Below are 70,245 nucleotides of genomic sequence, written 5' to 3' on the forward strand. Positions count from 1 at the left end.
GGTTCTTCACATGGGGCACGGGCATCTTTGAACTCAGCCTGCCCATAAAGGCTGAGCATCCTGATGCTGAAAGCCCCGTTGGTATTGGTCACAACGTGAGCTGCTCTGGTTTACAAAGAGAAAGGCATTCTTCTGGCAAACTGCGAAAGGTGGAGAAGATGCCCTCCTCTCCTGGGAATGCATCTCTCTGGGCTTTGTTTCCTCTCAAGAGATCTCTTCAGAGGACTGTAGAAAATCAGTCTCAGTGCTGGCCATCTGTGCTGCAGAGCTGCCTGGCTTGTTGCTGTTGCTGTTGTGGTTCTTGTCGCTGTTGTTGTTGTTACCCAGATGACCACAAAAGGCTCAGAGCCCCAGACAGTGGGGCTGCCTTTTGTATCTCCTGGAAGGTGGCATCTCTGCTTTAAAGTGAGCATCTTGCACTTTGTTTCCCCCAGGCAAAATGGTGAGCATGGAAAATCCGGTGACGAAATACACTGAACTGGAAAATATCGGCAGTGGGTGAGTCCAACCACAGTTTCTTCTACAAAACCATGGGCCGGGTGTTCTGCTGGTGGAACATCTACCAAGTGTGAAGTCAGGCAAGCTGCAAACACGTTGAGACACTGGGGTTAGATTGGCCCATCTCTCAGTGCTGGGCAGAATTTGTACGTGTGGTCAGAAGGCATTGTCAAAGACATCTCCATGCTGCCACAGTCTTGCCTGCAGCAAGGAACAGGAGCTGGAAGATCTCCTGCCTCTCAAGTGTGGGACAGCTGTGTGTTAATTTCCTTAGCATTTTTGTATGTCTCAAAATCATACGGCCACACTAACGAAAGAGAATCTTGCTTGCCTGAAAGAGCAGCCTACCCCCCGGTAGCTGTCAGATAACAGCTCTCAGGAACAGTTCTTTCCAAGAGTTTGCTGAAGGAAATACTCGGTGGTCAGGATTAGAACCACACAGTTTAGAAACTGAAACTCAAGATGAAAGAATAAGCTCTCTTTTTGAGCTGAGGCACTAAAGCCCAAAGCTTCAGGAACAGGCCCAGTGCCCATGCACTTGAGAGGAAAATGCATCATGTGCCCTCTGGCAGACCCCTCATGCCTCCTGCAGGTTTTAGGCACTTAGAGCAGAGATCTCCTGTCTGGGCTGGCTTTCACTCCAAGATCTAAACAGCTTCTCCTTTCTTTGCTGCTGTTTTATTTCTAGGGGTTTCGGAGAAGTTTGTAGAGCACTCGACAATGCCACAGGAGGAGAGGTAAATGTCAACAGTCCCTGCAGATTCTGCAGCTCTTGAGGGCTTTCCTGCTCTGGTGTGAGTTGTGGCTGGAGCTTTGGGTCACCGGGAGAGCTGTGCTGCAAAGGCACAAGAAGCACAGACTGTTGCCAGCCTGCAAAATACATTTGGGACAGTCTTTGTCCTTCTCAGCTGCCAGAAGGAAGGCAAGGAGAGCAGTGGTTCCTTTTGGAGAAGGAAGTGCTCACTCGCTCTCAGTGGCTAAAACAAAGGTGGTGCCTTAGAGCATCTCACTGCTTTTTTGTGGCTACAGCTTCAGAGTCCTGGATTCTCATTTCTGGCTGCCAGCAAATACGTCTGAATCTTCCTGGTAGTTCCTTAGCAACCTGCAGTGCTGCACTTGGGAACTGCACGTAGGGAGGGATCTGCAAGGCGTCCCTAAAAGCCCTAAGCCCTGCTTATAGCCCAGGATCTGTATCCATAGAGTAGCAAGACTTGGATTACTTCTCTGCACTCAGCAGAGAGTGTGGGCAGAGCTTTGTGGGTGATAGTTGAGACACCGTTGTTACCAAGTGGACAAGGCAAAACGTCAGTGGCCATGTGTCCTGTTTCTGGCCTCAACGGAGCAGAGACATGGGCTGTTGGAATGTCAGTTCCTAATTACTCCAGTGTCTAATCACAAGGCACTTTGGCACAGCTTGGCTGTGTCATCCCAAAATCACTCGCTCCATGTGCGTTGTGGTCTCGTGCCACCACCTTCTCAAGGTACTGATTGTCATTGTCATTTTAGGTGGCCATAAAGAAAATTAATCTCCAAGGACTGAGGAGAAAGGAAGTAACTGTCAATGAACTCATGGTCATGAAGATGAATAGGAATCCCAACCTGGTCAACTATTTAGACAGGTGAGTGGTCGTGGTCTTATCCCATGAATGTTTGTTTACCTACTGCAAGCATGAGAGGTCAAAAACCCACTTTGGTCTGTGGCAGAAAATAGAGCCATTAATTATTGATCAATCATTATTTCTCTACTCATCTCCAGTGGATGGGAAGAGAGTGCATTTTGTCTGCATTAGTCTTCCCTGGCACACATAGTTTGAAAATTCTTCAAAAGCCTTGACCAGCGCTATCTTACTAAGTCAATACCCTCGAAGTTCACTGCCACCACGTTGTCTTGGGGCTTGGTTTTTCTCAAGTCTTAAATGCTGATGAACCACCCGAGAGAGGATTTCCCTTGGACTGCAGCCCCTCTTTTCCATTGCTGTGCATGCCAGGAAGACTAGGTGCTTTTTTTCCATAAACACCATGTGTGACAGCTTTTTATCTGGGCTGTTAGTAAACTGCGTTTTTCACTTGCTGGCCATCTAAGACATCTCCTTTTTCACAGCTGTGCCTTTCTCCTTGACACAGCACAGACTGCAATCACTGCACAGCCTAGAGGGAACGTCTATTCCTTTGAGTCTGTCCTCGTTTCAAAGGGACCTGGAAACAAGAATCAATCGTTGTCTTTTCCAAACAGTAGCCTAGCCATGCACGTTCATCTCCATGGCCTCATTTCCTTCTTTCAGCTACCTTGTGGATGATGAACTCTGGCTGGTGATGGAGTACATGGATGGAGGCACTCTGAGTGATGCCATCAATGAGATGTACATATCTGAATATGAGATGGCAGCCATCAGTCGGGAGGTCAGGAATCCCACCTGTGCTTCCGAGGGCTTGGGCAGGATTGTCTGGGAAACAGGGGCTGAGAACTGGAGTGGTTCCATGTGCCAAACTTTGCTTCTGTGTGGCTGCTATGCTATGGGGAAGCAGGTGAACTGCGTGGCAGTGTGCCTGCACTCACTGTGCTCTGTTCTTGTACTCTTATCTCCTGCTGTTGCATTCTCACTCTGTCTCTTGTATTTGTATTTGCTGTTCTCCACCTTGCCTCTCTGAATGTTTGCCTGGAGCCTGTCTGCACTGCATTCCTTGCCTGTAAAAGCAAAGGTGCTGGTGGCAGAATTTGAAACTAATGCTAAAAGAGACTCGTTTCTCAGAGTCCTCAGCTGAAAAGGGTAATAGTGCACCCAAAATGCTGTTTGCTTCTGAAAGGTGACTCATGTGATACTTCCAAGTCTGTACTGAGGCCAGCAATAAAACCTTTGCCATGCAGCCTCCCACCCAAAAGTGACCCACTTCACAGCAAAGGGAGGGACTCTTTCTTTCTTGGCAAACCCTTGTTTGTCCTCTGGATGAAGAAAGCACATCCACTGCAGCAGCAGTCATTCTGGCTGGTTTGCAGAGGACAGTCTAGAACAGCAATTCCCGTTGGCTCTCTCAAAAGCTGACGTGCCTTCCCTTAGAAAGGTAGTGTTGGAGCAGCAAGCTCTTCCTCTCAATGGCACTGTGTTCTGCCATTACACTCCATTCCCCTGGAAAGGGAATATTTTAGAGCTGTTTCCTTTCTTGTGTGCTCAAATCACACCACTAATTTTTATCCTCCTGTCTCTGTTTTCTCTCTCAGTGCCTGCAAGGACTGGATTTTCTTCACTCAAACCATGTCATCCATCGAGATGTGAAGAGCTGCAACATCCTTCTCAGAACTGACGGCTCTGTCAAGCTGGGTTGGTATATTCTTGGCCAGGCACAGCGTTCCAGGGATGTGGGGTTTGGGGCTGCTTTTGAGTGACTGCCAGTTCCCCCAAAGTGGTGCTGGTGGCAGTGCAGGGACCCCTGCAGCGAGCTGAAGGCACAGTTGCAACGTGCACAGAGGTATGGCGAGGAAAAAGCAGTCCAGAGTGGCACTGGTTTGGGTCTGTGTGTGTCCCTTCCAGAGGGAGGGAGCTACAATCTAAAGGTTCCAGGGAATAAAAGCCACTTCTGGGGGCAGCATTAAAAAATGTGGGGATTTTTGGAAGCAGACACTTCCATATTTCCTTGGCTAAAGTCCTGAGGAAACAGAGCAGGGACGGATTTCCAGGAGATTCAACAGCACATTCGCAGACTTACAGTGGGGAGTTCTTTTGCTTGGTTTCCTAATTGTACAGAACTTTTTTGTTCCCCTCAGCTGATTTTGGCCTCTCTGCTCAGCTCACCCCTGAGCAGAATCTAAGGAGCTCAGTGGTTGGGACGTCTTGGTGGATGGCGCCTGAGGTTGTGACAGGTCAACCATATGGCCCCAAAGTGGACATATGGTCTCTTGGAATTGTGGGAATCGAAATGGTGGAACGACAAGTTCCTCACTGGAATGAAAGTCGTACCTCGGTAAGGAGCAAATACTCACTGATCCCTCTGTCTTTTTCACCTATCCTGTGTTCTGTCCTCCATCAGACAAAATCCCATTGCCATCTGCTGGCACTGCTTCCACCAAGGTCCCCTTCTAAAAATGGCCCTGCAGCACATCAGCATCTGCTGTAGTTTTGTTTGCATCAGTGGGGGAACTCAGGCCTTACCTGAGTGCAAACACTCTCCATTCTCAGGCAACACTTTCCTTTGGGTTTTAAGTTGTTCCAGCTCGTCTGTCTGTGTAGATGTCTCTAATAACACAAAACACACATCTCAGAGCTGGTGTTACATCTCCAGAAAAGAAGGAAAGAAACCCAAACCAACAAAGTCTCTAAAACAGTGGTTTTCTAGAGAAGAACTGCACTCCCTGTACAGTTTCTTGTCACTTGCCTAAAACCTGGGCATGAGGGTGTAAAGGCCACAGAGTATCTTCTGCTTCTTGTGCAGTGTTGCTGAAACACTTAGTGACCATATTTCTGTCATAGCCCAAGCCACGTTCTCCACGTGACCAAGCTGCAGCCTGGTGACATGGAGAGCCTGCCAAAACCTCCCATTTTTTACCTGGCACTTTCTGGGATGGGCACATCATTAATGTATTGACTTGAGTATCCAGAAGAGCAGAGGGTTACCATAGGGATGGCATTTCTCCTTCTTCTGATTTGACCACAAAAAGTTATTCGTTTGCCACATCGGAGAAGCTGGAACTTGCAGACTGCTGCGAGACAGAGCTGCAGGTGGCTCCTGTGTGCCCAAACAGGCATTTTCATCCCAATATGTTTCTGCATGCATCTTAACGTGTCTGTGTTGAATGCGGAGTTCCAAATGTTTCTTTCCTTACCTGAGCAATAACTCCCTTTTATGTAATAACACTTGAAAACAGTTAGAACAAGGTCCCTCTTCCAAACTGCCTGTCAAGCTGGTGTGAATCTTCAGAGAAGCAAAATGTGCTTTTGCTGGTGTAGTTGCCCCTAACTAGGTCAGCCAATCAAATCAGCTGCCAAGGCAAGATCTGCTGGATGCTGGAAAAGCTGCAGCTGCTTTGGGGTTTGGGTTTTTTGTTGGTATAGGAAAGTCATCTCTGCCTCTCTGCCAGGGCAGAAATTGCCACTGCAGAGTTGAGCTTAAACAATGGGCTCTGGGAGAGCATTTACAGACTTGAAACTGATGCCTGGAGTGGCTACCTAAAAACAGAGACTAGACAAGAATAAGAGAATAAAAATAGGTATTTATTTGAACGGCCTTCAAAGATACACCCTGGGCAGTCAAAAGGCTACATCCAAGATGGAGCCTGGGTCATGAGTTCTTCACAGTTTTGTAAGTTTGGTCCATTTCCGTATCAGGGTTAATTCTCCAATTATGACCCCAGTTAATGATGTAATTACCCCAAGTTTGCCCCTCTTCAGAGGCTTTCAGTTTACACATTTTGGGCCCTGGGACAATCGAAGTGTCCTTGGAGAGCAAACCTAGAGAGGCTTTGTTATGTCTAACTAGCACGAGAGAACAGTAGCTAATAGGCCACACGAAACTTCAGAGCTACACACTAGGCAGTACAGGACTTGAAAAAGAGAAAAGTTAAAACCTAAGGCATCAAAAGAAGCAGGTGGAGTCTTGTGTTTCCTTCTTCTCCAGGCTGAACTCCTGATAGCCACAGGAGGGACCCCACAGCTGCAGCAGCCCAATCTATTCTCGGCTTTGCTGCGTCACTTCCTGAGCTGCTGCCTGCAGAAAAACGAGGAACAGCGCTGGTCTGCCAAGGAGCTCCTGCAGGTAAAACGCAAAGGGACTGCAGGTCAAACAGTGTCCGAGGATGGGCTCCTCCTCCACTGGAGCCCAAGGCATCAGATGAGCTCCCTTCCTCCTCATCTCCACTTTTGGTGCTTTTCAAATGAAAATGGCGAGGAATCCTGGGCTGGGCTGGCAGGGACCTGTAAAGGCCATCTGATCCATGTGGCCTGCAATGAGCAGGGATATCTTGAAAGAGATCAGGTTGCTCAGAGCCCCTTCTCACCTGACCTGGAATGTTTCCAGGGATGGGACACTTACCAGTTCTCAGGACAACCTGTGCCACTGTTGCAACACACACCTTAGACCTACTCGGAGTAAATCCCCTTTTCTTCTAAAAATATTACCCCTGCCTTTGAAGCACTGAGCTTGGAAAGCCATGGCTCATTGTTCTTGGCTGTTTTTTTTTTCCTTTGGGCAGCATCCATTTGTAACATCAGCCAAGCCTGTGTCCATCTTGCTGCCACTGATCCAGTCAGTGAAGAAGTGGAAGGAGGAGGAGAAAAGATGGCAGTGCCAATCCATCCATTCAGGACTATTTTCTTCATGACCAGTTTAGATTAGGATTGTAGAGTACAATTGTACTCTACATGGATGGCAAATAAATAAAGTTTCTGAAACCCCAACTCATCTGTAAGATTCCTTATTTCTCACCTTGTGATTAAGCTCAAGATTTCCGTCTGAATTGTCCGTTGTTCCTTAAAGGTGGAAAGTGACACTTAACGACTTCTTTGGTATGGTTTGTAAGTGGGGCAGGCTCTTCTTCATTCATCCTCTCCAGACCACACTGCCTTTGGAATACGGCACACTGGCCGTTTTTTGTCCAGCAATTGTGCTTGTAGTTGAGGCAGAAAGGGCAATGGCATTTGCAGGCAAAACCAGAGGAGGAGTGATGCAGCCAAGACATCCTGTGCAGATGCAGGCGTTCAGCTGTGACTCGAGAGCATTGGGGTTCCTGCCACTTGGATTTGTATCCCTAAGTGCAATCTCTTTGGCTCGGGGAGAGTCTTGCTCAGCTGAGAAAGCAGAAAGGTCAGTGAGGGTGCTCTGAAAGGTCTCGTCTGATGCAGAGCTGTCAGCGACCGTGAGCTGAGAGCGGCCCAGCCTTGCCCGGGCCGGAGCCCCAGCAGAGCCCTGGCAGAGCCCAGAGCAGCCTGAGGCTCGGCAGAGGCCGGCTGGCAGGAGGCCCTTGTAGCTGCAAGAGGCAGCAGCCTGGCACTGGGTGCCTCTTCCTGGGAGCGGGCAAATCCTCCCGTCTCAGAGCCAAAGCGGCAGCTGGCTGCTCCCGAGGGAAGCGTAGCCGTGCTGGGCACAGCGCAGACTGGTGCCATTGGCCGTCTGGAGGCAGCCCAGGAGGAGAGAAAGGCAAAAGGCAGCCGAGGGCTGGTGCCCCGGCTGAGGATTGCTACTCTTCTGCCGGCTGCCCTGTAACTCCTGGGAAAGGTTAGCAGTGTGTGCAGCAGCCTGGGCACAGCGGGAGGGAGCCGGGCTGCTCCGCAGGCTCCAGCACAGGGCAGCGTCCTTCAGGCACGGCAGTTCTGCCAGGGGAACCGAGGCCAACGGGAGGCAGCGACAGCTCCTCAGGTCAGATCTGCAGGAGCCAGTGCCTCACACAGCTCTGGGAGGAAGCGCCTGCAATCCTGCAGTTCTGCACTGAGTCAGAGCAAAGGTGTGAAATGCAGAGCGTTCTGCAGAAATATTCGGGGCCACCAGGCCAGCCTGCTTTGTGCTCTCCGGTGCACAGCAAGCACGGCACCATGCAGCTCTGAGTTGCTGGCAGAGAGGGAATTGGGGATGTTCCTGAGGCTTGTGCTTGAGTAGTGAGCTGATTTAGAAGGGAGCAGAATAAATTCAATTGGCAATCTATGTTTTCTTTATTCCTTTCTGAAAGACAGACGCACTGTGTCTTCATTTAGCAAAAACACAGCCTTTTTTTACTGTATTTTAGGACAACAACTTAGGCAAGACCTTCAAAACAGCAACTGAAGCAACTCCCATGCAGTGAGCAAAAAAATCCAACCCTCCACATCTTTCTGCTGTAGATCTTGATGTTTTGGTCCTGCAAAGGTCTTGCAAAGGGCTAAGCAGCCTTTAAGGTGTGAAGAGCCTTCTTGTCTTGCCAGCAGGCATGAAGGTTGCTTGGGCTGTTCTGGAATCAGGCCATGAGCTTGTTTGCCTTTGACTTCTCGTTTTGTTGCAGCCCCTCTGTGGCAAATGTCCGTAACCCTGTGAGCTTACCGAGCCTTGCTCACTCTGTCCGTCTGTATTGGTTTTGCTCAGCCTGGTTTTTGGTAGCAGGAGGGCCACAGAGGCGGCTCCTGGTAGAAGCTCCTGGAAGTTTCCACCATGTTCAGCAGAGCCAATCTCTGATGGCTCCGAAAGATAGACATGCTGCTGGCCAAAACTGGCCCAATGACAGAGGCGGGTAAAACCTCTGTGATAACATATTTAAGAAGAAAATCAAAACAAAGTCATGGTGGTTTTGCTTCTAGTAAGAGAAGAGAATGAAGTGAGAACATGTGAGGAAAAACAACACGGCAACACCAGGGTGAGTGGAGAAGGAGGGGCAGGAGGTGTTCCAGGTGCCGGAGCCGAGGTTCCTCTGCAGGCCGTGGTGCAGCCCATGGTGAAGCCGCTGTGCCCCTGCAGCCCATGGATCCACGGGGGATGCAGAGATCCACCCGCAGCCCGTGGCGAGGTGCCCGTGCCGGAGCGGGTGGATGCCTGGAGGGGGCTGTGATCCAGTGGGAGACCCGGTGCAGAGAGGGGCCCTGCTTCCAGGCGGGAGCAGCCTGTCCTTGAAGGACTGTACCCTGTGGAAGAGTGACCCACGCTGCAGCAGTTTTGGGAGGACTGCTGCTCATGAGAGTGGACCCACGTCAGAGAGGTTCGTGGAGAACTGTCTCCCATGGGAGAGACCCCACAGCCTCCCAGGGGAAGGACTCCTCTCCCGGAGAAGTAGAAGAAAATCGTGGTGATGAACTGACCAAACCCCCGTGCCCTGTCTCCCTGCGCTGTCCGGGGGAAGGAGGGAGGGGCTGGGGGGGCAAAGGTGTTCTAAGGGCTTATTTTACTTCTCATTATCTTCCTCTGATTCTGTTACCAATAAATTCACTTTGTAACTTTAAGTTAAGCCTGTTTTGCCCTTGAAGTGTTTCTCCTGGTCCTTATCTCACTCATGAAGAGTTCATTCATTTTTTTTTCCTTCCACAAGAAAAGAAAGGGCTTCTGCATTCTGCGGCTCGCAGAGCGGGAGCCGAGAAAGCACCCTGCTTGCTTGTTCAGCCGTTTTTTTGGGGTTTTTGCCCTCCAGAGAGTTGAACTTTGTTTTTCCAGGAATTTCGGATTTTTTCCCTTTTTCTGATGGACTGCTTCAATATCAGAACACATTGGGAGGACTTTCCACCGAGCACAGAGGGCCTGGTCCTGGGCCAAGTCCCAGCTCTGAGGAAGAGGGAGACCAAAGGGAGGACTCTAACATTTCCCAGGTTTTTCTCTACAGCGAGAGATTTTATTATTTAGCAGTATTATCCTTTTCCCCTGTGTTTGTTAGATAGTTTTTTCTTTCACTTTCCTTCAAGGAAAAAGTTTCTTTTTTTTCCCCAAACCTGGTGGGAGAGGGGTGGTTTATAACCAGCCTTCTCTCAGAGGATATATTTCTAAATTTGGCCAAACTGGCACAAAATTTAGTGGCAGCTGTGGCAGGGGAGGGTGAGCGAGCGACCCTCATGGGTGCCGGCGTCAGGTCAGTGTCAAACCACGATGGAAGCCTCTTCTGCTGGAAAGGGAACATGTTTGCAATGGTGTAGTGATCCCCAAGTCCATACAATACTGCACCAAAGGATTAGACTCTTCAGTGCCTTCTTACTGATCCTTCCTCCCCTCCCCTCCCCTCCCCTCCCTGGGTCCTTCCCTCTCTTTCAAGCCCTCCCCCTTCTCTCGGGCTCTCCCCCCTCTCTCAGCATCTCCCCCTTCTCCCCGGTCACTCCTCCCTCTCCCAGGGCTCTCCCAGGGCTCTCCCAGCATCTCCCCCCTCTCCCAGTCACTCCTCCCTCTCCCAGGTCTCTCTCCCCTCTCCTGGGATGTCCGACCGTTCCTGGACCCCCTCCGGCCCCTCGCAGCCCGTCCCCCGCCGCCTCGCCCGGGCCGCGCCGGGGCCGCGCTCGGAGCCCAGCGGGGTCGGGCCGGGGCCGCCGGGGCCGGGTCAGCTCCGCCCCGCGGAGGAGCCGCGACACCGCCCCGGCAGCGGCCCCGCGCAGGCGGAGCGGCCCCGGCTGCGCCCACGCTGTGCCTGGCGAGGGGCTGCGGGATGTGGGAGCTCGTCGGGGCTCGCCCCTGAAATACCTTCCTATGTCACATCTGTGGAGCAGCTGTATCCAAACTTTGTACCAAAGCTGCCATGCAAACCTTCTGAACTTGTTCCAGGATCTGGGCATGCCAGGTAGCCCGAATATCAGGGTCCCAAAATGTACTGATCCCCAGAAAACCATCCATAGGAACTAGACGCCTGGGATCAGATTCAGGCAGCTGCACATTCCCAGCTACAGCCTTCTCAGCCAACCTTCTCTCAAAAACTGAATATTGTATAGGTTGGAATAAAATCTGACCTAAATGTTTAATATCAAATAGAGAAAGCAGATCAGTATTCAGCACTCTAATAACCTGCATGACCTGAGGGGAACCTAATCCATACTGAGCAACCTTATTCTGCAAATCCTGGACCACCCTCCAAGCAATACTCTCATGCTTGTCAGCCTGGCCTGAGTTAGGAGGAGCTTTCTGCACTGGGAAAGCCTGGACAGCACCCTCTGTGCCACCACTAGCTGGCTTCATTGTTGCATCTCTTTGATCTACCTGCATACTATCATCAGATAAGGCAGCAGGTCACTCAGGTGCCGTCTGCCCAGCAGGCATCCCAAGTCTTTCCAGCACCTCCCACACCCCGTCTTGCAAGGTGGTGGAACCCACCCCTGCAACCCCAGGAACCCACAAGAGTGCCGGTAATATTTCTCTGCCTGTTTTGAAGTGTTTTTACCCCCCTGAAAAACACTGTTTTAACCTCCAACCTTGGAAAAAACTGCCTATGATCAGACAAGAACTAGAAAATACAATGGTGTGAACTATGGGTTCATAGACTATTATGTAAGATTGTCACAGGGTGAAAAATTTAGAGGTTTTAGGCTTCTCTTTGTAGTAAATAGATAAGAGCAAAAAACATCACAGGGCAGGGGGAGGAGAGGCTTTGGGTATCTTGGAAAAGCCTCTGGTCAGAAGCTTATCCACAGCAGGAGGGGGTGACATGGCCCATCACAGGGCCCCCCCCCCCCCAAGGGGTCCCCAGACCCTGCACCAGAGCACCAGAGATGATGCAACAGAGCCTCAGGGTTGCAAGGGACAGTGTCAAGCCAGCCCCTGCAAGAGGAGGCACGTGGGCGTTCCCACCTGGCCCACAGCGTACATTAATCCACGGGATTCTGTACTCTTTGGCGTGTGGCCGTGTGGCCACAGCGGCGATGGGGGACCCTCAGCACCAGCAGAGCGGATGGAGGGGAGCAACGAGGCGTCACTGGGACCCTCGGATGGGTGATCTGCTTCCACCTAACCCCTGTCACCTCTCCGTGTTCCCCCACCCCCCACGCACACTTCTTTTTCTATTTCTTTCTCTCTTTTTCTCTCTTCCCTTCTTTTTGCCTCTTTCACTATTAAATAAAATACATCCATTTTTTGGCAACAATATTTAATCTTGTTTGGTTTTAATCTCATTTCTGGGAATATTTAGAACGTTCTAAGTTCTTTCCGGTTTATGCTCAGAGACTTAGCTTGCTTTGCTTTTCTGAGTTTAAACCGGATCGTAACAGTATGCAGCTGCAGCAGGAAGCTGTGGGAAGAGGTGCTGCTACCGTGGCCCTGCGGCTCGGGAAGCCCATGGCTGTGCCCCCCCAGCACTGGAGTGCCACCCCCGATGGGGCTTAAGGGGAAGGGCATTTAGAAGGGAGAGAAAGCAGCACCCAGAGATTTTGTGAGGGAAATAACCATTTATTTCCTTTTCCTTGAATAGAGAGTTGCAAGAGCCCTGCTAGAGCTGCCAGTGGGGCAGCCTCTGGAAGGCCCGGGGAGAGTCCTAGGGCCTGGGCTCCCTCTTTTGTCAGACATGCTGGGGCCCAGTGGACAATCAGTCCCTTTCCTGGGAGCACAGGGGCTGCGACTGCTGCCCTGGGCAGGGGGAGGCCTCTGATGTACCAGCTTCTTCCTCCTCATCAGAGCCTGGGGGACTGCTGGCAGGAGTCCCTTGCTGGGAACTGCTGGAGCTGTCGGAGTGGCAGCTCCAGCAGCCACTGGAGCTGTTGCTGCTGAAGCTGGAGCTCCTGGAGTTGCTGAAACTGGAGTTGCTGAAGCTGGAGATCCTGCAATTGCTGGAGCTGGTGGAGCTGGAGCTGGAGCTGGCACTGGCCACAGGGCTGTTGTTCTCATCCCTGATGGCACCAGAGCGCAGCAGCCTCTGGGCCTCCTCGCGGCACTGGCCCACAATGATGCTGATGATGCCATGGACCAGTGGTGCCGTGTGTTGCTCGAGGACAGGCTGCAGAACCTCAACCAGCATGTCAGCATTTGGCCCGTAGATGCAAAGGCCATGCAAGATGGTGCTCTCTATGGCATCAACCACCCACCACCAGCCCCGGTATATTCGCTCCAGCCTCTGATGCAGCCAGGGCCGCACAGGGTCCAGGAGATGCTGTTGTTGACAGAAGAGTTCTGCCCAGATCTCAGGCAGGACACTGCCCACAAACTCCAGTCCTGAACCCTCCTGCTCTGCTGGAAACACTGTCCCCTGTGGAGAGGATAAAGGGGACACCACAGGAGAATGGGAGCTGTTCTCATCCAGGCTGTCGGGAGCTCTCCCTGCCTGGCTGCTGGCATCTGGCAGCTCCTCAGGGACTGTGATGAATGTCTCCAGATAGTCGTCTTCTCCACGATCAGAAAATCGCACAGTCATTATTATTCTTCTGCAGAGTGGGCACACTGGATTTCTCTGTGTCCACCGCAGGATACAGCCCAGGCAAAACTGGTGGTGACAGGGCAGAGTAGAAGCAACACCCTCACAAGTGCCCTGGCAGATGGGGCAGTTGCTGTCGGTCTCTGTGGACATTTTTGTGCTCTGCAGCACGCTGTGGAGAGATAAGGATCAGGACCTGTTTGCCCTCACTGCTGTCACATCCTGCAGGAGAGAGAGGCCATGGTCACTGGCTGTCCTGGGGCAGGGAGGAAGAAATGGCCAGGCCCCTGGAGAAGGACACATCCCCGAGTCCTGTCACCCACCCCACAGCCATGCCAGCGGGACATTTTCCTGCACAGCTCACTTTCAGTGCTGCATCTGCAGTGCTCGGCTGCCTGAAGCAGGCAGGGCAGGGAATCAGGAGTGATGGCTATGGGACTGGCACCAAGATCTGCCAGTAACAGGCACCATCCAGCACTAGAGAAGCCTGGCTTGATCCTCCAGACCTCACAGTGTCACTTGGATGGAGTTCAGGCTAGAGCCAGACTGGCCCAGGCTCTGCCAACTGAATATAAGCAGTGAGGGACACAATGTCATCATCCATTCCTCCTGTGATGTCACACAGTCCACTGCTCAGTGACATCAGCCTCCACTCACCCGTGACAGCAAAACAGGTATTTCACCTTCTGGTCGCCCCCATATAAGTAGTGAGGGAAGTGAGGTCACAACCCATAGCTCAGGGATGTCACAGTCCACAGGTTGGTGACATCAGCCTCCTCCACCTGGTATTGTCACAGGAGGCCTTCCATCTGTGTAGGCACACGGTGTTGGAGAAAAAAGGGAAATACCATTTCTTGTTTCCAACTTCTACATTCCCATGTTGCGCTCCCTTGGTCACCTGCATCATGTGTCTGTGGCTGTGTGTCTCATCGTGCCTTTAAAGGTGTCCCTGGGATACAGTGACAGGACACAAGGGAATAATTCAAAGCTGTGCCAGGAGAAGTTGTTACTTGTTGGAACCCAAAAAGAACACAAGAGAAAAGAAGAAAAAGTGATACCTACTAAAACTGGCCAAATAGAACCTTTCTAACACAGTTTTGAGTATTAGAAAGCAGGCATTCTTTATTACACCATGCTGGTCACTCAAAGAATCCTGCCTCTAATTGAGTGCCCTGAGCATCAGGTGAACAGAGTTTTTATCATACGCACTGATTACATGTTCATTAGCTCTCCCTGCTTACTTGATGTGTATGTATTACTTTATTTTACAAATTTGCACCCTTTATTGGAGTCCCTATGTGGTTCTTTGGGGTCTATCTTCAATGTCCAGTGTGCTTTTTAGGTGGCTGTTCCTCAACCCCCACTTTGGAGTAAGCACAATACTGTTGTTTTGCAAAATAACTTCTGCTTTGTCAGCCTTGCAGAGCTGAGCTGGCATCCTGCTTGTGTTTTGCATGACTTCTGTTTACCTGTTTACTTCATCCATTTTTTCAAGGCTGTGCTGCTCTGTTCCATGGTCCTTATCAAGTCCTCCCTTTTCTTGAAACAAAGTTCCTTATGGGAATTATTTTCTTAAAACCTGTATTTCATTTTATAACATCAGGCATTACAACAGCTATAGAGAGATGTTTTAACCAAGACCACCTGGGTAACCATGAAGTAGGTTTGGTCCAGATTTCTTCAACTCCCCAGCAGGTGTCGTCTTGAGCCAAGGGGCTTTGCCCCTTTTGATTCTGGAAGAACATATCCACGATTTTACTCTGTCCAGTTTCAATGCAGTAGAAGTTGCCCATAGAACTTGGAAAGGTGCCTTCCACTTTCACTGTAGCGGAGCAGTTCCCCAGTCTTTCAAGTACACCCAAGTTCCTAGATGGAACTTGTTCACTGGTGTGTCCAGTCCCGCTGGTCTGGAGATCACCACTGATCGCTGCAAATCCTGTAAAGTTTTACTAAGAGAAATGAGGTAATTATCCAAATCAACCTCTCCTTTTATGTGTGTGTTTCCTGAAATGTGTGGTACTTGGTAAGGGTCAACCATACAGCAGCTCCTAGGGGCTGATTTTGCTGGTGCCCCATGGCTGAATTCTAATTTGAAGAAGAGCAACAGGAAGGGCTTGGACCCATGTCAAGGAGGTTTCCTGACATATTTTACCCAATTGCAATTTGAGTGTATAATTCATTTGCTCTACTTTGCCACTAGCTTGGGGCCTATAAGGAGTATGAAGATCTCAAGCTATTCCCAAGGCTTTCCAAGACTCTTGTGCCCCTTCTGCAATAAAGTGAGAACCTCTGTCTGATGGCATTCCCAAAGGTACCCCTCATCTAGGTATTACTTGATTCAACAGTATTTTAGACACTTCCCTAGACTGGTTGGTGCGACAAGAGAGTCTTCTGGCCACCAAAAAAGGTGTCCACCAGGACTAGGAGGGATTTATAGCCCCATCTTCTGGGCAATTCAGTGCAATCAATCTGCCACAATTCACCTGGAACACTTCTAGATTTTATGGCTCTTAGCACTACTTTGTGAGCCATGTTAGGGTTCTTTCTTTTACAAACGATATATTTTTGGAGTCTTGATTGTACAATCTGAGCCATTTTAGACCCAATTATAGATTTTTGCAAATGTTTAAAAAGTTTTTCAGTACTCCAATGAGTGTCTTGCAATGCACTATTTCATGCAAGATTGATTCTGGGACTAATGTTTGCCCAGCTGGGATAACTGCCCAGCCTCGCAGATCAAATCTTGCTTCTACAGTTTCAATTAGCTGACAGTCCCTAGCACTAGACTTTGGTCTTTCTGCTCAGAGAGGTATCTCTGGCGGGGGTATGAAAGATAAAACATTGTTTTCTAACATGCCTTTTTCTGCAGCCTCATTGGCTAAATGATTCCCTAATTCCAGTTTGGTCTTATCCACTTGGTGTGCTCTGCAATGCATGATGGCAACTTCCTCTGGTTTCTGGATACTTTCAAGCAAATCCAAGATTTGTTTTCCATTTTTGATCGATGTGCCTTGAGATGTCAAAAGGTCTCTTTCTTTCCAGAGGTCCCGTCTGCATGTACCACTCCAAAGGCGCATTTTGAATCAGTTCAAATGTTAACTCATTTTCCTCTACTCAATTCCAAAGCTCAAGTGACTGAAGTTAGGTCTACTTTCTGGGCAGAAACATCAGAGGACAGTGCCCCTGATTCGATTACCTCGGGGTGTGCATATCCAGACAGCTGGATAGGAAGGTTGAGGGCATGGTCCTGTGACAGGACCAGCTGCTCCTGATGCCTGTACTGCTTTTGGCATCTGCTATGCTGCGGGTGTGCAGCTGCAGCAGGATTTCCTGTGGGAAGAGGTGCCACCGCTGACACGGCCCTGGGACTCCAGGGGCCCGTGGCTGTGCTCCCCAGCACAGGGGTGCCACCAACAGTGGGGCACAAGGGGAAGGGGAAAGGCATTAGAAGGGAGAGAAAGCAATGCCCAGAGACTGTGAGAGGGAAATAACTTATTTCCTTTTCCTTGAATAAATTGTTGCAAGAGCCCTGCTAGAGCTGCTGGCGGGTTGGCCTCTTGCATGGCTGCGGGGAGCCCTGGGGCCTGGAGTCCCTCCTCTTTGTGGGGCACTGGGCCCCTCCGGACAAGTGGCTCCTGTCCCAGCCAGGAGCAGAGGGGCTGTGACTTCTGCCCTGGGCAGAGGGACCTGCCACTGTCACCACCTCCTGCCACAGGTCTTCCTGGCACTGGTCTTGCCATGCAGGGATGGGCACAGGTGGGGAACAGCTGTGAAACCCAGGGTCAGGGGTTTAACATTGACTGCTCTTGATGAGTTGACTGGAAGTGACAGTTTTCCTTTTTCTGTAAACCGAGGCTGTCAGTGTTTCTGTGTTTGTATTAATGAGAAGGGTAGAATGTAGGTTTGTGGTTTAATGGAGAGCAAAACGGTGTCTGAATTCAACTGATTTTTTTTCTTTGATGACATTTTTTCTGTGAAAAGTCTGAAAATCAAGGACAGCTTTTTGGAAGTGCTCAGAATCCACTGCCTGTGAGCACGATAATACCTGAGTGACCCTTCAGAACCTTGAACTGACAAAGTGAAGGCATGAACTCTTTCAGCTTTTTTAGAGGGAGAAAAATAACCAAACCCAAACCTATTTTCTGAATCCCCTGGAAAATCCAACTTATTCAGGAAAGTATCATTTGGAATCTTCGGATTTTCTGTTCATCATTCATTCAGACACTTGTGAAGCCACACCAGTAATGCTCTTTTTAATGATTTAACATGATGCCTTTTCTTGGTCTTAAAATCAAGAGTCATACACAGTCAGAAGGGGAAAAGGGATTTTACCTTGGTATTTATTTTAAGGATCCTTAGGTGCACACGTCCAGGTCATATGCATCGAGATGCACCCCGCTGAGCATGTGTGTGTCTCCCCAGCATCGGGTATAACATTATAGGTTTTACTAATTAGCATATCTATCCAAGATTCCCCAATGAGAGGCTCAAGTGAGCCCCCTTCTCTAAGGAACCTTCCCCTGGATGGTTCTATCTTGGTTTACAGAATGTGTTCTGGAGAGGACCTTGGGGGCTGGGGCACACTGATCCCTAGCTACAAAGCTTCTAAAATGTTTAGTCTCCTAGCTGAACAAACAAGTCTAAGAATGTAGGCAAAAAGCACTAGGAATACAGAAGTTGTAAAAAGGGATAACAGGGGTATGAAAGAAAAGGCAAAAATCTTCGTGGCATCGTTTCCCCCCTTTTAGAGACTAACAAAACTCTATCTTGTCTAGTGTCTACTCTATTCTTTACCCGCAGAACCGGTTTACACAACCGGCTGCTCCACAGGAAATTACACAGATAATAACTACAATTACAGCTATGATGAATATTTCTTTTACCCAGGCCCAGTTTGGTAATCATGAGGTGAGGGTATCAAAAACATGATCAAATTTTAAGGTGTTATTTCTAGAAGCTACTTCATGTAGAATTTGAGTTCCCTTCCAAATTTCATCTAAATCTTTCTTAATTCTTCCACTTTGGTCCACATAAGAACAACAAGTGGTATTGACAATAGCACATACACCTCCTTGTGCAGCAAGTATGAAATGGAGAGCTACCCTGTTTTGCACAACTGCACGGGACAGACTGTCAGCTTCCTCCTGTAAGGCTGAAATTGCATCTGCAGTATGCTGCTCAATACGTTCAATGACAGCCGAGATGTTTACAATTGCTCTCTCCAGTGCAACTACTCCGTAAGCGGGTACAAGGGCTCTGATTATGCTATGAAAAAGTGTGGGACTTTCAATGAGGGGATTAAGAGATCTTTTTTTCTTCTCATTTGGTTTTTCAAGATGGTCAAATATTGTTATATTTGGGACCACAGCCCCAATAGCACAAGCCTGGTCTTTGTTCACGGCCATAACTTTCCAGGCCTTATTACCACATATCCAATACAACCCCGTCCCAAACGGCTGAGCCACTCTCCACCCTGTCAATTTCATCTTTGCTGCAATTCTTGGGTCTGTTATTTCCCTGAAATGGGTCTGATGACAATATGAAGGAAGAACGGCTTTTCCTGTGGCCTTTACAATTGCACAAGGAGCCTTATAGTTTGCACGCTCTACCAGGCCACTCAGGGTAATGGGGGGCAGAAGGGTGCTATTCATTGGTTCCCACGTTTCAGTGCGGTTCTCTTCCATTAAAATGCCAATCAATGGCCAGTGACCCTTCCCATCTAGGGGTGGTAACCGAGTACAGATCTAGCAATCGCTCTTATTAAGAATTTTGGACACATTTTGGACCACAATCTTATGCAAATCATGGGGTGAACCTTGAACCATGGTTACCAGTTGGGCAAACAGCAAACATGTAAAAAACAGTTTAAGCTGCATCTTTCTGATTTGAATCAGTCTCTGTCTTCTTGGTGATTTTGGGAGCAGAAGCTTTCTTCACCCTGGAGTAGTGAATCCACGGCCTCTTGCCAGCAACCTTGACCGCAGTAAAAGTGGTCAGCAAAACTTGGAATGGTCCCTTCCACTTGGCTTGCAAGGGGTCGCTGTCCCACCACTTGATGTAGACCCAGTCTCCAGGCTGGAATGGATGAGCAGCTGTGTCCAATCCTATTGGTTTGGAGAACACGACGAATCTCTGGAGCTTCTGCAAAGTGGAACTCAGAGCCATTAAATACTTTTGCAAATCATTTTTACTTCTCATATGAATTTCCCCTGGGATATGTGGAACCTGGTATGGCCTGCCATATAATATTTCATAGGGACTGATGTTGTCCCTTCTCCTTGGCTGTATGCGGACTCTCAGCAAGGCTACAGGCAGGGCTTGAACCCATGTCATGGATGTCTCTTGACAAATCTTGCAAATCTGGGTTTTGAGGGTCCCATTTCTACATGCACAGCTACTCCCTCTGGGTTGTCCCTGTACTTCCCAATTGAGTTTTTCCACTGCTGTAATTTTCGATGCATATGACCTGGACGTGTGCACCTAAGGATCCTTAAAATAAGTACCAAGGTAAAATCCCTTTTCCCCTTCTAACGGTGTATGACTCTTGATTTTAAGACCAGGAAAAGGCATCACCCTGAGTGTAGAACTGCAGCCAGGAGCCACCCGGCGAGGAGAAATCCACCCCCATCCCACCGGGAGCTCTTTAGGGAGCGCTCCAAGTGTCCCTCTGAAGCTCATCCTGGAGAGCAGCAGCAACCAGGGATCCTGAGCCAGCTGCGCTGCCTTTGGCAGCACTTTGGCAAAGGGTCTGGAGCAAGGGCGAGGGAACAGTGACTCTAACTGCTGCAGGGCAGGGATGAGGGAAGGGCCATTGACCCAAGTGCTGAAATGCTCCAAAATCCAGAAGGATGCTGGAGAACTGGGAAGCAACAACTTCTCACAAGTGCTGAAGTGATGGAAGCCCTTGGAGTGAAGTTCCCTGAAGGAACTCGCAGGGGAAACGATGCTATAATAAGTAGGACCAGAAGGCAAAACTGTAGCACTGCTAGGAGATGGTCTATAAGCCCCACAGGCTATGGCTTAGGAAAAGATCAAGTATAAATATGACATATTCTATTTATTATATCTATTAAAATACATCGTATATCATACTATATAAGATAAATTGAATCTATGATAAATGAATAGGTATTATTTGATACATTTTGAGAAATTTCGAGAAATATTTTCATTTTATGTAGATTTGAAATATTCTTCCAACTTGGGAGAGTGAAGATGTACTGCTGTCCAAAGCCTTCTGCCCACACAGCAATCAGCCCACGGCTGTGTCCGTGCACACCCAGCCACCCAGCCACCGTCCTTGCTCTTCTCAGCATCTCTGGGCTGCTGTTTGCACACAATTAGGGTGAATTCAACTCGACAGACCTACGAGTGGGGTGTCCAGCTTGTCACGAACGCTGATGTGGCAAGGCACAACACAAAGCTCTCAAATCATTTACATTATCACACGTGTTTTCTTTCCTGCTGGGGACTGAGGAACTCTTAAAAGCACCAAAGATACAGAAAAGAGGTGCAAAGAATCGGCATCTTACTACTGCTGGTATCCTCAGGTAGGAAAACCTGTTGGGTTTTTTAAGGTTGCAACTTCCCAAAAACCAGGAAAGCTGCTTAGCATCAGTACCCCCATTGTAAATGGTTTTATTGACTTGGCGAAACTGGAACGTTACCTTTGGACTCCATCCTTGGTTAAAATCACCTGCCCTGACCTGCAGACTAAAGCACCACCCGCAGCAGAAGCTCCGTCAGTCACTTCTCTCAAAAAGACGTCTTAAATTTGCAAGAAGAAAGGAAAACACGTCAGAATCTATGGATTAATGACAAGACTCGGAGAAATAGTCCAAAGAAGAACTCGGAAGAACTACTGGGAGAAATCGTTCCAAAGCAAAGGGCCGCAGCTTCTCTGGGACGCTCCTGGTGCTCCAAGGCAGCTGGGCTGCCCTGGCTGCCCAGGACGCTGCGCACCACGGGCCCCGCAGAGCTGCGCAGCAGGGAGGCAGCTTCGGGCACCTCAGCCCCTGGGCAGGAGCGGCCTCCTTGCTCTGCACGGCTGCCTGTGGGCAAACGCAGCGTGCCGGCCTTCTGCTCTTGGCCCCAGCCCGGCCTGGCAGGGCTAATCCCATTCCCTGTCTGCACTGTGCTAAAGAGGGACTTGTTCCTTTCCAGCCCTCCAGGGCATTCATTTGCACCACAAAACACTGAAGGACTGAGGCCTCAACAACAGGCCCTGAGCCAAAGTTGCCCTCTAGATGACCCTTCTGACCAAATGTTCTACGGGTCTGCTCCTTAACCAGGCGTTACCACCAGTGGGATCTGTGCATCCCTTCATTGGTGGAACGTGTCTTTACCTTTCAGTATTTAGAATCCGGACAAGACCACGAGTGGCCCTGTTTGGGGTGTAGGATCCAAGACAACTCCCTCGGTTCCTCCTTCGGCCATGGCTGCGCTTTGGAAGGAAACAAAGAGTAGAATGAAATCAGATGTCCCTGCAATAGAAGTTCTGTCAGATTGGTTGTTCAGCACTAGCAAAGCCAGGCTACTGGTGCCTAGGCAACAAGATAATGCTTGAGCTCTGCAAAAAGCTGTAGCTATGCAGAAAGAAGTAGTTCCTTTGTAACAGGGTATGTGAAGGAAGCCCTTTCTAGAAATCAGCACATTTAGCAGAACAGGCTAACTGCAAAAGCTAACCACTGGCTAGCTGTTTGAGCCGGCAACCTTAGAGAGCATGTGCAGGAAGCAGGGATGAAAAGTTCAGGGAGACTTAGGAGCCTTCATCAGGAACGACCACCAGGAGGCTGACCACCACCTCGTGCAGAGACTGTGCATGTGCTGCAAGGGCTGACATAATCACGCGATTAGAAAACATGTTGCAACATGAAGGTTAGGAAAGTATAATGTGCATATTAAGGAAAAAAAGTATAAAATCTAGTAGTGTGCGAAGAATGGAGTGAGTTTGTGGTGGAGTTACTCCCCTCACTCCCCGTGTCCAATAAACAAATACCTGCTCTATAGGCCTTATACTACGGAGTACTGCTTTCTTGCCCAGTTTTTGGGCATCAGACTTTGAAAACTAGTGTTGATTTCAGACCAGAGGAAGAGAACAACTCCACCGTTCCTTTTTTCCCAGCTCTTTCAAATGGTGTTATGAAATTTTTGTCTCTTCCCTTATTCTTTCATGGTCAGACAAAGATTTACTAGAAAACCATCAATTTACCCAAGCAAGCACATTCCCTTTTCCACTGCTTAAGTCAGGACAGTTATTGCTCTCCACAGGGTTCATAACTAGAATCAGACTGGCCATGGGGCAGAAAGCTGGGCCTGTGTGAGAGCCCAGCAAGCACAGACCCCTGCTTTCCATGCTAAGATGGCTCATGCTCCTCCTTTCTCAAAGCATTTTCACCTCTTTCTCCTTGTCATAGTATATCCTATTGTTTGTCCAGCGCAAACACAGTTAAGATCTAAATCTCAGAATGAAACCATCAGCCTTGCATTCTAGTTTGCCTACAACAGACATATTTGATTGCAATTTCCATCATCTGCTGTGCTGTCTGCAAAAAATAAATTTACATTCTGTCATCAAAATAATGTTGTCCGATAAATTTGTCTAATTCTTAAACAATGCCATTGCTTTGACCTTAACAGGGGTAATTTTGTGTGTTGGCTTCACAGAAGCACACAGTCCTCAGCTGGTGCCAGGGAGTGCTGAGTGTGCCTCAGCACTCAGCACTCTGAATGTGTGGAGTTTGATTGCTGGAGTGCAGTGTTTTAGCAAACATCCCCGAGGCCCGTATCTGTTCCCATAAACAGCAGGAGCTCAGAGGAGATGGCTTGTGCTCCTTTTCACCTGCTGCTTATCTCCACACACCGAAATACCTGAGAATCGTGGCTGTATTCGTCGGCAGACAAGGAGCTGTGATTTGGCCGAGTCAGGAGTGACTGTAATACCATAAACAGAAGTGATGTTTCCAGGAAAGTAAGGTACCAATTTTTTGCTGAAGAGTAAGGGTCAAATTCTCCCAACACTAAAATGTCCTTCTTATTTATTCAGTGAAAATTGAATCTTGCTACCTAGAATGTATGGTTTTCTTTTACATTCCAAAAGAGTATGTCTAAACTGTCTTGTGTCAAAGGAGTGACATTATGGGAACAAGTTTCTCCACCTACTTTTTATTTGGTTTGGTGGGGGATTGGTGTTTGGGGGGGGTTGGGTTTTGTTAGTTTAGTTTAGTTCCGTTTAGTTTTGGGTTGGGGATTTTTGTGGAGTTTTTTTGGTTGGTTGGTTAGTTTGGTCTGGTTGGGTTTGCCTGTTGATGCTTTTAGCCTGAGACCTACAGCATACAGAAAGGTAAAATCCCTGGCAGGTGCATACCTGGAAAGCAGTTGGGTGCATAAGCAGGCAGACTTATATCCCTAGCTTTAATAGAGTAAACCCTACTTTGTCTCTTCATTTCTTCACTTGAGCCTTTTGCAAATATCTGCATTTTCTTTATCCTCAATGCTGACAACAGATGCTTTAATTTCTTTCTTTCCTTTTACTTTGGCTTAGGTCTCGAATGTCTTCAAGTTCTTCTGGTAAGAAGACATTCTTTACTGAAGGACGCAGCAAACATATGAGGTGAGGTTTGAGTCTATGAGATGTCCAGGTCCCCAGTACTTCCCTTGACATGAGCTGCAAGATGCAGGTGGCCGAGATGATACTCCTGGACAAGAAGAGGGAGATATTTCTTCCATTGCTTGGCAAGAAGCCTTTCCAGCAAGCAGAAGGATGCAGGAGGGCACCTGAACCCCAAGAGCCCTGCAGAATTTGTCTGCCTCTCTCAGCTTGTGTGTCACTGATAAACACACAGGCTCACAGCCACACATCTGGATGAGGAAGAGTCCATACCATTTAAAGTCCAACAGCTGTGTTCCAAAATCACTTCTGAGCTACCTTAGCCAGTGACTAAACTACCTGTGACAGCAGCCAGAACGAGATGCAATTATTACTGAAGACTCCCCTTAATCCCAGTTTTGTTCCTTTGCCACAGTCCTCACCAGAGTATTTCAGCATGACCTTTAGTCCTCCTGGAGCTACTCAGGTAACAAATGCCATTTCCCCTCGGCACACCCACAGCCAGCCTGAATGGGCACAGACAATGAGAATTTCTTCCTCCTGAGGTACCTGCGCTCTTAAACGTCCCCGGAGCGCTTCCACTAGCTCAGCTCACTTGAGGGAGGATAACCATCCTGGCAGACCTGAGCAGCATGTCCAGGAGACAGGGTTACCCAAACCAGGCCATCACAGCTTCAGGTTTGACAAGACTTGTGCACGCATCACACAAAACAGTTCATGCAGATATTCCGTGGAGGCTGCAGAATGTGCAGAGAGATTTTAGTCGGGGGGGAGCAGCACTAGAACAACCGGACATGCTGTTTGCAGACAAACAAACCCAAGTGAGCAAACACAAAGAGGCAGAAGCTGCTTGTGAAGTTCAGCAAGGAACCATTTCAGACCAAGTTCATCCCAAAACTAAGGTGCAGTTTCAGGGCAGTTACCATGAATTCTTGCTTTGTGGTTCTGGCTTTTTGTATAAAAGACTTTATGTTCTCTCTTCTTACCCTCTAAAGTCCAGGGACTAAGGTGGCCCCCTCAGTGTTGGTGAGCAGGTTTCAAAACCTGTGTTTTGAATTCACTGGACTCAAAAGCGTGGATGCTCTGTACCTGCTGTTGCAGTAAGATTCACTTTGCCTGATGGCATTCTACCTCCTATGCAAATATTGTTAGTTACGTAAAACTTGGGGTCTACGTGTTCGTATACTGCGTTAAAACCACATCTGTAAGGAGGAAGAAAGGCATGAAGATTCTCTTCCCCATTCTGTAGCCAAGGAACCCAAGAAATACATGCTAAATTCAATGACTTATTACTTGTTTCCCAGGAAGTTCTCACTTTTATCAGCAATGTAAGTCCAAATACAGACTCCAGGTAAATTGGTCAGAAAAATGTACATTTATTTCTTCAGCTTCTACTCTTCATGGTGCTGTGGTTAGACCAAGTAACCTACAACACTGGCAGGAACAGCCTTTGCCACAAGTACAGTATAGAAGTAAACAGCAAAGGATGGGTTCAGCACCAGCAGTTAGTTCCCAGAAGATCAGGAACGGCTTGGCTGCTGCATGCCCACCATGTCTGCATCACCTTAAGGGACATTGCTGTCGCAGGTGTTGGAGGAAAAACTGTCTGAGCATCTGAGACGGAAAGGTGAAGGCAGTGACACAGCTGTGTGCCAGGCAGAAAGTGAAAATTGTGTCTTCCTACGCTGCAAGGAGATCCTACATGCTAGCAGAAGAGCACAAAGGACAGTTTTCACCTGAAACACACACTAATGTATTGCAGATATACTGAAAATATTTATCATTTCTAACAGCTTCTCAAAAATAAGTCAGTTTAGACTGTTTGAACGTTGCCCCTGTTGCACGTAATAGCAGGAGACTAGTGAAAAAATAGATTTACATAAGGCATATTTCGCTTTCAGAACTGACTGCTCTTTAACTTGGAACTGGTAAGTAGTCACCAGTAGGAAAAACATTAAAACTGCATTTTCAAAGTGGTAAAAATTGTGATTCAAAAGCTACAGTGCCAGGTAGGGAAAAAGGAAAGATATGGAACAGCAATAATACTTTAAGTCATCAGGCCTGTACATTGAGTGATGTTCTCTACAAATTACTTCTAAAGGGGAAAGGATTAATTTTAAGAGAAAAATCTTAATCTAAAACCACATACCACAGATTCAAGGATTTTTCTTTCCTAAAAATTAACAACCTTTTCTGTTGTTAATTATTAAACCAATTTTTGGCCCAAACACTGAAATATAATATCCATTATTTGCCTTGTGGTGTTTGTAACTGACATTAAATTCTACCAGTAGGGAAGAAAATTGGGAATGAGTCATGCTGCCAGACACAAGATAAGCCCACTTCTTTTTAGTTTCAGTATCCTTAAAACACAGCTAAGGGTAACTTCTCATTCTTAGCCACAGAGTACTGTGGAAAAGTCAATGCAACCATAACCATACTACAGGGGTGACTAAACATTCCAATGGACAATCCGCTTTTCAGCCACCTGCTTCCTCATCTCTAGTAGGGCGCAGGTCCAGTGTCCGTGTGTTTCTCATAACTCACAGAGATTACAGAGGAGATCTTCAAATAGAGGCTTTTCTGGATGAAGCAGTGCATAGACAAATGAAACATGGGGAAAGATGTCCCTTCTTTTCTGAACTCCTGTCTTCTCCTTTTTGCCTGTTCATTAGAAATGTTGTTGCAATTCGGTCGCTGGGATAATTTTTACAGGAGTTGTTACACTGCGCTTAAAGAAAGACAAACCCCATCCCACCGAGGTGGATCATTCGTAATTCAGGTACTGTTTTAAGCTGTTGAAGATGAATTGGGAAGAGATTTTCTAGGTAGTGGGTTTCAATTTTTCTGAGAAAGCCAGCACACAGAGGAAGAGATGACAGGGCATCTCTAAACCACTCAGTGCAAAAGACTATTCCAGAATGTGCTGAGACCAACAATCCTTGGGTCACCCGTAGGCCAGGGACTGAAGTGACAGGGCAGGGCTCCTCACAAAGGGACCTGGAAGGAGGGCAAGAGAAGGCAGTGTTAGCTGGAACTCAAGACAAGCTGGATGTAAGGAGAACATCCCCCCTGCGTGTGGGATGAGCTTATGCCACAGCACCAAACATACTCACATGAGCCCGCAGGGTTAAATGATGTAGAGACATAAAAAAAAAAAAAGGGCATGAATTAAAGAGATGGAAGAATTAGGTCTATTTTCTCCTGCTACGAACAGAAGAATGTTTCCAGTTCCAGAGAGAATTTAAAATAACAAGTGACACTAAGCACAGAGGATTGGAAGATCACCTTGGTTAGTCTCCATTGAAAAGACTTGGCTGCAGGAGGGATTTTGCATTGGAACTCTCCCCAGACTGGGGAAACAAAAGAAGAGAAGAAATGATTCCTGAGGAAAGAAAAAGGCAAAATCTCTTGGAGAGACATCAGCGTGAGTTCATTACAACTCTAGGTCATTCATCCCTTGGGGACAGCAACATCCATCCACGGTGCAGGATTTAAGCTTTGATGGCAACGCTGACAAAATTGCTGCCCCTTCCTGTTGCTGCTTCTGACTTCAAAGAATGAGAAATGGGCCAAATGTGCCCAAGACAGGCAGAGACAGTGAGACAGAACCAGCCAGTTAGCTGGAAAAGAGGCAAAAAGCAAGTCCTCAAGTCTCTCCTTTTCATCATTTCCCCTGGTCTTGTTGGACCAGTCTGCTTTGAAGTAGGGAACTCTGTTAGCAACCCCAAGCAAAAGAGTGAAGCTACTCAGTCGAAGATCTTTTTCCTCCCTCCCTTCAGCCATGCAGAACACAGAGAGATGCGGCTGTCACTTGACACATAGGAACAGTTTCCCATGGGATTCCTCAGTTTGGAGCCTTTCTGAAATTTGCTGCGCTTGCCTTGGTGCTTTGGGGTCGTGCTGCGAAGCAAAGGCAGAAGGCCGATTCCAGGCAGAGAAAGCAAGGGTTTGCCCCGTGCCGGTCCGTGCCGTGCCCGGGCAGCGCCCCGGGAGCCGCCCCGCCCGCGCTGTGCCCGCAGCCCCGGCTTTGTGCCGCTCGTTCCCGCGCGGGGCCGAGCGCAGCGCCCCCCTCAGGCCGCGCGCCGCCGCTGCAGCTGCGGCCGTTGCGCTGCGGCCGTTGCGGCGCCAGTGGGCGACAGGCGCGATGGCCGAGCTGCCGCTGCCCGCCGGGCTCGATGCCAGCACCTTCCCCGCCAAGCTGTGGCGCCTGGCGAACAGCCCCCGCGTCCGCTCCGTGCGCTGGGACACCCAGGGCCGGGGGCTGCTCATCGACCGCGCCCTCTTTGAGCAGGAGCTGCTCAGCCCGCCCGGCGCCGACGGGGCGGGCAGAGAGAGAGGGGCGGCGGTCCCGGACTCCTTCAAAGCCACGCACTTCGGCAGCGTCGTGCGGCAGCTCAATCTGTACGGCTTCCAAAAAGTGCTGGGTTGCTTTGGCGCGGCTGTGCCGGGCGATGCTGGGCCCATCGTGCACTTCCAGAATCCCAACTTCCGCCGCGACCGCCCCGACCTCCTCCTGCGCATCAAGCGCCTGACCAGGGCCAACAGGCAGCGGCTGGCAGCCGGGCTGGAGGTGCGCGGCCGCCAGCGCAGCCGCTTCCAGCAGCTCAACACGGAGCGGCCGCTGCTGGACTTCCTCGCCGGGCACCCCCCCAGCGCCGGTGAGACGGGGTGGGAGCTGCGGGCGCGGGGGGTGGCGTGGGCTTTGGCCGCGGGCCCTGCCCGTGCTGGGGCCGCTCAGCGCGGCTGCCCCGGGCGGCACAGGGGCTGTCCTTGGGCAAAGCAGCTGTGCCGGCAGGGCCCGGCAGCGGTGCCGGCTGTGCCGCGCTGCCGGGGGCTGCGGGACGGTCCCGCCGGGGCTGCGCTCGCCACAGCCTGGCCCGTTCGGCCTGCAGCTGGCCCAGCCCTGAGCTGTGGCTGGCTCTGCTCCTTGCCCGGGCCTGGGGTTGCTTGGGGAGCTCTCCGTGGGGGTGTGGAAGCCGAGGGCTCGGTTGTGGTCCCGCCCAGCTGCAGGGAGCCTCCTGTCCCTTTGGAGCAGAGGGAAAGACCCGGCAGTTGGGTTTCTGGCAGTTGCCTCCTGCCAAGGAATTGCAGTGGGACGGTTTTCCCAGACGGTTGAACGAGTAGGGGAGAGCTAAGTAGCCAAGAAATTGGTTGTTGAATAGCCCGGGAACATGTTTGTTTTGTTTTGTTTTTTTTTTTCTTCTTTGTAATCCTGCTTGGGAGGATGGGAGCTTTTCTCTTCCCTGATAGAAGTACAGTTGCTGCCAGGGGAAGCATACCTGAGAACCAGTACTGACCTAGTCTTCCCTTTGCCTCCTTTCCTCTTCCCTGCCTCCTACACAGCTCCCTCATACCAGCACCTCGGTGCTGTCTCACCCGAGGGTTTAGAGCTGCCTCCCAGACCTCCCAAGGCAAGCCCAGGGGCTCAGGAGTCTGACACTTCTCCACCACCTCCCAAGAGAATGTTTACCACCTCTGGACTTCCTGGGGTCTCATCAGAGGAACCAGGCACATGGAAGTTTCCACTCAAGCGTGAGCTCATCATTCCACTGGTTCGCATGGACCTTAAACGCCACCCTGAGCTCATGGTTCCACTGGTTCCTGTAGACCGTCAGAGAACTTCCGTGGCCCTTCCACAGAAGCGCAGCTGCACATCTTCAGAGCAGCACACCCCAGCCTACAGCCCATCAGGTAGGGAGAGAGTTTGTACCCTTGCTTTTCAAACAGGTCCTGGAAAGTGACCGTTTGAAGTCTTTTTGCACAGTGCTCTGTCATGGGTAGATCTCAAGTGAGAATCAGGTAGAAAGTGTCAAGTGTACGGGGAAGCAGGACCATGAAAACAAAACCAATCTCTGTCTGCTTTTGCTGTCCTTCCTCCAGATTTGGAGGGTGTTCTGGCCGTTTTCCAGGCAGCCTCTCTGTAGGGATGAAAGGGAGAGGCAAAAAACATTGGTCCACAAGCGGTCAGTGTCAGGTGCACCCCCATCTTCCTTGGAATGAAGCCCAACTAGGATGCTGACAGGATATTGCAGAGTTTGCAGATTGTCTCTCCTGCAAAGAAGGCTATTAAATTTCAAGGAGCTCTGTGTGTCCCCAGAACTGCTGCAGCTGCAGAATACGGCCTCACCCACAAGGTTGCTTTTTACAATACAGTCACAGTTGAATTTTAGCATGTGTGTCTGCAGATCTGGGCTCTTCCTGGGTGCATCCACTTTCTGTGGTCTGTTGGGATGAGAAACTCAGAAGCAGCCACATCCAGAAGCTGCTGGGGAGATAGAAAAGGCTGAGATTACAAAGTCTTTGTGTGTAGATCAGTTTTACAATCCATCCTTTAATGTACATACCTATCATCAATTAGAAGAAACACTGTTTGAGAGGAAGAAATCAGTCTTCCAATCCCCTGGGAAGTTGGAATACATTTCTGGCATTGAGTTTGCTGTGTGCTTCCTGTGATGTTTGCTGCAAGGCAGCAATAGAGCTCTGTGTCCCAAAGCCACATTCTGGAGCCTGACCAATGTGTTTGGATTCCTGCAGCCACACCGGGCAGCTCAGCCCCCAGTGCTCCACCTGGCAGTGCTGGTTGGGCAGCATGGACGGCCTCCAGCTGGGCTTGGAATAGTCCTGGGCAAGAGGAATTGCCACCCCTGGATCTCGACCTTGTTCTTGAGACACTGGAGGAGATGCTGTCACCATCCCTGCCTGAAAGGTCTCCCTGTGCTCAGGTAACTCCATTGGGTGGGAATGAAAGGGGCTGGGCTGAGAGCTGTGAATGTTGTTGCATGGCTGAGAAGCAAAGGCTTCTTGGATTAAGCTTTGAATGGACAAGGAAGGATTTGCTTGGTCAAGCAAGCTTCCAAAAGAAGAGGGATGAGAAAGTTTCCCTCCCCCCTTAGTGAGGATGAGAGGCGTGAGCCTGTGTTGGCCAGGTTTGGGTGCTCCTTTTGCTGGGAAGAATCCCTGGTGCAGGGGCCTTTGTGGTGATGCTCTTTAGGTTCTAAGAGGCTCTGTGTGATGGGAAAGAAGAGAAGAGTGTGGGGAGAATTGCCACGGAAGGCAAAGTGTCCCCTGCAGGGAGGGGCATGCGAGAGGTGCCTCTGTTAGAGCAGCAGACGTGGGCTCTGCCTGTTTTGGGTGGGAAGGCCAAGGCAAAGCAAGGGCTGGGCTGCAGCTGCAGCTGCTGCTGCTGCTGTGTGAGCCGTGCCGAGCGTGCAGGCGCTGCCAGAGCCGTGCTTGGGGATGGGCTGGAGCTGCAGCTTTCTGGTCCTCTCAGTAGCCTGGTGCCTCCATTCCAGTTTCTATCTGGCAAATCCTCAGCTGGGCAAACTTGCCAGTCTTGCTCTCCGTGTTCCAGAGCTCAGGCACCTTCCTCTTGGGCATCTCTGTGGGAAGAGATGTGTGCTCCCATGCAGTCCCTGCAAAGCTGCAGCTGGATGAGACTGTTCTGCTGTTGTGCTCAGGGCTGTGGAGGGAGGGGCACATCCCTGTGCCAGGAGCTGGCAGGACTCCTTCCTTAGTGCCCACTGCATGTGTTCAGTGTCAACTTTGTCAGCTCTGGCAGCTTTTGGACTGTGTTTGAGAAGTCAATCTTCTCCACTGTTGAAGGCCTTTGGGGCCCAGACTTTGTTAGGAACAAGGGATGAAAGTGTGTGAGCAGTGGAGCTTTTAGGGGGCAGAAGTGTTGGTTTTGAGGCCCCATGACTTGTGTGATTGGTGAGCAGGACAATGATGATGCTGGACATGAAAGGGTTAAGGACTCCTTGAAGCCCAGGGGCTTCTTCTGTGTGGAAGAGCAGTTCAGTCAGAGACCATGAGTCCTTGTGTTTGCCAGATTCCCTCTTTGACTGAGGAATCCCCTTCCTCTTAACCCTTGCCTCTTCCCAGCCTTGCCTGGAGCGTTCAGTTCCTGTGTTGGCACTGGCCTTTTTGCGTATTATTAGACAACTTTGCCAAAGAATTTCTCTGTTTTGTTTAATATGCAGACCCACTGCCTGCTGCAGATACATTAGCCAGGAAGGGCAGAGTCAAGGTGGCGAGTGGGATTTTTTGGGATCCCAATATCTCATTGCCAAGTGTGATGAGCTTTCGTCTTCTGTAAACTCAGACACAGCAGTTTTCAAGAGCATTTTCTTCTTCAAGAGAAGAAAATGTGGCAGGCTCTGATCTACTGTGTCCCTGCAGAAAACAGTAAGTGATCTTTGGGTTTCTTTCTTTCTGGTTTTCTTTTCAGGTCAATCTTAGTGTTGCCCCTGAGTCTTCAGGAGGGGAGGCCGGGAACAGGGCTGCAGCAGAGGGAGCTTTGCCTGGCGCCATGAGCTGCAGAAAGAGTTCCCTGGAGCCCGAGGAGCCTGGTAAGGAGAGAGCCCACACTGCTTTAGAGAGCTCTGAGGCGGCTGCTCTGAGCCTGCCTCTGGCAGGAAGGGAGATGAGAAGAGTTGAGTTCTTGTCTGCAGGGTTGGTGCTCCCTGGTGCCTTTCATTCAAATCCTGCCCTCCACGCTTCTCCAGAGGCACTGACACCGAGTGCTGTGCTGTGGCCAGAGAGCCGTGAATAACCCTGACCCTGTGGGAGTTGTGTCACCAACCCGGGTGTCCCAATTTTGAGCTGAAGTCCGTGGATGAGTTTGCTGCAAGGTGACAGTGCTCTGGAGGCAACACTGAGTGACTCTTGAAGCAAGAGAGCAAAACCCCAGCAAAAAGTCAATGTAGAAGTCTGAGCTTTTTGTCTCAGCACATTAAATCAATGTAGGACCAATCTGCTGGTAGCCCTAGTGAGCCACGTTAAAAATACAAGCAGCAGAAGGTCAGAGGCCAAACAAATCATAAACCACAAGGATTTATGATTTGGAAAGGAAAAACTTAACTTACCCGAAAGTAGCGAGAACTAACAGGAGAGAGAGAGCACCTTGGATCTGCATTCTTGAGCAAGGCTGGTGCAGCCTGCAGGCCTCATGGGGAGATCTTTCCCTCCCAGCTCTTCCTGCCAGAGCTGATGGTCGAGTTGAAGCCGCTGTTGCTCACTGCAGAGGGCAGTTTGTAGGTCCCAGGTAATGGAGCTGGTTCATAACCCAGCTCACAGCCCCCTTCAGCTTCAGCCGTTTCAGTGAGGACTGAGGTGTCTCTGTCAGCACAGAGGAGGAACAAGGCTGGGCTTCTGTGTGGGAGCTGGGACTGTCTGTGCTTCAGGCTCTCGTTGGTGCCATTTGCACTGGGGGTGCTGAGACTTTATTGGGAGACTTCAAACCTTTGGAGGTTTTGAAAACTTGGAATGCTCCCTGTTCTTTAAAGAGCAGCCTTCAAACTCCCAAGTGAGAGTCTGCCTTTCAGGTCACCTTTTACGGTCTTTGATAGAAAGGCAATTACTTCCAAAAGGAGAGATGCCTGAAGGCCTATATTGACTCAGTGTTCCTTTTGCTTCCCAGATATCCATCTGATCTACCTCTCCAGGAGGGCTGCCCTGCGTGGGAGGAAGGGACCGAGGGAGAGCCTGTGACCATCGGGCAGGTGGAATCCCTCTGTTTGTAGATAGATTTATAGATGTCTATAGTTACATTTATATATCCATATAATTATTTATCGTATTTATACTCTACTTATTAGTTACATATAGTATTTATAGATTTATACAGTTGTGTTTATAGGTGCGTGTATTTATAGATCTGTGTAGTTAAATTTATATAGTTATAGATATGATGTAATTATATTTATACATAGGCAGTTAGAGTTACAGATTTGCAGTTACATTTATATATGTGTAGAGAAAAATTTATATATATATAAGTTGTATTTATAAATGTACAGAGTTATAGAGTTAGAGGTATTTGGATGTTTAGATACATAGATTGATGTTTATATAGGCCTAGGCTGCATTCTAAGCTCTTTCTGCCCTCAGCCACCTTTTTAATCTCTTGCTTTTGCCCCTGTGCCCCCTCTGTCCCCTCTTCCTGTGCTGGCTCCGAGCTGGCGGCCGGGCCGGGCGGAGCTGCAGCAGCTGCAGCCCCGGTGTCCCTGGAGCGGTGGGAGCTGCCGGTGGCCGCAGGCACTGTGCCCTGAGGAGCTGCTGGAGGACGGTGAGCCAGAGGGGGCTGAGGGCGCTGAGGAGGCAGTGACACTGAAAGGACGGTGACCTTGAGGTGCTGGTGGGACTGGGGGCTTTGGGGGAGCAGAGGGCGAAGTGGCACTGAGGTAACAGGGAAGTGGCACAGGCTGAGGGGGGTGGCAGGTCTAAGGGGACGGGATGGATCTGACGGGACTGAGGGGCGTGAGAGGACTGTGGGGGTCTGAAGAAACTGAAGGCAGCTGTGCGTTTGCCAAGGGCATGGCAGGGCTGAGGGGATGGAGGGGGCCAGCAGGGAGCACGGAGGGGTCTGGGCCTGCAGCTCTGCCAGCCCTTGGAACCAATTCCAGAGCCTCCACTTTTGCAACAGCTGCCTTGAAGACCTTGAGAAGAGCCGGAGAGTGACGAGAACCAGCAGGGAGAAGCGGAAGGCCACAGCAAGAGCAGCGAATATGGACCTGCTGCTGCCGCCCGAGACCCTGGGTGAGGCCCCAGGGCCGCTGAGGCAGGGTGGGCGTGAGGGTGGCGTGGGCTTTGGCCGCGGGCACTGGCCGGCTGGGCAGGAGCGGGCCCTGCCCGTGCTGGGGCCGCTCAGCGCGGCTGCCCCGGGCGGCACAGGGGCTGTCCTTGGGCAAGGCAGCTGTGCCGGCAGGGCCCGGCAGCGGTGCCGGCTGTGCCGCGCTGCCGGGGGCTGCGGGACGGTCCCGCCGGGGCTGCGCTCGCCACAGCCTGGCCCGCTGGGCCTGCTTTTTCTTTCTAACCCTCCTGGGGAGGCTCTGAGATTTCTCTTCTCTGATGGAAGTGCAGCTGCTGCCAAGGGAAACGTCCCGATCCTGACTCGGTGTTCCCTTTGCTTGCCAGGTGTCCCATCTGCTGTCCCCGTCCAGGAGAGCTGCTCTGCACGGGAGGAAGAGACCGAGGGAGAGGCTTTGATGATGGGGCGGCTGGAATCCCTCTTCTTGTATCTCTGTTTAAAGATGTATGGACTTGCTCATAAGATAGTGACCATTACATGGACATTTATATGTAGGTTGCTATTTGTATAGGTATATTTGTATATGTATGTTGTTATATTTATGGATGTATGCTATGTATATATATACATATATGTTTGTAATTATATGTATGTGTCTATATCTATCTAAGAATATATGTATGTTGTTATATCTGTGTTAAGTTCTGTTTCCTTTGTATACTGTTTTCTAGGTATCTATTTCTATTGATGTAGGTATAGGTATATGGCTACTTAAATAGGTATAGTAGTATTTGGTTAGGTATATATGTCTATTTTTATATTTTTCTATGTATATTGATCTATTTCTAGGTGTAACTATATTTACATATGGGTTGAGATGTACAGCTATATATTTGTATGATTTAGTTGTATGGATATGTAGATTGGTATGGTTGCCTATAGATAGGTTTGTTGTATGTATCTATTTATAGATACACTATGTAATATCTAATATTTAATCTATATTTGTATATTGTGGTGGTTATAAATGTCCTTTTTCTATTTAAATATGTGTTTATTGAATTATTAAATATTGAATTTTCTATTTAAATATGTGTTTATTGAATTATTAAATATGCTGTTTATTGAGTTATTGGCATAGGGCTAATTAGAGAGGGATATTGATATTTTTCTACTGATATATGGGCTGTACGCTTGTAGTAGTATGCAATAAATTCAGTTGTTAACCTTCAGTTGATCTTTGTGTATAGTGAGTTCTTGTAGAGGTTGGCAATAAATTAATTCTTGTTAACGGAAGTTGGTATTTGTATATTTTTACCTTGCATTGTTGTAGAAATCTAATAAATAACTTTTTTTAACTTAAAGTTAGATCTGTAGAGTTCTATATTGTCAGCGCGGGTGTAGCAATCTGCAATAAATGACATTTGTCAAGTGAGATGAGTGTTCTGTGATTTGTGCTCTCCAAAGCAATGGGCAGATGTAGACGTGAGGACGCTGGAGGCTTTTGGCCGTGAAAATCCCCAGCCGTGCCCAGCAGATGCCCCAGCTGCAGCCAGGCTGGCCAAGGGAACGGCACATTTGGGATGGCAGCAGAGCCACACGTTGGCTCCAGACTCGCTGCAGAGGCCTGCTGAGAAAACGGGACTCCCCTGAGCGTAGAACTGCAGCCAGGAGCCACCCGGCGAGGAGAAATCGTGCACAATGAGCACAAGAAAGAAAATGTGGCCAAACAGATGGGATGATACTGTGGGAGCCCGATTAGGTGTCCTAAATCACCGCTGTCTAGGCATGTATTCAGCAACAAGAATGTGTATCAAATTCCTTCCATGAAAGAGAGGATTGCACTTTCCCCTTCATTTACCTTGCTGTGGAAGTGGAAGATGTCCTCGTTACTGAGAATTTTTGCCCTTCAGCACCTCCCTCATTCACATTAATTAAAAGATTACGTCCTACAACCTGTCACCATAAATGAAAACAGCCCTGGCCTCGTGACAGTGTTTGCAAAGTCTTCCCTCCTCCTGCCCCTTTCTGTCCAAACTGTACCTGAGGTGAGTGAGAGCTCCAGGAATTCAGGAGGGTGCAGTACCACCACAGGTGGGAAGGTTTTGCAAAGCTTCCGAAGTATCAGGAAACTCTGGCTTCTTCCCCTGGAGTATTTTTCTGCTCATGAAGGATCTGGGAGGACGCTGTGCCTCCAGCTCACTCAAGTAAAGTTTGTTTTCTTCATGGCTTGAGTAGAGGAAAATGAAAATTGTAATTTTTAAAGTGAAATTTGGGGTTTGGTGCAGCTGAGTTTGCTTCACGATTTGCTGTGGAAAGTAGAGTAAAAGCTTTAAATTCCCAACAGAAGCTGACTCCCGGCCCCCACAGAGACTTGAATGAGGCTCAGGTGTGCTTGCTGCACACCGGTCCAAGGGAAAAGTTGGAAAAAAATCCCCTTTTATTGCAGATTGAGCCTCTGTGTACTGTTGTCTGAAGGGCTGTCTGTGGCAAAACATGGTAATCCAGCCAGCAACTGTGGATATGGGAGCTCTAACAGCAAGCTGCTTCTCCAGAGCGAGGGACAGGGCCAGCCCCAAAGGCTGAAAGGTGTTCTGGGTACTGGCAGAGGTACTGGAAGGCCAGGCTGTCCTTGTGCAGGGATGGCCTTCAAAGGGGCCTTCACACCTTGTGCTGCTGGCAAAGGGCAGCTGGTGGCCTTCCACAGAACGCTGCTTTTGTCCGGTTCTTGGAAATGTTCCAGCCAGCATCAATTCCTGCTGCTCACACCAGCCCCTTTCCAAGCAGGAGGAACTTTGTGTAGGCAGCCTGACAGCGTAGTGGCAGAAGAAAATACTCAGCTGACTGTTATCAGCTCTCTGTCAGAAGCTGCATCCGCAGTCCCTTATCTCTTCCAGTTGTCTCAGACGTGGAGGAAGCAGCGGTAAATCACTGATCCTGGAAAGGAAAGCGGAAGGAGCAAAGGCAGTAGCTGCTCCCTGGCGTCTTGGGAGCAGTGAGAGCCATCCAAACTAGGACCATTGCTGGGTTGTGGAGATGAGAGTGACCAAGCCAGCAATCCTCTGCATGCGACTGGAGCCATCTGTGAATAGGAGCATGGAAATCTGACCTTGTAAAACAGAGAAGGTGTCCTTGGGTATTTGCCCAAGCTTGGATGTGGTCTGAGCCACCTGGGCTAGTGGAATGTGTCCCTGCCCATGGCACAGGGGCTGGATCTAGAGTGTCTTTAAGGTCCCTTCCAACTGAAGCCCTTCTCTGAGTCTGTGAATTATAAACCCATCATGACAAAGAGAACACAACAAATCTGCGTTCCCTGCTACGTTATTGGAGCTTGCTGTAGTCACTTGTGTCACCTGGAGACTGGTTTGTATTTGGAGAGATTTTCATGGTCCTGCAGTATCTAGGTGTGACTTTCCCCGGTTCCGAGCGACAACAGATGCCAGAACAGGCTATTTGCAAGCACAGAATTGGTTAAGCTGCCTGTGAACCTGATGGGAGAAGTGTGTTGGTGTTATTGCAGTGTTTACCCCGTACAGGTGATAGCTGGTTTTCATTCTGAACGTGCAATGTTCATGCACAATGCTCATGTATGCATAAATACTGGCTTTAAGTCCGAATTCCCTCTTCACACAAGGACGTGCAATCCATCAGAAATATTTAACAAGGAGCCATATTAGCTTTGGGCTTGATGCTATGGCTTGTTCAAAGTGTGTGACGAGTAATGGTAGCCCTAAGAAACACCACTCTTGTTAATTTGGGTTTATCCTTTATCAACCCTCTTGCACAGAAATCGCTTACTTACAGCAGAGACTAAATGAAATTCCTTAATACAGATGAGAATTGTGCAATCCAGGCAGATTAAAGGGGGAGTGTTCTGTTGCTGTGAAAAGGCAATCTAGATAACCTGTTTGCTGTACGTCCTGGAGAAGGCTTTGCAGTTAAGAATGAAAAGGAAAAACCCGTTTCTCTTTCTTAAGACGTATCTTGAAAGAGCTTTTTGTATTACCAGAAGCAGCTACACTGATATTGACCTGCACAGTTATAAACGCACAACAACCGCTTACGTAATTTAACCTGGCCATGATTTTTAGCTGCAATTCCAAAATCTCAGAAAATATGTTTCTATACTTTAAACAATGAAGGAGAGAGGAAATACCAACATTTCTCATTAGCCTTTTGGCTTGGAAAGACCATTTTATTTATGCTCCCTTAGCCTAAACTCGGCTGTGCAAACCTTAGGTCTATGTTGGGCCTTATGTACTTCTTTAGCATCAGCTTAGGTGCAAACCCGGTATAAAACCCTCCAGGCATCACACTGATTTAGAGTGACAGAACTTCACCCTTCCAGCACAGAATTTCCTTTACTTTACTTGCTCCTGCAAGTCATTGCCACAGTGGAAGTGGAATCAGTGCCTCGCTCTCTGGATGTGGTAGGATTTTACACCTGTCCTGACAGACAACAGGGACGCAAATTTGTTCTTAGCATACCATTACATCTAAATCTTTGGTTTGAGAGCAAAAGGAAAGTGTTCATTTAAGAAGTAATTTTTGCCTGGATTTTTTGACATGAGGACAACCTGGGGTCTGCTGGCAAGAGCAACACTGTCCCTGTGGGTATGAACCTCCCTGAAGGATGAAGAGACTGTTGCCACAGAGGTCACATCTGCAGGATGAAAACCCACCGTGCCATTAATTTGATGCAAACTAAGCCCAAGTGGCCCAGCTCTTCATCCTCAGCACGGACTTGCCATTGCAGAGATGTTATTAGCAGACTCAGCTCTTGTTTACAAGTGGTGTTAAATTGTCAGACAAATCAGCCAGCCCTCCCTCTCTTGTCCTTCTTGGCCTCCGGCTGCCGAGCTGCTGCTGAGAAAGGGAGAGGCAGAGTCCTTCCAGGTAAACAGAGATTTCCAATAGGTACGGACTTTCTCCTTTCTTTTGTTTTCCAGTGACAATAGAGGGGTTTGTCTTCAATCTCTGTGTCAGCAGGGAAGTTGTGCTTGCCCATCATGCCTAGGATCTGAACAACTGGGATTTTTATTGGTGTAAAACCCAGAGTGACCTGACCTTCTTCAGGAATCTGGAGAGAAGAGTCAAAAGGGATTCCTGGAATGGTGTCATAAGCAGACAGTGGTATTAAACATATTTCGATAAAAAGGCATAAAAGCTCATAAAGCGTATAGAACTGATGTAAAGCTAATCAAAAAGAAGTATTTTCTTGTAATAAACAGTGAGGATTGCAGATCACAGGAAAAGAGGTTTCTGGTGGGAGGAGCACAGGTTTTAAATGTAGGACCAGCTCTTGAGGTTTGATTTGTTTCCTCTTTCAGACTACAAAGAAGTCTTGGTGTTCCTGAGTAGAATCTGGTGCCAGAAGTTTGAGAATAGGGTGTGATGCGATCACCAGAGTATTTTATCTGTATCTAGGAAGAAGGCCTGCAGAGCTTCCCTTTGGCTTTGATTGAAAGTAGAAGTCCTGTTTTTACCAAGAATATTGATCTCTCTGTGTTTCGGACAGAGAAAAAGAAAACAACAAACTGCCTGAAGTCTAAAGGTGAAGTGTGTCACAGAGGGCTAAGAGTTCACCAAGGCAAGAGAGCCCCATGTCATTTAAACTGTTCTTTCCCTAATAACAATAATTTCCCAGTCCGTGTTGATTTCATCAAGCACCAGCAGAGTAAGTCAGAGTAAGTCAGTCTCTTTTCTTGTTCTGGCCTTCCACATGTCACTAAGGAAAGGTGAGGCTGTGTTACTCTCAGCTAAATTTTAAATTCTTCAGAAATCAAAACTGAATTCAAGTCAGGTTCATAAACACTGTAACTTACAGACTTCTTAAAAGCTCGTATCCTTTTATATTTACCTGGAGATTTGAGCTCATTCCTTGACAAGAAGAAAAGGCTACATATGGGACTAATCCTTTTTCTGATACGAAACAGTTTTCAGCAGAAAAGGGGAGAAAAAGGCCTTTGAACACATCTTTACTGACAAGAAAGGTGCCAGCAAATACTTATCAGGACAAAAAGGCATGGGCTGTCATTTTCTCTTATTATGTGTGCATGAAATAGTGGTATTAAGCCTCTGTTTTCAAGACTATAAAAACACACAGTACAATGTGAATCTCTCGTTAATGTCTTTAACAGTGCAACTTATGCTGGATTCTAAGAGCTCTGTTTAATTCCTTTAATGCCCTGATTGTTCCTGTGAATGTTCAAAAGCCATTAACCATAGCACTCAGCGTTTGGCAGATATTTGGTCTTGAAGGAAAACTTTTACTAATTTTTTTCCTATCTCTTTTAAAATTCACAGTGTTTAGTTAATAGCAAGAGCTAGAAAGCAGAAGCATGTGGGAAAGGGCTACTTATTGTAGCAAACATACATGTTGTCAGAAAATGTTCTTTAGATAAAATCAGAATTTCAGAACTCTATCCTCTCCCTCTCTCCCTCTCTCCCTTTCCCTTTCTCTTTCTCTTTCCTCCTTCTTTTCCTTTTTCCTTTTCCTTTTCCTGTTTCCCCTTCCCCCTTCCCTCTTCACTCCTATTGTCTCTTATTTTCACACACAGAGGCTTTTATCATCTGTCCCCTTCCAAGTAATTTACCACCCCTTCATTAACTCTGCCAGATGCTCTTTGAAGGTGTTCTCTGCATTCGCTGAGAGGCTCTCACAGCACTACCAACAACAACTGTGAAGCCAGAGTGGCAGAATTTGTCATTGCTCCCCCTGGAGTGGAAATATCAGTAGGAGCCCATGCTCTGCCTCCTCGTGCTGACAAATCCCTGGAATCCCTTCTGCTGTGCTCAGGGTCTGTGGCAGCACTACCAGAGAAGACAGAGGATGTGGCAAATCCTCAGGGACACCTTGGGCTGTGGCGCTGGACAGCAGGACCCTCTCTTGGCCAATGGTCAGTTCTGCAGAGAGGTATTGCCATGCTCCTCAAAACACTCCTTTCTTTTTTGGGGAAATCCCTTCCGCTTCAGTCACTTATGACTCTGAGGGGGGCCAAAGACTCAACCCTCTTTTCCTGATAAAGCAGATGATGGGCAGTTCTTCAGCCCGTGGAATAAAAAATAAATTCTTTTGACCTAAGTAGCCTCCGAGCACATCCGTTGCAAGGGAATTACTTCCTGTCTCGGTTTTGAAAGACAGGTGTCTGCTAAGGAAGGCAGAGGCCCCCCTTGAAGTGGCAGATATAACCCCTTTTCCCTCCAAGTTATTATATTTTGAAATCAAGGGCCTTTAGGCAAAGATGTGGGAAATAGGAATAACAGTTCTTTACTATATATATATATGTATATAACCAGTCAAACAAAACAACAACAACTATGGCAGTAACAGCAATCACAAACCCAGTGCCAGCCTTCTCGGCTGTCGGGCCCTTTCCCCTCGGGTGCAGTTCCGCTCACAGCCGGCAGGGGCGCTGGCGGCTCCCGGTGAGCAGGGCAGGTGCGATGGTTCCCCCGCGGCTGCAGGGGGCGCTCCGGAGCGAGCTCGGGAAGCACGCGGCTCTGGTGCCCTGGGATCCCGGGAAGGATGGAACAAAGGCTTCACAAACCGCTGGGCAGCTGATCCCGGGCTCTCAGGAACAGCAGGCTGGGATGGCAGGGACGAACGCAAATCCCGGGTGGCAGGCGAGATGTATCCAGATGGGAAAAACCACGGAGGCCCAGGCAGGCAGGGCGAGCAGGGCTACAGCGTAGCGAAAGCTCGAAGCAGCAGTGGAGCAGGGCAGCCACCGCTCGGTCTCCAGCAGGGCAGGGAAAACGGCTTTTGGGGTCCCGGCGTTGCTTCCAGCAGGAAGAAAGAACGGCCAAAAAAGAAAGCAGCAGCAGCTCCTTTCTCTGCAGCTTCTCTCTCCGGACGCTCAGAGCGAACTGTCCCCACACCCAGGTGTAGACAAAAGAGTAGCCAGGCCCGCCCCACTCCCCTTTTTGTCTTTCTTAAGTACAGCTATTTGTCCCCTAGCAACATGCATATGGGAGAAAATTCCTTTAACAGGAAAACCTAAGACTAAACTAAAACCCCAACATTATCCACCCCGAATTTTTTCCCATACTAACATGTTACATGAAACTTAACTTTTTTTAACCATATAAATCTATGCATTACCCAAATTATATACAAATATACATGCTGATATTGATACAAGTACAGAGCCATGGGTAGTTCACCCTAAAACAAGGTCCTCTTGAGGTAAACATCGGGTCTCTCCATCCTTTTGCATCACCCACCAGGTGCAACCTGGTCCCTGAGCAAAAACAACCCCACGGATGGGTTTGTCTTTGCTCAAGGCAGACTTTACCCAAACAGTTTTTCCAAGCATACCTCTCATGTGCACCACTGGAACCTTATCTCCATCTGTTGTTTGTAGGGGTTCGGATTGGGCAGGGCCTGCTCGGCTGGTGGAACCTCGAGTGTTAACTAACCAGGTGGCTCTTGCTAAATGCACCTCCCAGTTTTTGAAAGTCCCCCCACCCAGTGCCTTCAAGGTGGTTTTAAGCAGTCCATTACACCGCTCAACCTTCCCAGCTGCTGGTGCATGGTAAGGGATGTGGTACACCCACTCAATGCCATGTTCTCTAGCCCAGGTGTTTATAAGGCTGTTCTTGAAATGAGTCCCATTGTCAGACTCGATTCTCTCAGGGGTGCCATGCCTCCAAAGGACTTGCTTTTCCAGGCCCAGGATGGTGTTCCGGGCAGTAGCATGAGGCACAGGGTAGGTCTCCAGCCACCCAGTGGTGGCTTCTACCATTGTGAGCACATAGCGCTTGCCTTGGCGGGTTTGAGGCAGTGTGATGTAATCAATCTGCCAGGCCTCCCCATACTTGTATTTGGACCATCGCCCACCATACCACAGAGGCTTCACCCGCTTGGCCTGCTTGATCGCAGCGCATGTCTCACAGTCATGGATAACCTGGGAGATACTGTCCATGGTTAGATCCACCCCTCGGTCTCGTGCCCACTTATAGGTGGCATCTCTGCCCTGATGGCCTGAGGCATCATGGGCCCATCGAGCTAGGAACAGTTCTCCTTTATGTTGCCAATCCAAGTCTATCTGGGACACCTCTATTTTCGCAGCCTGATCTACCTGTTTGTTGTTACGATGTTCTTCATTAGCCCGGCTCTTGGGGATGTGAGCATCTACATGACGGACCTTCACGGATAGCTTCTCTACCCGAGTGGCAATGTCTTTCCACTCTTCAGCAGCCCAGATTGGTTTTCCTCTGCGCTGCCAGTTTGCCTTCTTCCACCTTTCCAGCCAACCCCACAGAGCATTGGCTACCATCCATGAATCGGTGTAGAGGTAGAGCTTTGGCCACTTCTCTCTTTCAGCTATGTCCAGAGCTAATTGGACAGCTTTGAGCTCAGCAAATTGGCTCGATCCACCTTCTCCTTCAGTGGCCTGTGCAACTTGTCGTGTGGGGCTCCATACAGCGGCTTTCCATTTCCGGCTAGCGCCTACAATTCGGCAGGAACCATCAGTGAAGAGGGCGTATTGTCTTTCACTCTCTGGTAGCTCGTTATATGGTGGGGCTTCTTCGGCACGTGTCACCTGCTCCTCTTCTTCTTCAGAAGATAACCCAAAAGTCTCACCTTCTGGCCAGTTTGTAATTATTTCCAAGATCCCAGGGCGACTTGGGTTTCCAATTCGGGCGCGCTGCGTGATGAGGGCAATCCATTTGCTCCAAGTAGCGTCGGTGGCGTGATGCGTGGAGGGAACCTTTCCTTTGAACATCCACCCCAGCACCGGTAGTCGGGGTGCCAGGAGGAGTTGTGCCTCTGTGCCGATTACTTCTGAGGCAGCCTGGACTCCTTCATAAGCTGCCAGGATTTCCTTCTCGGTGGGAGTGTAGTTGGCTTCAGATCCTCTGTAGCTTCGGCTCCAGAATCCCAGTGGTCGGCCCCGAGTCTCACCAGGCACCTTCTGCCAGAGGCTCCAGGACAGACCATTGTTCCCGGCTGCAGAGTAGAGCACGTTCTTCACCTCTGGTCCTGTCCTGACTGGGCCAAGGGCTACGGCGTGAGCAATTTCCTGTTTGATCTGGGCGAAGGCTTGCTGCTGTTCAGGGCCCCAGTGGAAATCATTCTTCTTGCGGGTAACCAGGTAGAGAGGACTCACGATCTGGCTATACTCGGGAATGTGCATCCTCCAGAAACCTATAGCACCTAGGAAAGCTTGTGTTTCCTTCTTGTTGGTCGGCGGAGACATTGCTGTGATCTTATTGATGACCTCAGTGGGAATCTGACGTCGTCCATCTTGCCACTTTACTCCCAGGAACTGGATCTCTCGGGCAGGTCCCTTGACCTTGCTCTTCTTGATGGCAAAACCAGCTTGCAGGAGAATTTGAATTATTCTCTCTCCTTTCTCAAACACTTTGGTTGCAGTGTTCCCCCACACAATGATGTCATCAATGTACTGCAGATGTTCTGGAGCCTCACTCTTTTCTAGTGCAGTCTGGATCAGTCCATGACAGATGGTGGGACTGTGCTTCCACCCCTGGGGCAGTCGGTTCCAGGTGTACTGCACGCCCCTCCAGGTGAAGGCAAACTGAGGCCTGCACTCTGCTGCCAGAGGAATGGAGAAGAATGCATTGGCAATGTCAATAGTGGCGTACCACTTCGCTGCTTTGGACTCCAGCTCGTACTGGAGCTCCAACATGTCTGGCACGGCAGCGCTCAACGGTGGAGTCACTTCATTCAGGGCACGATAGTCCACAGTCAATCTCCATTCCCCGTCAGACTTGCGCACAGGCCAGATGGGGCTGTTGAAGGGTGAGTGGGTCTTGCTCACCACCCCTTGACTCTCCAGCTCGCGGATCATCTTGTGGATGGGGATCACAGCATCTCGATTTGTCCGATACTGCCGGCGGTGCACTGTCGAGGTGGCAATTGGCACTCGTTGCTCTTCCACTTTCAGGAGCCCAACTGCAGAAGGATTCTCAGATAGTCCAGGCAGGGTGTTCAATTGCCTAATGCCCTCTGCCTCCACAGCAGCAATCCCAAATGCCCACCTGAGTCCTTTTGGGTCTTTGTAGTAGCCATTCCGGAGGAAGTCTATGCCCAGAATACACGGGGCCTCTGGGCCGGTCACAATCGGATGCTTTTGCCACTCCTTCCCAGTCAGGCTCACCTCAGCTTCCAAAAGGGTCAACTGCTGTGATCCCCCGGTCACCCCAGCGATGGATACAGGTTCTGCCCCCACATGTCCCGATGGCATTAAAGTACATTGTGCCCCAGTATCAACCAATGCATCATATTTTTGTGGCTCTGATGTGCCAGGCCATCGGATCCACACCGTCCAGAAAACTCGGTTCTCCCGTGCCTCTTCCTGGCTAGAGGCAGGGCCCCTCTAGCCCTGGTTATCATTCTTTCCCTGGGCGTACGTGCTCGAGGTACCTTCAAGGGGATCCGACATATCATCCTCCCTTCTGTAATACCTGGCAGCTCGGTCACGGGAGGCTGAGGCTACCTTCACCTTAGCGGAACCCCCTCGGTTAGTGCCTCCCTCCTTGAGTTCACGCACCCGCGCTGCCAGGGCAGAGGTGGGTTTCCCATCCCACCTTCTCATGTCTTCCCCATGCTCACACAGGAAAAACCACAGCTCAGCTCGTGGGGTGTACCCTCTCTCTCTAGCAGGGGGACGACGGGCTCTGACTTGGGGGCCTGTGACTCGCACTGGTGCCACACTGACCCTCCTCATCTCTTCCCTCATCTCCTCCCTCATCTCCTCTCTCATTTCCTTCCTCATCTCCTTCATGTCCTCTTTGAGGTCCTGGACCACAGCAGAGACATGAGCTTTCAGCGGGCCATTGATCATGCTGTCATAATGCCTGAGCCTGTTGGCAACAGAGCCCACTGTTTCTCGGGTATTGTCAGCATCAATCGTTGCAATGAAGGTGGTGTATTGCGATGGCCCTAGCCTTGCCAGGTTCCACATCATCTGTCCTGTGCACCTGACCTTATCGGGGTCATTATCATGCTGTCCATCCTTCCCAAAGAGTACCTCTAATACTGCCACCTCTCTTAGCTGTTGGATCCCTTGCTCGAGTGTCTTCCACTGCATTCTATGATGATACTCCTGCATTCTTTCTTTGTGAATGAACCTTTCTCTCACACTCATTAAGAGCCGCTCCCAGAGAGAGAGAGGCCCTGGCTCCCTCACAAATATCTGGTCCACACCTGGGTCCTGGGTCAACGATCCCAGATACCTTGCCTCACCACTATCCAGTTGCACACTTGTGCCCATAAGGTCCCAAACCCGAAGCAGCCAGGTGGTATAAGGCTCACGCCCCCTTCGCACAATGTCGTTTCGCATAGCACGGAGACTGTCGTGCGACAGGGACTCAGTGATGACTTCTGGCTCTGGCTCTCCTGCTGGTTGTGAGGGCCCTGGTTGCCCATCATCATTAACTGGTCGTACTGATTTGGTCTTACACTTCCTCCTTTGCACAGGGGCGACTGCTGCTGGCTGTGGTTGTCCTTGTGGTTCAGCTGAAGCCTGGACGGTTGTAACATCCGTGGGTTCCACTGCTGCACCATCGGACTCACCCTCTTTGGGGCAGGGAGAGGGTTTTTCACTAGCTGAGGAGATGTATTCCCTTAGCAATTGGCATATCTCCTTGCGCACCTGGCCCATCTCCTGGCACATCTCCTTGCGCACCTGACCCATCTCCTGGCATATCCCCTGGCGCACCTGACCCATCTCTTGGCACATCTCCTGCATCCCTTTTGCCAGTACCCCCACCCAGTTTGGGTAGTCCATTTCTGAGGTGGACTGTTGGGCAGTATCAGTCTGTGGGGCGGGATCTCTAGTGTCTGGGGCTGTGGCAGGCTCTGGCTCTGGGGTAGGATCTCTAGTGTCTGGGGCCGTGTCAGGTTCTGGGGCAGGATCAGGCTCTGGGGTAGGAACTCTACTCTCTGGGGCCATGTCAGGTTCTGGGGCAGGATCTCTAGTCTCTGGGGCTGGTGTCCGGGTAGATATCCAAGCCAATCTCAACTTATCCTTGAATGCTAAATAGAGTAGGCCTATCAGCAGCAGATGGTTAGTATTCAGAGGGAATTTAAACCCTTCGAAAATTGATGGGGTGGGCCCAAAGAACTGGTTGAGGGGTTGGGAGAAAACTTCCCCTGGTGTCATTTCCTCACAGAAGGTACCATTGTTAACATAACCCCAAAAACATGTGCTCAGTGTGTGATAGCTGTTTATCCATGTGCCCACATTCCGGAGGAAGTTAAAAACCCATGAATTCCTCACCTTCTCGACCCATAACGCAAGCTGGATAACAGCAATGGTAGCCTTAGTCAGAGGACCCATATTCAAGTAAGGAGCTGCAAAGGGGAAGAATATAGCCACGGCTACATGCCACCCGAACCAGGGTAAACTAGACCACATAGTGCTGCCTAACAAGGTTCCAATATCCAGCACACAAAATAAAGTTATCCAGGAACTGTTATTCCTTTTTCACCTCTATCTCTTAATGCCCTCAGGCCCCACGTTGGGCGCCAAGATCTGTCTCGGTTTTGAAAGACAGGTGTCTGCTAAGGAAGGCAGAGGCCCCCCTTGAAGTGGCAGATATAACCCCTTTTCCCTCCAAGTTATTATATTTTGAAATCAAGGGCCTTTAGGCAAAGATGTGGGAAATAGGAATAACAGTTCTTTACTATATATATATATGTATATAACCAGTCAAACAAAACAACAACAACTCTGGCAGTAACAGCAATCACAAACCCAGTGCCAGCCTTCTCGGCTGTCAGGCCCTTTCCCCTCGGGTGCAGTTCCGCTCGCAGCCGGCAGGGGCGCTGGCGGCTCCCGGTGAGCAGGGCAGGTGCGATGGTTCCCCCGCGGCTGCAGGGGGCGCTCCGGGGCGAGCTCGGGAAACCCGCGGCTCTGGTGCCCTGGGATCCCGGGAAGGATGGAACAAAGGCTTCACAAACCGCTGGGCAGCTGATCCCGGGCTCTCAGGGACAGCAGGCTGGGATGGCAGGGACGAACGCAAATCCCGGGTGGCAGGCGAGATGTATCCAGATGGGAAAAACCACGGAGGCCCAGGCAGGCAGGGCGAGCAGGGCTACAGCGTAGCGAAAGCTCGAAGCAGCAGCGGGGCAGGGCAGCCACCGCTCGGTCTCCAGCAGGGCAGGGAAAACGGCTTTTGGGGTCCCGGCGTTGCTTCCAGCAGGAAGAAAGAACGGCCAAAAAAGAAAGCAGCAGCAGCTCCTTTCTCTGCAGCTTCTCTCTCCGGACGCTCAGAGCGAACTGTCCCCACACCCAGGTGTAGACAAAAGAGTAGCCAGGCCCGCCCCACTCTCCTTTTTGTCTTTCTTAAGTACAGCTATTTGTCCCCTAGCAACATGCATATGGGAGAAAATTCCTTTAACAGGAAAACCTAAGACTAAACTAAAACCCCAACACTTCCCCACTCATGGTGCACTCTCCCCCTTCTATTCTAACAAAATCCCAGTGCTTGATGCAAACAGCCCAGGATATTTTCATGAATAGCTCATAAAATGGCTCACAATCAGCCTCTTGAAAAAAGCAAAGTGTGTTTTCTAATATAACCAATTAGTTCGAGTTTTGAATGTTTTGCATTTGCAACTGAGGCCCTGTAAGCAATTCTAATTGTTGTCAGTAGGTGAGGTACTTATGAACAAAGAATTAAGTTTTACATGGCATTTCCTCATGGGTAATGATCATAAAAAAGAATGGATGTTCAGAGGGTGTGTTCTTGTAATGTGATATGTTCCAGGTATGACACACACATACACACGCACAGAGTACAACACCTCTCCTTTATACTTTTCTTTTATAAATACATAGTTTTAAGAATTTGTAATTTTTATTTGGCACAAAAGGCCAAAGATTCTCTAGTAAACACCTGTCTAGCCTCCTGGACCTCCAGTTTGGCCATCCAGGGCCATAGGGTGCTACTTCAAAAGCTATTTTTCAGTCGACAGTAGCACACATAGGCTCCAGGGCACCAACCTGCCCTCTTTGTGTGTCTTCCACAAGAGAGTTTCTTCCAGTTCCCAAATGTCAAAAAATACGTATTTTCGCATGCAAAATATGGTGACTTTTGCTGCTATTAGTAACTTTTCACAGGGCCAAAGCTGATTAAGGTTTCCGAAGTTTTACAAAATAGAGATGTAAATGTCACAAAAAGCATAGTAAGAACAAAGGTTTAATCATCCAGAAAAAAAAATCCTCTCTTTCTGAAGTATTCGTAGAATCACAGCTTGATGCAGAGGCAACTGACGCCGCCTTACCCTGCCAATGAGCCATGCTGGAAATGCAGAGCACGTCAGCCCCAAAGCTGGTTCTCTGGCATGTTTTTATGTGCAGTTGTCTCCAAAATCTGCAGCAGCACAAGCAAAAGCCACAGCAAAGCCCATTCTGAGGATGGCTTGTGGGATCCTCCACACCTCTTCCGACTGCACAGGGAAAGCAGCTTCTCCCACAGCAGCAGGCTGGTGACTCTCACATCCCCTCAGCCTCGTGCTGTCACTGTGCTGTACCTTCGGTGTTCTGAGCCAGGAAATGTGACACTGGTGCTACCAGGGACATGATCTCTGCTTTGGCCAGACACTGCAGTGTCTCCAGGCTCCCCTGGGCTCTGTCCAGCCCAGGCCACTGCAGCCCTGGGGCAGCTGTCTCACAAGCAGGAGAGCACGTCCTGCTTTGGTGCAGCTTCTCTTCAGCTCACAGTGCCAGGAGTCATTTTTGGGTGGGGTGAAGCCCCGTGGCTGCACCGCTGCTGGGGCAGAGCGCAGGGACAGCACAGGGACAGAGGCCAGCCTGGGCACAGGTCACCGCAGGGTCCCTCAGCTTCATCGGGTACAGACAGTTCTGGAGACAACAAAACCCCCAGAAAAACTGCAGAACTGGGAAGCAAGAGGACAAAAAGGAGCCTGTGGGCAGACTTTGAGGAGAAAACCTGTAAAAACAAACTCAGGTGGACCCAAGGCCAGCTAGGAAGGGGTTACCACCATCAGTGTGTACCCCTTCCCGAGGCAGAGGAGGAAACCCCCGCCAATACCATCACAAACCTCCCAGCAAGAGACCCAGGACACTGATGGCTCCCTGGGAGCCCCAGGCTGTGGCTGCGAGCTGTGGGACCTGGGAAAGCGTTTGAAGGGCCAGCACAGCACAGGGAGGTGCTGAGGGTGTTTCTGTGCTCAGTTCTCACTGCTCTACCAGGGCTCTTCAGCATCAATTCACCCCAGGGCTGTGTGACTGGCACAAGTGCTCCACGGGTGACATCATCGCTGTGTGTTATTACAGCTCCTGCACACACTCATAAGCCAAATGCATGGCATTTTATCAGGCAGTTCCTTTCTCTTTTTGATAGTAATGAATTTAAAGGGTTTAATGGTGATTTATTTGATTTAGACATTTTATAACGAGCATGCTGAAGTAAGAGGTTGGCACTAAATTTTGAATCAATGCCATAATTATAGAATGCGTTCCCAAATGAAGTCAATGAATATCTATTATTTTCTACTCCCATTGTTTGAGCTGAAATGTGACTTGCACTCCGTTTATTGCAAAATAGGAGACATTTTCCAAACCTTCTTAACATTGATTAACAATGTTTACCAATCTTTTCATTTTAACCTAATCTGCTCTTTGAGACCAAAATATATATAAGTCTTCTGAACAAAAAAAAAAATTAATTTTCTGCATTTTAGATCACATCACATCTAAATTCCGAGTAAAACATGTCTGAGCTTCACTTCTCTCTTTCTGACTGCACCCTGCCCTATTCAAAGGCATCATGTAAACATCATTTAGTGCACCATTCTGGATGGTTTGTGGAGTTGCAGACTGGTGCGGGGAGTGCAACACATGTACACACATCATTGCCAACTGTTCATGGCAACCTCAAACTCAAGCTTAACGTTTCCTTGTCCCAACAGTTGAGCAGCGACATAAATTCAGCTCCCATGAATCCAGAAATTGTTTAAACCAACATAAAATGTGTAATTAACAAATAGGCACCCTCATCATTGTTCTGGTGATTATGAACAGAAAATCATGTCCTACAGGAACTGGAAATGTGTAGGCTGTGCTATGGAGAACACTGGATGTTCAGATGGCAGAGGCACTAGAAATACGCAAAAAGTGCTGGTTTCAGTCTTATGTATTTCTATGTTACCTCAAATTTATGGACAAGAAGCACTTTGCTCCTATTTACAGCACAGCTGAGTGTGCAGCCCTTTCATACTGTGAAAGAACATCACTCTGTCAAGGGAATGTCTGAATGGTTCATGAATCTGAAGAACAAATTGGCCAGATTTCCCTTTATCTCTTTCATCTCAGTATCACTGCCCTTTTGTAAGAAGCCAGGCATTTTCTCTCCCCCGTCAGTGGCCGGGCTTGTTTCTCTATCATCTGTCTGCCAGCACATACCCATGGACTTGGAGCTCTTCACCTCCAGGAAGCTGGCTCTGGCTGGGTTTGGGGGACAGCTTGGCTATTTTTGACCTTGCAAGCAGCACTTGTTTCTCTTGGCGTTTTCTGGGAAGAGCTGAGTGCAGCACTGGGAATGTTCTCTGAAAGAGCCTCAGCCTTCTGCCATGTGCTGCTTCCATGGAGCAGATCCAAGGATGCCACGTGACCGTCGGGTTTTCATCAGACACAATGCTGGGAAGGCAACTCACCCAGTGTCCTGAAACTGAAATGGGATGAGGGCTGACCCTTTGTTCTGCCCTCCAGAGAAATGCAAGCACAGGAACTGGTGGCTGCACCTCAAACCACATCTGTCACCAATCTCCTGAACTGGGGCATTTACCCCAACTCCCCTTCCATGGGGATTCTCCAGCAAAAGCCAAGATCAGCTTCTCTCGCGCTGTGTTATGAACTCGTTGGCTGGAGGGCTGACCCCAAGCATGTGAAACGGCGCCGCACCAATTCCATGGGATCTCAGGGGTTGTGTTTACATAGCCTCACGTGTCAGTGCTGATCGAGAACTCTGTGCTCACCTCACCTCAATGGAGATGTGTCCATGTGCAAGGAACACACCTGGAAAAGGTGGGCAGAGTGCGGATCCATGTCATGTTAGTGTCAACTGCTCTAATTGATGGTAGGCCTGGAAAGCTGGACTCGATGGTCTTGGAGGTCTTTCCCAACCTTAATGATCCTGTGATTCTGTGACTGTTGAGGCACAATTTTGGCCATATTGCAGAAAATAGAATCAAACACAACAAAAACCAGAGGAGGTTTCACACCACTTCAGCCTAATATTTCATGCTGCATGCCTGGTAGCAAGCAAGAAAATATGCAAGAAATTGGCAAAGAATTTGAGTTACTCTGTCTCACAAAAGATGGGATAAGGGTCATCATCAAACCCACGCAGAGCATATCTGTGCTCATTAACAGATTTTACAAAACAGTTACTAGTACTTGTTCAGTGTTCTTGGCTCTTCCTTTAAAGGAAGCAGGTTCTTGAAAGGTCTGGAGTGAATATTCAAACATTAGAACATCAGGCATTTAAACATTAGAATATTTAAACATTAGAACTATACGAGATTCCCAGAAAGCCAGTGGTGAGAGTGATAACTTTGCATTAAAGCTGATTAGCAGCTGAATTTTTCACGAAGACATACTGAGGAGACTCTAAGACGGAATTATTTAAAACGGAAATTGCAGACACAACTAGATTAAAAAGTCAATGAGCTAGAAGCTCAGCTGGTACAAATCAGATCTACAGCATCATTGAATTCAAAACCCAGCTCAGTGCTTGCTGGAGGGCATCCATGACCTGATTCTAAAGCGTCTCACAGAATTTGTGCTGTGCCATTTCAATGGTGCCAGTGAAAATTATGGTCTTCCTGTAATCAACTTACTAACGACTACACAACAGAATTACCGGACTGTGTGCAAACTCCAGAGTTGGGGGTTTTTTTTCCCTTTTCATTGCACTGTTTCTGTTTAGCTCAGATAACAATAAAAAGTTTTTGAAAGGATATATTGTTTTGTAGAAGGTACATTTTAATTGCTGGGTTTATGATTACTTTTCAATAATTCAGCCTTATCTCCCTGCTCTGAACAAGGATATCCATTCCAAAACAGTGACATGGGGTCTTGTGACCAACACAGTGAAAGGTGAAATGGCTGAGGACATGCAAATGTGTGAAAGGTTTAGGTCATGCTCTCTTCCTTCAGGCAAACATGGATCCTTTTCTTGTCCCAACAAGGTTGGTCCCTCAAATTATGGCATATGAATACTTTAATTTTACTTCTCAAAATCTATGAAGAGAGAAGTAAATATTTTTTACTTCTCAGGTAGGGGAAATACCTACATTCGGTGTGTAGAGAGAACAGACAACCCTTTCTTTCTGTGTTTTATTTTAAAAAGTGGGCAAAGACACTGACATTTTGGTAAGAAAACAATTCAGCTGAGAGTACAGAACTGCGCTTCTCTTTAAATTGTTCCTATAAAACTAACATAAATTATGTTCAGGTTGAAGCACTGATGAAGAGAGGTCATTAGTTTGTAAGCAATTGTCCAAACTTTGCAGCTACACAGAGTGCTGGAGGTCCTTTGGCATTAAGCATTTCTAGAGCAGGTCCCTTCCCACTCAGGTCAGTCAGGAAGAAGTATATCCTGCTCTGTCCAAGGGAAACTGCTAACCACACACTGTGTCATCAGTCCCTTCCGGAAAGAAGGAACACTGGATGATTTACAAACGAGCCATTGAGCCTGAATGGAGCCTGAGCAGTGGAGGACAGAGTTAGCACAATAGGCAAAGTTCTCATTGCAGAAATAATTGCTCCTGTTTCTCTGGTGCCTGCTGGAACAGTGCTCCACTGCCAGAAATTCTCGGTAGAAAAGTATCACTAGGGATAATTTCCATTTCAGTTTCCTTTTGTTATTTTTATTTTTACTTCTATTATTCCTTTTCCATTTCCATTCTTGCTCCCTCCAAACATCTCCTGAACTGTTCCAGCAACAGCCAAGGTCACATTCACTGAGGGTAAGTTTGTGCTTCCACTGAAACTGGACAATGGTTCTCCCTGCAGGGCTCTGTTCTCCCCCTGCTGTTCTTACAGACTGGAGAGGGTCCAAAGGAGGGACAGAGGTGATCAAAGGGCTGGAGAGCCTGTGCCGTGAGGGAAGACTGCAGCAGCTGGCTCTGTTCTCCCTGGAGAACACGAGGTTCATCACATTCTTCCAGTACTTTCAGCAGAGATACAAAGGGGACAGAGCATCTCTGCTCACAAAGAGCCACGTGGGGAAGACAAGGAGCAACAGCACAGCTAACGCTGGGAGGGGTTTTGTGTCAACGTGAGAAAGCACCAGTAGGAGCAAGCATTTGCTGGAACAACCTCCCAGGGGTGTGGCAGAGTCCCCCTTGCTGGAGGTTTCCAAGATGCAGCTGGACAGGGTTCCAGGCAAGCTCTCCGGCGCTCCCTCCCCTTCCCACAAAAAGTTGGACCCTCTGAGGCCCCTCCCACCCTGGGCTGCTCTGTGGTTGCATCTTTGGAGCAGAGGGCCACCTTCACCATCCTATTTCGCAGGCTGTTTCTCAGTTCCCTCAGTGCCCAGCTGTGCTCACGCCGATGCAGATCCAGTGCAGGGCAGAGGTGGGAGCGAGTACCTGGGTGCAGGAAAAGCGCACAGAGCCTCCTCTTTTGTTACACCTGTTGGTAACTGCTGGCTGCTGGCACGTCTCAGCAGCGCCCATCTTCCAGCTTGACTCGTCCTTTGACCTATGGTGAGTCTTTCTGAGACTCCAGGGAAATTCCTCTCTGGATCCAGGGGCCGCTTTAGGACTTAGATGCTCTTGCACAGGTTTTTGGTGTCTGTTACGGTTAAGCTGCACTGGATTCAGTATAACTGACCCAGCTGCAGTCAGAATGACAGTTAATTCCCCAAAAAAGAGCACTGGGGAATTCCCAATATTTCATAGTTCGGATGAAGTTTTGCTGATAGCTGTTGGACGTTGGTACATTTGGTTGACAAGTAAGGAATCTTCTCTTGGACAGTCAGACTTCCAGCAGATCAGCTGTGAGGACACACAAAGCAGAATATTGGTCACCAGTGCTGCCTTTTTAATGAAGAATGGAAGCCTTAATGTTTGCCAGCAATCAGTGTGCTGTTCTCAGACAGCAGTTTTCATTTGTAACAGAGCATTCTCCTTCGGCTGCTAGGTAGAACTCAGAGTGCACTGAAAGCAAGACGGACCCCAAAAGTAGCTGTACTCTTGTGTCGATGGTATGATTACAAAACCTTCTGGGGCAAGTTACAGAAACATAACTCAGTCTCTGATTATTTCCTGTTACAGCGGAGTCAGGGCTTGCTTATGGAAAGCATTTACCATAAATACTGGTATCCTTGACAACACCAGAATACAAGAAATGGCTTTGGAATGAGCTACTTTTCAAAAATGCATTCCTTACCTTGGATGTTTGTATGATAATAAAATTGTACTCGGCCATTTTTGGAAAATATTCTTGGTGCTGTCACCTTAAAATATAACACTGCTAGACATATTAAAGTGTCTCAGCTTGCTACCAGGCATGCAGCATGAAATATTAGGCTGAAGTGGTGTGAAACCTCCTCTGGTTTTTGTTGTGTTTGATTCTATTTTCTGCAATATGGCCAAAATTGTGCCTCAACAGTCACAGAATCACAGGATCATTAAGGTTGGGAAAGACCTCCAAGACCATCGAGTCCAGCTTTCCAGGCCTACCATCAATTAGAGCAGTTGACACTAACATGACATGGATCCGCACTCTGCCCACCTTTTCCAGGTGTGTTCCTTGCACATGGACACATCTCCATTGAGGTGAGGTGAGCACAGAGTTCTCGATCAGCACTGACACGTGAGGCTATGTAAACACAACCCCTGAGATCCCATGGAATTGGTGCGGCGCCGTTTCACATGCTTGGGGTCAGCCCTCCAGCCAACGAGTTCATAACACAGCGCGAGAGAAGCTGATCTTGGCTTTTGCTGGAGAATCCCCATGGAAGGGGAGTTGGGGTAAATGCCCCAGTTCAGGAGATTGGTGACAGATGTGGTTTGAGGTGCAGCCACCAGTTCCTGTGCTTGCATTTCTCTGGAGGGCAGAACAAAGGGTCAGCCCTCATCCCATTTCAGTTTCAGGACACTGGGTGAGTTGCCTTCCCAGCATTGTGTCTGATGAAAACCCGACGGTCACGTGGCATCCTTGGATCTGCTCCATGGAAGCAGCACATGGCAGAAGGCTGAGGCTCTTTCAGAGAACATTCCCAGTGCTGCACTCAGCTCTTCCCAGAAAACGCCAAGAGAAACAAGTGCTGCTTGCAAGGTCAAAAATAGCCAAGCTGTCCCCCAAACCCAGCCAGAGCCAGCTTCCTGGAGGTGAAGAGCTCCAAGTCCATGGGTATGTGCTGGCAGACAGATGATAGAGAAACAAGCCCGGCCACTGACGGGGGAGAGAAAATGCCTGGCTTCTTACAAAAGGGCAGTGATACTGAGATGAAAGAGATAAAGGGAAATCTGGCCAATTTGTTCTTCAGATTCATGAACCATTCAGACATTCCCTTGACAGAGTGATGTTCTTTCACAGTATGAAAGGGCTGCACACTCAGCTGTGCTGTAAATAGGAGCAAAGTGCTTCTTGTCCATAAATTTGAGGTAACATAGAAATACATAAGACTGAAACCAGCACTTTTTGCGTATTTCTAGTGCCTCTGCCATCTGAACATCCAGTGTTCTCCATAGCACAGCCTACACATTTCCAGTTCCTGTAGGACATGATTTTCTGTTCATAATCACCAGAACAATGATGAGGGTGCCTATTTGTTAATTACACATTTTATGTTGGTTTAAACAATTTCTGGATTCATGGGAGCTGAATTTATGTCGCTGCTCAACTGTTGGGACAAGGAAACGTTAAGCTTGAGTTTGAGGTTGCCATGAACAGTTGGCAATGATGTGTGTACATGTGTTGCACTCCCCGCACCAGTCTGCAACTCCACAAACCATCCAGAATGGTGCACTAAATGATGTTTACATGATGCCTTTGAATAGGGCAGGGTGCAGTCAGAAAGAGAGAAGTGAAGCTCAGACATGTTTTACTCGGAATTTAGATGTGATGTGATCTAAAATGCAGAAAATTAATTTTTTTTTTTGTTCAGAAGACTTATATATATTTTGGTCTCAAAGAGCAGATTAGGTTAAAATGAAAAGATTGGTAAACATTGTTAATCAATGTTAAGAAGGTTTGGAAAATGTCTCCTATTTTGCAATAAACGGAGTGCAAGTCACATTTCAGCTCAAACAATGGGAGTAGAAAATAATAGATATTCATTGACTTCATTTGGGAACGCATTCTATAATTATGGCATTGATTCAAAATTTAGTGCCAACCTCTTACTTCAGCATGCTCGTTATAAAATGTCTAAATCAAATAAATCACCATTAAACCCTTTAAATTCATTACTATCAAAAAGAGAAAGGAACTGCCTGATAAAATGCCATGCATTTGGCTTATGAGTGTGTGCAGGAGCTGTAATAACACACAGCGATGATGTCACCCGTGGAGCACTTGTGCCAGTCACACAGCCCTGGGGTGAATTGATGCTGAAGAGCCCTGGTAGAGCAGTGAGAACTGAGCACAGAAACACCCTCAGCACCTCCCTGTGCTGTGCTGGCCCTTCAAAGGCTTTCCCAGGTCCCACAGCTCGCAGCCACAGCCTGGGGCTCCCAGGGAGCCATCAGTGTCCTGGGTCTCTTGCTGGGAGGTTTGTGATGGTATTGGCGGGGGTTTCCTCCTCTGCCTCGGGAAGGGGTACACACTGATGGTGGTAACCCCTTCCTAGCTGGCCTTGGGTCCACCTGAGTTTGTTTTTACAGGTTTTCTCCTCAAAGTCTGCCCACAGGCTCCTTTTTGTCCTCTTGCTTCCCAGTTCTGCAGTTTTTCTGGGGGTTTTGTTGTCTCCAGAACTGTCTGTACCCGATGAAGCTGAGGGACCCTGCGGTGACCTGTGCCCAGGCTGGCCTCTGTCCCTGTGCTGTCCCTGCGCTCTGCCCCAGCAGCGGTGCAGCCACGGGGCTTCACCCCACCCAAAAATGACTCCTGGCACTGTGAGCTGAAGAGAAGCTGCACCAAAGCAGGACGTGCTCTCCTGCTTGTGAGACAGCTGCCCCAGGGCTGCAGTGGCCTGGGCTGGACAGAGCCCAGGGGAGCCTGGAGACACTGCAGTGTCTGGCCAAAGCAGAGATCATGTCCCTGGTAGCACCAGTGTCACATTTCCTGGCTCAGAACACCGAAGGTACAGCACAGTGACAGCACGAGGCTGAGGGGATGTGAGAGTCACCAGCCTGCTGCTGTGGGAGAAGCTGCTTTCCCTGTGCAGTCGGAAGAGGTGTGGAGGATCCCACAAGCCATCCTCAGAATGGGCTTTGCTGTGGCTTTTGCTTGTGCTGCTGCAGATTTTGGAGACAACTGCACATAAAAACATGCCAGAGAACCAGCTTTGGGGCTGACGTGCTCTGCATTTCCAGCATGGCTCATTGGCAGGGTAAGGCGGCGTCAGTTGCCTCTGCATCAAGCTGTGATTCTACGAATACTTCAGAAAGAGAGGATTTTTTTTTCTGGATGATTAAACCTTTGTTCTTACTATGCTTTTTGTGACATTTACATCTCTATTTTGTAAAACTTCGGAAACCTTAATCAGCTTTGGCCCTGTGAAAAGTTACTAATAGCAGCAAAAGTCACCATATTTTGCATGCGAAAATACGTATTTTTTGACATTTGGGAACTGGAAGAAACTCTCTTGTGGAAGACACACAAAGAGGGCAGGTTGGTGCCCTGGAGCCTATGTGTGCTACTGTCGACTGAAAAATAGCTTTTGAAGTAGCACCCTATGGCCCTGGATGGCCAAACTGGAGGTCCAGGAGGCTAGACAGGTGTTTACTAGAGAATCTTTGGCCTTTTGTGCCAAATAAAAATTACAAATTCTTAAAACTATGTATTTATAAAAGAAAAGTATAAAGGAGAGGTGTTGTACTCTGTGCGTGTGTATGTGTGTGTCATACCTGGAACATATCACATTACAAGAACACACCCTCTGAACATCCATTCTTTTTTATGATCATTACCCATGAGGAAATGCCATGTAAAACTTAATTCTTTGTTCATAAGTACCTCACCTACTGACAACAATTAGAATTGCTTACAGGGCCTCAGTTGCAAATGCAAAACATTCAAAACTCGAACTAATTGGTTATATTAGAAAACACACTTTGCTTTTTTCAAGAGGCTGATTGTGAGCCATTTTATGAGCTATTCATGAAAATATCCTGGGCTGTTTGCATCAAGCACTGGGATTTTGTTAGAATAGAAGGGGGAGAGTGCACCATGAGTGGGGAAGTAATTCCCTTGCAAAGGATGTGCTCGGAGGCTACTTAGGTCAAAAGAATTTATTTTTTATTCCACGGGCTGAAGAACTGCCCATCATCTGCTTTATCAGGAAAAGAGGGTTGAGTCTTTGGCCCCCCTCAGAGTCATAAGTGACTGAAGCGGAAGGGATTTCCCCAAAAAAGAAAGGAGTGTTTTGAGGAGCATGGCAATACCTCTCTGCAGAACTGACCATTGGCCAAGAGAGGGTCCTGCTGTCCAGCGCCACAGCCCAAGGTGTCCCTGAGGATTTGCCACATCCTCTGTCTTCTCTGGTAGTGCTGCCACAGACCCTGAGCACAGCAGAAGGGATTCCAGGGATTTGTCAGCACGAGGAGGCAGAGCATGGGCTCCTACTGATATTTCCACTCCAGGGGGAGCAATGACAAATTCTGCCACTCTGGCTTCACAGTTGTTGTTGGTAGTGCTGTGAGAGCCTCTCAGCGAATGCAGAGAACACCTTCAAAGAGCATCTGGCAGAGTTAATGAAGGGGTGGTAAATTACTTGGAAGGGGACAGATGATAAAAGCCTCTGTGTGTGAAAATAAGAGACAATAGGAGTGAAGAGGGAAGGGGGAAGGGGAAACAGGAAAGGGAAAAGGAAAAAGGAAAAGAAGGAGGAAAGAGAAAGAGAAAGGGAAAGGGAGAGAGGGAGAGAGGGAGAGAGGGAGAGGATAGAGTTCTGAAATTCTGATTTTATCTAAAGAACATTTTCTGACAACATGTATGTTTGCTACAATAAGTAGCCCTTTCCCACATGCTTCTGCTTTCTAGCTCTTGCTATTAACTAAACACTGTGAATTTTAAAAGAGATAGGAAAAAAATTAGTAAAAGTTTTCCTTCAAGACCAAATATCTGCCAAACGCTGAGTGCTATGGTTAATGGCTTTTGAACATTCACAGGAACAATCAGGGCATTAAAGGAATTAAACAGAGCTCTTAGAATCCAGCATAAGTTGCACTGTTAAAGACATTAACGAGAGATTCACATTGTACTGTGTGTTTTTATAGTCTTGAAAACAGAGGCTTAATACCACTATTTCATGCACACATAATAAGAGAAAATGACAGCCCATGCCTTTTTGTCCTGATAAGTATTTGCTGGCACCTTTCTTGTCAGTAAAGATGTGTTCAAAGGCCTTTTTCTCCCCTTTTCTGCTGAAAACTGTTTCGTATCAGAAAAAGGATTAGTCCCATATGTAGCCTTTTCTTCTTGTCAAGGAATGAGCTCAAATCTCCAGGTAAATATAAAAGGATACGAGCTTTTAAGAAGTCTGTAAGTTACAGTGTTTATGAACCTGACTTGAATTCAGTTTTGATTTCTGAAGAATTTAAAATTTAGCTGAGAGTAACACAGCCTCACCTTTCCTTAGTGACATGTGGAAGGCCAGAACAAGAAAAGAGACTGACTTACTCTGACTTACTCTGCTGGTGCTTGATGAAATCAACACGGACTGGGAAATTATTGTTATTAGGGAAAGAACAGTTTAAATGACATGGGGCTCTCTTGCCTTGGTGAACTCTTAGCCCTCTGTGACACACTTCACCTTTAGACTTCAGGCAGTTTGTTGTTTTCTTTTTCTCTGTCCGAAACACAGAGAGATCAATATTCTTGGTAAAAACAGGACTTCTACTTTCAATCAAAGCCAAAGGGAAGCTCTGCAGGCCTTCTTCCTAGATACAGATAAAATACTCTGGTGATCGCATCACACCCTATTCTCAAACTTCTGGCACCAGATTCTACTCAGGAACACCAAGACTTCTTTGTAGTCTGAAAGAGGAAACAAATCAAACCTCAAGAGCTGGTCCTACATTTAAAACCTGTGCTCCTCCCACCAGAAACCTCTTTTCCTGTGATCTGCAATCCTCACTGTTTATTACAAGAAAATACTTCTTTTTGATTAGCTTTACATCAGTTCTATACGCTTTATGAGCTTTTATGCCTTTTTATCGAAATATGTTTAATACCACTGTCTGCTTATGACACCATTCCAGGAATCCCTTTTGACTCTTCTCTCCAGATTCCTGAAGAAGGTCAGGTCACTCTGGGTTTTACACCAATAAAAATCCCAGTTGTTCAGATCCTAGGCATGATGGGCAAGCACAACTTCCCTGCTGACACAGAGATTGAAGACAAACCCCTCTATTGTCACTGGAAAACAAAAGAAAGGAGAAAGTCCGTACCTATTGGAAATCTCTGTTTACCTGGAAGGACTCTGCCTCTCCCTTTCTCAGCAGCAGCTCGGCAGCCGGAGGCCAAGAAGGACAAGAGAGGGAGGGCTGGCTGATTTGTCTGACAATTTAACACCACTTGTAAACAAGAGCTGAGTCTGCTAATAACATCTCTGCAATGGCAAGTCCGTGCTGAGGATGAAGAGCTGGGCCACTTGGGCTTAGTTTGCATCAAATTAATGGCACGGTGGGTTTTCATCCTGCAGATGTGACCTCTGTGGCAACAGTCTCTTCATCCTTCAGGGAGGTTCATACCCACAGGGACAGTGTTGCTCTTGCCAGCAGACCCCAGGTTGTCCTCATGTCAAAAAATCCAGGCAAAAATTACTTCTTAAATGAACACTTTCCTTTTGCTCTCAAACCAAAGATTTAGATGTAATGGTATGCTAAGAACAAATTTGCGTCCCTGTTGTCTGTCAGGACAGGTGTAAAATCCTACCACATCCAGAGAGCGAGGCACTGATTCCACTTCCACTGTGGCAATGACTTGCAGGAGCAAGTAAAGTAAAGGAAATTCTGTGCTGGAAGGGTGAAGTTCTGTCACTCTAAATCAGTGTGATGCCTGGAGGGTTTTATACCGGGTTTGCACCTAAGCTGATGCTAAAGAAGTACATAAGGCCCAACATAGACCTAAGGTTTGCACAGCCGAGTTTAGGCTAAGGGAGCATAAATAAAATGGTCTTTCCAAGCCAAAAGGCTAATGAGAAATGTTGGTATTTCCTCTCTCCTTCATTGTTTAAAGTATAGAAACATATTTTCTGAGATTTTGGAATTGCAGCTAAAAATCATGGCCAGGTTAAATTACGTAAGCGGTTGTTGTGCGTTTATAACTGTGCAGGTCAATATCAGTGTAGCTGCTTCTGGTAATACAAAAAGCTCTTTCAAGATACGTCTTAAGAAAGAGAAACGGGTTTTTCCTTTTCATTCTTAACTGCAAAGCCTTCTCCAGGACGTACAGCAAACAGGTTATCTAGATTGCCTTTTCACAGCAACAGAACACTCCCCCTTTAATCTGCCTGGATTGCACAATTCTCATCTGTATTAAGGAATTTCATTTAGTCTCTGCTGTAAGTAAGCGATTTCTGTGCAAGAGGGTTGATAAAGGATAAACCCAAATTAACAAGAGTGGTGTTTCTTAGGGCTACCATTACTCGTCACACACTTTGAACAAGCCATAGCATCAAGCCCAAAGCTAATATGGCTCCTTGTTAAATATTTCTGATGGATTGCACGTCCTTGTGTGAAGAGGGAATTCGGACTTAAAGCCAGTATTTATGCATACATGAGCATTGTGCATGAACATTGCACGTTCAGAATGAAAACCAGCTATCACCTGTACGGGGTAAACACTGCAATAACACCAACACACTTCTCCCATCAGGTTCACAGGCAGCTTAACCAATTCTGTGCTTGCAAATAGCCTGTTCTGGCATCTGTTGTCGCTCGGAACCGGGGAAAGTCACACCTAGATACTGCAGGACCATGAAAATCTCTCCAAATACAAACCAGTCTCCAGGTGACACAAGTGACTACAGCAAGCTCCAATAACGTAGCAGGGAACGCAGATTTGTTGTGTTCTCTTTGTCATGATGGGTTTATAATTCACAGACTCAGAGAAGGGCTTCAGTTGGAAGGGACCTTAAAGACACTCTAGATCCAGCCCCTGTGCCATGGGCAGGGACACATTCCACTAGCCCAGGTGGCTCAGACCACATCCAAGCTTGGGCAAATACCCAAGGACACCTTCTCTGTTTTACAAGGTCAGATTTCCATGCTCCTATTCACAGATGGCTCCAGTCGCATGCAGAGGATTGCTGGCTTGGTCACTCTCATCTCCACAACCCAGCAATGGTCCTAGTTTGGATGGCTCTCACTGCTCCCAAGACGCCAGGGAGCAGCTACTGCCTTTGCTCCTTCCGCTTTCCTTTCCAGGATCAGTGATTTACCGCTGCTTCCTCCACGTCTGAGACAACTGGAAGAGATAAGGGACTGCGGATGCAGCTTCTGACAGAGAGCTGATAACAGTCAGCTGAGTATTTTCTTCTGCCACTACGCTGTCAGGCTGCCTACACAAAGTTCCTCCTGCTTGGAAAGGGGCTGGTGTGAGCAGCAGGAATTGATGCTGGCTGGAACATTTCCAAGAACCGGACAAAAGCAGCGTTCTGTGGAAGGCCACCAGCTGCCCTTTGCCAGCAGCACAAGGTGTGAAGGCCCCTTTGAAGGCCATCCCTGCACAAGGACAGCCTGGCCTTCCAGTACCTCTGCCAGTACCCAGAACACCTTTCAGCCTTTGGGGCTGGCCCTGTCCCTCGCTCTGGAGAAGCAGCTTGCTGTTAGAGCTCCCATATCCACAGTTGCTGGCTGGATTACCATGTTTTGCCACAGACAGCCCTTCAGACAACAGTACACAGAGGCTCAATCTGCAATAAAAGGGGATTTTTTTCCAACTTTTCCCTTGGACCGGTGTGCAGCAAGCACACCTGAGCCTCATTCAAGTCTCTGTGGGGGCCGGGAGTCAGCTTCTGTTGGGAATTTAAAGCTTTTACTCTACTTTCCACAGCAAATCGTGAAGCAAACTCAGCTGCACCAAACCCCAAATTTCACTTTAAAAATTACAATTTTCATTTTCCTCTACTCAAGCCATGAAGAAAACAAACTTTACTTGAGTGAGCTGGAGGCACAGCGTCCTCCCAGATCCTTCATGAGCAGAAAAATACTCCAGGGGAAGAAGCCAGAGTTTCCTGATACTTCGGAAGCTTTGCAAAACCTTCCCACCTGTGGTGGTACTGCACCCTCCTGAATTCCTGGAGCTCTCACTCACCTCAGGTACAGTTTGGACAGAAAGGGGCAGGAGGAGGGAAGACTTTGCAAACACTGTCACGAGGCCAGGGCTGTTTTCATTTATGGTGACAGGTTGTAGGACGTAATCTTTTAATTAATGTGAATGAGGGAGGTGCTGAAGGGCAAAAATTCTCAGTAACGAGGACATCTTCCACTTCCACAGCAAGGTAAATGAAGGGGAAAGTGCAATCCTCTCTTTCATGGAAGGAATTTGATACACATTCTTGTTGCTGAATACATGCCTAGACAGCGGTGATTTAGGACATCTAATCGGGCTCCCACAGTATCATCCCATCTGTTTGGCCACATTTTCTTTCTTGTGCTCATTGTGCACGATTTCTCCTCGCCGGGTGGCTCCTGGCTGCAGTTCTACGCTCAGGGGAGTCCCGTTTTCTCAGCAGGCCTCTGCAGCGAGTCTGGAGCCAACGTGTGGCTCTGCTGCCATCCCAAATGTGCCGTTCCCTTGGCCAGCCTGGCTGCAGCTGGGGCATCTGCTGGGCACGGCTGGGGATTTTCACGGCCAAAAGCCTCCAGCGTCCTCACGTCTACATCTGCCCATTGCTTTGGAGAGCACAAATCACAGAACACTCATCTCACTTGACAAATGTCATTTATTGCAGATTGCTACACCCGCGCTGACAATATAGAACTCTACAGATCTAACTTTAAGTTAAAAAAAGTTATTTATTAGATTTCTACAACAATGCAAGGTAAAAATATACAAATACCAACTTCCGTTAACAAGAATTAATTTATTGCCAACCTCTACAAGAACTCACTATACACAAAGATCAACTGAAGGTTAACAACTGAATTTATTGCATACTACTACAAGCGTACAGCCCATATATCAGTAGAAAAATATCAATATCCCTCTCTAATTAGCCCTATGCCAGTAACTCAATAAACAGCATATTTAATAATTCAATAAACACATATTTAAATAGAAAATTCAATATTTAATAATTCAATAAACACATATTTAAATAGAAAAAGGACATTTATAACCACCACAATATACAAATATAGATTAAATATTAGATATTACATAGTATATCTATAAATAGATACATACAACAAACCTATCTATAGGCAACCATACCAATCTACATATCCATACAACTAAATCAATACAAATATATAGCTGTACATCTCAACCCATATGTAAATATAGTTACACCTAGAAATAGATCAATATACATAGAAAAATATAAAAATAGACATATATACCTAACCAAATACTACTATACCTATTTAAGTAGCCATATACCTATACCTACATCAATAGAAATAGATACCTAGAAAACAGTATACAAAGGAAACAGAACTTAACACAGATATAACAACATACATATATTCTTAGATAGATATAGACACATACATATAATTACAAACATATATGTATATATATACATAGCATACATCCATAAATATAACAACATACATATACAAATATACCTATACAAATAGCAACCTACATATAAATGTCCATGTAATGGTCACTATCTTATGAGCAAGTCCATACATCTTTAAACAGAGATACAAGAAGAGGGATTCCAGCCGCCCCATCATCAAAGCCTCTCCCTCGGTCTCTTCCTCCCGTGCAGAGCAGCTCTCCTGGACGGGGACAGCAGATGGGACACCTGGCAAGCAAAGGGAACACCGAGTCAGGATCGGGACGTTTCCCTTGGCAGCAGCTGCACTTCCATCAGAGAAGAGAAATCTCAGAGCCTCCCCAGGAGGGTTAGAAAGAAAAAGCAGGCCCAGCGGGCCAGGCTGTGGCGAGCGCAGCCCCGGCGGGACCGTCCCGCAGCCCCCGGCAGCGCGGCACAGCCGGCACCGCTGCCGGGCCCTGCCGGCACAGCTGCCTTGCCCAAGGACAGCCCCTGTGCCGCCCGGGGCAGCCGCGCTGAGCGGCCCCAGCACGGGCAGGGCCCGCTCCTGCCCAGCCGGCCAGTGCCCGCGGCCAAAGCCCACGCCACCCTCACGCCCACCCTGCCTCAGCGGCCCTGGGGCCTCACCCAGGGTCTCGGGCGGCAGCAGCAGGTCCATATTCGCTGCTCTTGCTGTGGCCTTCCGCTTCTCCCTGCTGGTTCTCGTCACTCTCCGGCTCTTCTCAAGGTCTTCAAGGCAGCTGTTGCAAAAGTGGAGGCTCTGGAATTGGTTCCAAGGGCTGGCAGAGCTGCAGGCCCAGACCCCTCCGTGCTCCCTGCTGGCCCCCTCCATCCCCTCAGCCCTGCCATGCCCTTGGCAAACGCACAGCTGCCTTCAGTTTCTTCAGACCCCCACAGTCCTCTCACGCCCCTCAGTCCCGTCAGATCCATCCCGTCCCCTTAGACCTGCCACCCCCCTCAGCCTGTGCCACTTCCCTGTTACCTCAGTGCCACTTCGCCCTCTGCTCCCCCAAAGCCCCCAGTCCCACCAGCACCTCAAGGTCACCGTCCTTTCAGTGTCACTGCCTCCTCAGCGCCCTCAGCCCCCTCTGGCTCACCGTCCTCCAGCAGCTCCTCAGGGCACAGTGCCTGCGGCCACCGGCAGCTCCCACCGCTCCAGGGACACCGGGGCTGCAGCTGCTGCAGCTCCGCCCGGCCCGGCCGCCAGCTCGGAGCCAGCACAGGAAGAGGGGACAGAGGGGGCACAGGGGCAAAAGCAAGAGATTAAAAAGGTGGCTGAGGGCAGAAAGAGCTTAGAATGCAGCCTAGGCCTATATAAACATCAATCTATGTATCTAAACATCCAAATACCTCTAACTCTATAACTCTGTACATTTATAAATACAACTTATATATATATAAATTTTTCTCTACACATATATAAATGTAACTGCAAATCTGTAACTCTAACTGCCTATGTATAAATATAATTACATCATATCTATAACTATATAAATTTAACTACACAGATCTATAAATACACGCACCTATAAACACAACTGTATAAATCTATAAATACTATATGTAACTAATAAGTAGAGTATAAATACGATAAATAATTATATGGATATATAAATATAACTATAGACATCTATAAATCTATCTACAAACAGAGGGATTCCACCTGCCCGATGGTCACAGGCTCTCCCTCGGTCCCTTCCTCCCACGCAGGGCAGCCCTCCTGGAGAGGTAGATCAGATGGATATCTGGGAAGCAAAAGGAACACTGAGTCAATATAGGCCTTCAGGCATCTCTCCTTTTGGAAGTAATTGCCTTTCTATCAAAGACTGTAAAAGGTGACCTGAAAGGCAGACTCTCACTTGGGAGTTTGAAGGCTGCTCTTTAAAGAACAGGGAGCATTCCAAGTTTTCAAAACCTCCAAAGGTTTGAAGTCTCCCAATAAAGTCTCAGCACCCCCAGTGCAAATGGCACCAACGAGAGCCTGAAGCACAGACAGTCCCAGCTCCCACACAGAAGCCCAGCCTTGTTCCTCCTCTGTGCTGACAGAGACACCTCAGTCCTCACTGAAACGGCTGAAGCTGAAGGGGGCTGTGAGCTGGGTTATGAACCAGCTCCATTACCTGGGACCTACAAACTGCCCTCTGCAGTGAGCAACAGCAGCTTCAACTCGACCATCAGCTCTGGCAGGAAGAGCTGGGAGGGAAAGATCTCCCCATGAGGCCTGCAGGCTGCACCAGCCTTGCTCAAGAATGCAGATCCAAGGTGCTCTCTCTCTCCTGTTAGTTCTCGCTACTTTCGGGTAAGTTAAGTTTTTCCTTTCCAAATCATAAATCCTTGTGGTTTATGATTTGTTTGGCCTCTGACCTTCTGCTGCTTGTATTTTTAACGTGGCTCACTAGGGCTACCAGCAGATTGGTCCTACATTGATTTAATGTGCTGAGACAAAAAGCTCAGACTTCTACATTGACTTTTTGCTGGGGTTTTGCTCTCTTGCTTCAAGAGTCACTCAGTGTTGCCTCCAGAGCACTGTCACCTTGCAGCAAACTCATCCACGGACTTCAGCTCAAAATTGGGACACCCGGGTTGGTGACACAACTCCCACAGGGTCAGGGTTATTCACGGCTCTCTGGCCACAGCACAGCACTCGGTGTCAGTGCCTCTGGAGAAGCGTGGAGGGCAGGATTTGAACGAAAGGCACCAGGGAGCACCAACCCTGCAGACAAGAACTCAACTCTTCTCATCTCCCTTCCTGCCAGAGGCAGGCTCAGAGCAGCCGCCTCAGAGCTCTCTAAAGCAGTGTGGGCTCTCTCCTTACCAGGCTCCTCGGGCTCCAGGGAACTCTTTCTGCAGCTCATGGCGCCAGGCAAAGCTCCCTCTGCTGCAGCCCTGTTCCCGGCCTCCCCTCCTGAAGACTCAGGGGCAACACTAAGATTGACCTGAAAAGAAAACCAGAAAGAAAGAAACCCAAAGATCACTTACTGTTTTCTGCAGGGACACAGTAGATCAGAGCCTGCCACATTTTCTTCTCTTGAAGAAGAAAATGCTCTTGAAAACTGCTGTGTCTGAGTTTACAGAAGACGAAAGCTCATCACACTTGGCAATGAGATATTGGGATCCCAAAAAATCCCACTCGCCACCTTGACTCTGCCCTTCCTGGCTAATGTATCTGCAGCAGGCAGTGGGTCTGCATATTAAACAAAACAGAGAAATTCTTTGGCAAAGTTGTCTAATAATACGCAAAAAGGCCAGTGCCAACACAGGAACTGAACGCTCCAGGCAAGGCTGGGAAGAGGCAAGGGTTAAGAGGAAGGGGATTCCTCAGTCAAAGAGGGAATCTGGCAAACACAAGGACTCATGGTCCCTGACTGAACTGCTCTTCCACACAGAAGAAGCCCCTGGGCTTCAAGGAGTCCTTAACCCTTTCATGTCCAGCATCATCATTGTCCTGCTCACCAATCACACAAGTCATGGGGCCTCAAAACCAACACTTCTGCCCCCTAAAAGCTCCACTGCTCACACACTTTCATCCCTTGTTCCTAACAAAGTCTGGGCCCCAAAGGCCTTCAACAGTGGAGAAGATTGACTTCTCAAACACAGTCCAAAAGCTGCCAGAGCTGACAAAGTTGACACTGAACACATGCAGTGGGCACTAAGGAAGGAGTCCTGCCAGCTCCTGGCACAGGGATGTGCCCCTCCCTCCACAGCCCTGAGCACAACAGCAGAACAGTCTCATCCAGCTGCAGCTTTGCAGGGACTGCATGGGAGCACACATCTCTTCCCACAGAGATGCCCAAGAGGAAGGTGCCTGAGCTCTGGAACACGGAGAGCAAGACTGGCAAGTTTGCCCAGCTGAGGATTTGCCAGATAGAAACTGGAATGGAGGCACCAGGCTACTGAGAGGACCAGAAAGCTGCAGCTCCAGCCCATCCCCAAGCACGGCTCTGGCAGCGCCTGCACGCTCGGCACGGCTCACACAGCAGCAGCAGCAGCAGCAGCTGCAGCTGC

General features: G+C 48.5%; 3 protein-coding genes across 3 annotated transcripts in view; 2 read left to right on the plus strand and 1 right to left on the minus strand.

Annotated features, from left to right (window-relative positions):
- The window catches only part of LOC125320265 (serine/threonine-protein kinase PAK 3-like), a 12,815-nt gene extending 5,931 nt beyond the window's left edge, over window positions 1–6,884 (plus strand). Inside the window, exons 6-13 of the mRNA XM_048292399.1 lie at window positions 435–498; window positions 1,187–1,235; window positions 2,005–2,117; window positions 2,781–2,898; window positions 3,716–3,815; window positions 4,259–4,455; window positions 6,106–6,243; window positions 6,680–6,884. Of these exons, the coding sequence (XP_048148356.1) occupies window positions 435–498; window positions 1,187–1,235; window positions 2,005–2,117; window positions 2,781–2,898; window positions 3,716–3,815; window positions 4,259–4,455; window positions 6,106–6,243; window positions 6,680–6,808 (908 nt within the window). The 3' untranslated portion in view covers window positions 6,809–6,884. The remainder of the gene's footprint in view (window positions 1–434; window positions 499–1,186; window positions 1,236–2,004; window positions 2,118–2,780; window positions 2,899–3,715; window positions 3,816–4,258; window positions 4,456–6,105; window positions 6,244–6,679) is intronic.
- Window positions 6,885–27,762: 20,878 nt separating this feature from the next.
- On the plus strand, window positions 27,763–33,849 carry LOC125320520 (heat shock factor protein 5-like). Its single transcript, XM_048292907.1, has 5 exons — window positions 27,763–28,522; window positions 29,208–29,555; window positions 30,399–30,586; window positions 32,092–32,212; window positions 33,283–33,849. Exons 1-5 carry the CDS (start codon window positions 28,009–28,011, stop codon window positions 33,351–33,353), a joined length of 1,242 nt encoding a protein of 413 aa, XP_048148864.1. The 5' UTR covers window positions 27,763–28,008; the 3' UTR covers window positions 33,354–33,849.
- A 32,406-nt stretch (window positions 33,850–66,255) lies between these two features.
- The window catches only part of LOC125320266 (heat shock factor protein 5-like), a 7,010-nt gene continuing 3,020 nt past the window's right edge, over window positions 66,256–70,245 (minus strand). Inside the window, exons 4-7 of the mRNA XM_048292400.1 lie at window positions 69,056–69,176; window positions 67,338–67,985; window positions 66,868–66,980; window positions 66,256–66,489 (exon numbers count right to left, since the gene is read on the minus strand). Of these exons, the coding sequence (XP_048148357.1) occupies window positions 67,915–67,985; window positions 69,056–69,176 (192 nt within the window). The 3' untranslated portion in view covers window positions 66,256–66,489; window positions 66,868–66,980; window positions 67,338–67,914. The remainder of the gene's footprint in view (window positions 66,490–66,867; window positions 66,981–67,337; window positions 67,986–69,055; window positions 69,177–70,245) is intronic.

This window comes from Corvus hawaiiensis, chromosome Z (genome assembly GCF_020740725.1).
Source record: "Corvus hawaiiensis isolate bCorHaw1 chromosome Z, bCorHaw1.pri.cur, whole genome shotgun sequence".
In the NCBI taxonomy this organism is placed as follows: Eukaryota; Metazoa; Chordata; class Aves; order Passeriformes; family Corvidae; genus Corvus; species Corvus hawaiiensis.

Coding starts and splice junctions, on each gene's coding strand:
- LOC125320520 (XM_048292907.1), top strand. CDS start 28,009: ATGGCCGAGCTGCCGCTGCCCGCCGGGCTCGATGCCAGCACCTTCCCC. Junction 29,556..30,398: donor CCCAGCCTACAGCCCATCAG/GTAGGGAGAGAG, acceptor GGATTCCTGCAG/CCACACCGGGCAGCTCAGCC. Junction 32,213..33,282: donor CCTGGAGCCCGAGGAGCCTG/GTAAGGAGAGAG, acceptor TTTGCTTCCCAG/ATATCCATCTGATCTACCTC.